The 72,089-nt window shown below is 31.9% G+C and overlaps 3 protein-coding genes across 7 annotated transcripts; 2 read left to right on the top strand and 1 right to left on the bottom strand.

Moving 5' to 3' along the window:
• Positions 1-6,795: 6,795 nt before the first annotated feature.
• On the top strand, positions 6,796-16,139 carry LOC115714300 (vacuolar protein sorting-associated protein 35B). 2 transcript variants are annotated; one of them, XM_030642951.2, is made up of 22 exons: positions 6,796-7,048; positions 7,148-7,244; positions 7,361-7,484; positions 7,590-7,775; positions 7,968-8,055; positions 8,245-8,295; positions 8,390-8,479; positions 8,586-8,708; positions 9,040-9,114; positions 9,829-9,888; positions 10,325-10,441; positions 10,708-10,947; positions 11,020-11,085; positions 11,228-11,317; positions 11,430-11,519; positions 12,918-13,007; positions 13,378-13,446; positions 14,763-14,843; positions 14,970-15,077; positions 15,160-15,263; positions 15,430-15,543; positions 15,662-16,139. In XM_030642951.2, the coding sequence occupies exons 1-22, from the start codon at positions 6,953-6,955 to the stop codon at positions 15,864-15,866; spliced, it is 2,364 nt and encodes a 787-aa protein (XP_030498811.1). In that variant the 5' UTR covers positions 6,796-6,952; the 3' UTR covers positions 15,867-16,139. The 2 variants fall into 2 exon arrangements, with proteins under 2 accessions (XP_030498811.1, XP_060961229.1); XM_061105246.1 differs by lacking the exon at positions 9,040-9,114 and having other exon boundaries at positions 6,804-7,048.
• Positions 16,140-26,839: 10,700 nt separating this feature from the next.
• On the top strand, positions 26,840-28,221 carry LOC115714290 (pectinesterase inhibitor 10). Of its 2 annotated transcripts, XM_061107116.1 has the most exons (2): positions 26,840-26,982; positions 27,238-28,221. In XM_061107116.1, exon 2 carries the CDS (start codon positions 27,293-27,295, stop codon positions 27,947-27,949), a length of 657 nt encoding a protein of 218 aa, XP_060963099.1. In that variant the 5' UTR covers positions 26,840-26,982; positions 27,238-27,292; the 3' UTR covers positions 27,950-28,221. The 2 variants fall into 2 exon arrangements, with proteins under 2 accessions (XP_060963099.1, XP_030498799.1); XM_030642939.2 differs by having other exon boundaries at positions 26,848-28,221.
• An 18,164-nt stretch (positions 28,222-46,385) lies between these two features.
• Positions 46,386-56,191, bottom strand: LOC115714266 (uncharacterized). Of its 3 annotated transcripts, none has more exons than XR_004011039.2 (12): positions 55,980-56,149; positions 55,293-55,440; positions 53,587-53,704; positions 53,210-53,306; positions 52,150-52,256; positions 51,880-52,002; positions 51,593-51,746; positions 50,887-50,947; positions 50,409-50,788; positions 48,092-49,673; positions 46,969-47,357; positions 46,386-46,754 (listed from the first exon to the last, which is right to left on the bottom strand). XR_004011039.2 is itself a non-coding variant. In XM_030642904.2 (11 exons), exons 2-11 carry the CDS (start codon positions 55,418-55,420, stop codon positions 47,108-47,110), a joined length of 3,000 nt encoding a protein of 999 aa, XP_030498764.1. In that variant the 5' UTR covers positions 55,421-55,440; positions 55,980-56,191; the 3' UTR covers positions 46,661-47,107. The 3 variants fall into 3 exon arrangements, 1 of the variants encoding a protein (XP_030498764.1); XR_004011037.2 differs by having other exon boundaries at positions 46,428-46,791; positions 55,980-56,169; XM_030642904.2 differs by having other exon boundaries at positions 46,661-47,357; positions 55,980-56,191.
• Between the last annotated feature and the right edge of the window lie 15,898 nt (positions 56,192-72,089).

Raw genomic sequence — 72,089 nt, 5'->3', positions numbered from 1 at the left:
ACTTTGGAACCCCAAAATACTATCAAAACAGAGCATCTTGTTCACTAGGCCGAGTCACTGCGGCTGATATGTACATTGCTACGACCTCGAACTCATGGCTGCTCAACCTTTGCTTTCCCTTTACTTGCACCATAAAGCACCTGTGAGTCACAGAGACTCAGTAAGAAAAGTGAATAAAACAGTAATCAGCAATATTCAGCAATTCAGTCTCAAATTAACTTGCATACACATTTACACAATATTACAGACATAACTCTGGTACTTTATAAAGTACCCCTTTAACACTCGTTAACCACGAGCTGAATATGTCACTATCGTTGCCCGATAAAGCAAACGATAAGTAAGAAACCTATCCGCAGTTTCAGGAGTAATTACTCGTAACGGTAATAACCGCTCCCAATCCCTAGGTCATAACCTAGGCTCCACATACTTTTAATAAGAATCTTGATAATAATCAAGATATAATCATTCAACCGATAACACTTTGCCATATATGGTGCTTACCACTTTTCTTACCTTAGTTCAGAACTCAAACGTACGGCCGACCTGAGTGGAAAACAAGCTAAGCGATCCCGGGTCCTATGTCACGACAAAGAAATTCGATAAATAACTTATCCATATTCCAAACAAGCTCTAGCTCCATAATCGGACAAATTTCTAACTCTCCACTAGTTTAAAATAGCTTAAACATCACTAAAATAACCTATTCTAAGTTCTGAAAACACCCCGAGCGAAATCAGTTTCAAAGAAACTAGAGTTTTCCCCCACTGTTGCCAAAACCGGTCGACCGATTTCACTATGCCTGTGAAACCGGTTAATCGGTTTCCCCTGCTGCAAAAAATGGAAACTCGGGTTTTTGGCTCCAAAACCAAACCAAATCTTCTCCAAACCTGTTCAAACCTTCCAGAACAGTATAACAATCATAATACAACATATCTCAAGCTTCAAAACACAAAAATTCAATCTTTAATTTAAAATCACATGTGCAAGTGAAGAAATTCAACTTTTAGCTTCATCCAACAAATTTCAATCCAAGCAGCCAAATAAACCTCTCAAAACCATTCTCAACATGCTCAAAAACCTAGCCTAAACATAACTCAAACTCAATTTAATCCCTACAGCCACAGAAACACAAAACCCTAACCTTAAACCAGCCAAAATCATAAAAATTTCACAACCTATAAGGTGTAAACTTACCTCAATCACTTCTAGGCTAACTTGGGACAAGAACCAGCTCTGAAATGAGGGTAGGAAGCTGAAAAAAATCCCTCTAGGGTGGCTGGCTTTGGCTTGCTCGAAGGAGAAGAAGAAAAGGAGAATGGAGTGTTTTGTTTCTTGCCTTGCAAGCTAATCCTTTAAATAGGGTTTTCTTTTCTTATTTTTATTATTGTTTTATTTATTTTTTTCTTTTAAAAGTCAGCCCATAACAATTAAAGTATAAAATACCTATTTTAAAGAATGGCTAAATTACCCTTCAAAGAAACTTAAATTTTAAAAATAGCCTAGGGACATTTTGGTAATTTTACTAATCCACCAAACTGACATTCTAAAATTATAAACTAGTCCGGAATATCCTCAAAATTATTTTCCCATTAATGTCGTGACATTTCTGACCACATCGTTAAATTTCCACAGTCGCCGGGCCCGATAAAATATTTTTATTTCAATAATAGTATTCTCGATACTCACATATCTCAATATAATCTCCGTAATTAATAAATTACGCTATATATATCATTCAATAAATTCTCAGTAATTACCCTAAGTAAGATCATAATCTCACTTCGTTACCAAAATATTTACATATTTAATAAAATATGTCTATTTAAATATTATTTTATTTTCTGAGATATTACACAAGCGTAATTTATACATTACAGAGATTTATATAGTATATGTGAATGTAATATGAGTTACCGGTGTTTAATAATTAATTAATATATTAGTATTAATTTAGTTTATAAAATCATACACGTGTCGTCTCTATAGAATAATTACAACTAACGACTTAGGAATTAGAGTCGCAGATGCAGGAGTTGTATTCCTAAATTATTTAGGTAAATTTTGAGCACGATATTCTTATAAGGAGGGGATAGTTGTAATATCCCGATAAGCCTAATGGTAAATAATTAGGATTTATAATTATATTATAGGTTAATTAGAAAATAAGTGGGATTATGATCCTACTAATCTAGTTCAACATAAATTTTAAATTTGCTATAAGTAGATAAATAAGTGTAATTTATGAATTACAGAGATTTATATGGTATATGTGAATACAATATGAGTTATCGATGTTTAATAATTAATTAATATATTAGTATTAATCTAGTTTATAAAGTCACAGACATGACATCCCTATGGAAGAGGGCGTTACATGGGTGTTGGGCACCTGGGTTGACTTTATGGGTGTTGTTTCATGTATTTTTCAGCTTTCAAGCCTTGAATTTGGATTCTTCTTGTGTTCATGGTACATAATACTGAAAGATGGTGAGTTGGAAACAACTTAGCGGAATCTTAACATCCATTCTGAAGTTCCCGTAATCAATCTGGGCGCAGGACTTGGGACTACTACGACTCGAAACTATTAAACTTTAGGATATTTTTTTCTTGTCACGTGTCAAACATTGATGTCCACATCATAGGGTTAGTTTATGGGTAAATATTGTCGTTTTGGGACCTCTGGTCGGTGTGGACATACGACATGTTCCAACTGAGTTTCAAGGCACTATCATTTTGCAGAGGGGTTTGCAGTAAGCTGAAGCGAGAGAGAGTGAGGTAATTTGGTTTTTAGGTATAGGGAATTTGGGTTTTCTTTAGTTTTATTTTTATTCTTTCATAATTATTTATTAAAATATGGTTTGTTTTTAAATTTTTTAAATTATTTTTAATTATAAATTAATTTATTTTTATTTTTATTTTTTAAAAAATAATTAGATTATGTGAACTAATAAAGTTGTGCTACATGTACATACTATGGCACTACGAGTTTTGAGAGTTTTAACGTTAAAAATTAGATTTTGAAAATTAATTGCTAGCGTGATCAAACTTTTGAAAGTTTTACCATAATTAACTCAATAAGATATTATTAGTTGGTTAAGGGTGAGATTTGTTTTTTTTTTTTTTTCCAACATTTACTAGGCTATGCCTATGACAATGGTTGAGAATAGATAGAGTGAATTTTTAAAATAATTTTTATGAAAACTTTTATTAGTAAAATAAATTTTTAAATATTTTTACTAGTAAAATAATATTTTATGGTCATAAAAATAATTATAAATTACACTGTATGACAATAAACAACAAGAGCTAATTCTATCTATTGCGTTAAGTGAGTTCCATAAAGATGATTCCTGGTATTGGTATTTGGAACCTAATGGTGACTACATTGTTAGGAGTGCTTACAAGTTGTTGTAGCAGTTCCATGGTTGTTGGATTGGTTTGAACATCTCAAGGCTTTGGAGAAAGCTTTGGAACTTAAAGGCTCAAGCTAAAGTTACTAACACAGTTTGGAGGGCATGTACAAAAAGCCTTCCAACCCGATCTCAATTAGCTATTAAGAGAGTTCGGGTCCTTATGGTGTGTCCTTTTTGTTGGATTGATCAAGAATCTACATCCTGTTGGGTTTTATGCCCTAAATAAAACTCATTTCAATATAATCAGATTTACTTATTAATATAGATCAGAAATAACATTTAATGTTGCATGGTTCACATGATTTATTTCATGATTATATGTACATAATGTATGAATTCATCTGAAACCCTTTTCACATACTTGATCCTGTTTATTGTGCTGTCAACACATTGGAAAGTAAACATGACTATGTGAATAAAGTTTCCTAGATTTATCAGACACAGGGTTTTACTGATATGATAATCTACAACAGAGTTTACTTGCATTTGGAGAAATGCTATGTTCTTTCCAGAGCATTGGTTAAAGTAAAGCTCAGGTTGGATGCATGGAGTATGCATCGGAAGGGACCGATATTGAACTTTAACTTAGATTTATTAAACTTACCGTAATATCTATTCAATTCAATATCGCCTAGTTGATCCTAGATCAAATGATCTTAATCCTGTTATGATTAAGCTCAATCTCAAGAGGCTATTCGTGTTCTTTGATTTGTTAGTTAAGCCTACTTTTAGGTCAGGGTGATACGTACATTTTGGGAACACGGTAGTGCAATTGAGTGGGAGCGCTAACATAAACATGGAATCTATAGCTTCTATCTGGCGAATAGTAAGTAAAGGATGATCTCCTTCGAGCTTGACCAAACGAAAATAAATGGTGGAGTACTCATTTCACATAAGCTGAAATATCATTTATACGGGGTTAAGTGTTTTAAGGATTAAATATATTGTAGGGTGTAAGGGTAATCTAATCCCTTTATAGTGTAGATCATTCATATAGAGGATCATTGATCAAATTAGGATTATAACAATGGATAACTAATGATGTGTCTATATGGTGGAACATATAGAGCATTCTATATACTGAGAGTACAATTCTAAGTTCTATGCGTGGATTCAACGAAGAATTAATAAGTCAGTAAATTTAGGTTATAAATTCTTGATCTGCTTATTGGAAGCTCGGTTATATAGACCCATGGTCCCCCCACTAGTTGAGATAATATTGCTTGTAAGACTCATGTAATTGGTTTTGATTAATCAATTATAATTCTCAAATTAGACTATGTCTATTTGTGAATTTTTCACTAAGTAAGGGCGAAATTGTAAAGAAAGAGTTTTAGGGGCATATTTGTTAATTATGATACTTTGTATAATTCAATTAATAAATATGATAAATGACAATATTATTTAATAATTATTTATAAATTAGCGTTTTTGAGAAAATCAGATGTAGAAAAGATAAAACTGCAAAATTACAAAAAGTGAGGCCCAAATCCACATTACTAGGGCCGGCCACTTTTATAGGAATTATCCTCTGATATTTTCATTATTTTAATGCCAAATAATTCAAACCTAACCCTAGTGGAATGCTATAAATAGATAGTGAAGGCTTCAGGAAATTTACACTTAACTTTCTACTTTTTCCTTCAGAGAAAAACCTGAGCCTTCTCTCTCTCTATACCTAGCCGCCACCTTCTTCTCTGTCTTCCCTCTTCAATTTCGAAATTACTTAGTGTTAGAGTAGTGCCCACACACAGCAAGTGATACCTCAATCATAGTGAGGAAGATCGTGAAGAAAGACATTCAACAAGAAGGAGTTTTAACATTAAAGAAGGAGAGAAAAAGATCCAGGTTCAGATCTTGATAATACTCTGCGACAGAAAGGATACAAGGGTTAGAGATCTGAACGGAAGGAGACATTTAATTCCGCTGCACCCAATGTAAGGTTTCTAATACTTTATATGTGTTTATTTCATAATCGTTTTAGAAGTTCATATTTAGGGTGTTAATCAACATACTTGTGAGTAGATCTAAGATCCTGGTAAAATAATTTCCAACACATCCCGTGTGCTTATTAATTGCTCTTTTGCTCGACAATGTTGGAGCCAATTTGAGTTTGTGGTGCTTGGGTATGAAGGTGGCTCGTTTAAGGATTGGTTCTCTTCTCTCATCAACACATTGTCTAGTTCTCAATTTTATCATGTGGCTATGGTTTGTTGGGCCTTGTGGAGGGTCCGAAATGATGTTGTTTAGAATGCAAAACCTTTAGTGCCCAATCTGGTTTTCTCTTATGCAATAGTTTACTTTAATCAATAGAAAAATGTCAATTCTCAAGGCTCTGGTATGGTGTCAAATATGTATAGTTTGATTGCTAGGGAAGAAAGTTGGCCAGCGCGTGAAAGTAGAAAGATTAAAGTCAATGTGGATACTTCCATGATTGGTTCTCAGAGTTCTCTTAGAGTTGGTTGGTTTAGAGTTGGTTGGTTAGCCCGAGACAATGGTGATTTTTTGCTTCATGGCTTTTCAAAGATTATTCCAGGAGCAGTTACTCCAACATTGGTTGAAGAGTGTGACTTAAGGAGATTTTAAGTTGGATTAAGATGTGGTGATTCAATCCCACTATCAAGTGGTGGTTAATACAGTATGCAATTTGCTTCAACTAAGGTCTCCTTTTATTTTAGTTGTTTCATATTGTATTAGACTTATTCAAAGTCTAAATAACATTTCTCTTATCTTTTTCAAACAATTAGTTAACAAGGGGCTTGGGTTGCTTGTACTCATTCAGATCGTAGTTATAGTGGGGGCTTGTCTTTACTAATTTGCAAGCTATTTTATTAGCTGATTTGCACTAAACATCTTTATTTTGTCATGTAAAGGGTCAACATCCATGTAGTTAGTTAAACCTAAATTTAATTAATCCACCTAAAGTGTTGCAATTAATAATAAATTTGTTCATATTATTTATTTTTTTATTAAAAATTATTTTCAAATTTTGGTATTTAGAATTAGTTAAATTTTAAATATTATTTGAATGTTTTGATAGTTTAACCAGATGAGCATTTTTATTAATTCCGAAGATAAACTTAAGATAAATAATAATTTTTTTTTTAACTACTATTAAAAAGTATAATAATAATTTTTATTTTTATTTAAGTCACTATTATGCTTTTAAATTTCAATAATTATTACTACATTAAATATTATTAATTTTAAAATTATGATATTAAAAAAACTACAAACTAAAATAAAATTACCATATATAGGTAACATCTACATAGTATATATATAGGTTATTAATATTTCACATTATTAATTTTGGAAATTTCACAAATGCATATGTTAGAAGAAAATCTTCATGTATGAACATTTTTGTCTTTGAATGGTAGCGTGGAATTAACTCTACTAGTCAGCAACAGTAACGAATATAACTTATATGTAAAACCCACAGAAAAAAGAGTAAACCTCCAAAACCAATCTTCTTCTTATCTTCCATTGAAGGATTCTCCGAATCCTCATTCAGATTAGGTAATAATAACACTATGATCATATCAAACTCAATTGAAGACGATGAGAAGTGGCTCGCCGAAGGCATCGCCGGCATTCAACACCATGCTTTTTACTTACATCGCGCTTTGGTAACTTCCTCCTTCCCTTTTCACTCCAATTTTCCTGTTCAATTCTTTTCACTCGAAACCCTAATTCTTCATACTCGTATGTATTTCAATTTTCTTTAGGATGACAATAATCTTAGGGAAGCACTCAAGTACTCGGCTCAGATGCTTTCGGAGCTGCGAACTTCCAAGCTTTCGCCTCACCAGTACTACGAACTCTGTAAAGTTTTCCCTAAAAATCTTGGATTGTCAATTGCCCTGACTTTGGCAATCAATCAATTCATTTGCTTACATTGTTTTTTGTTTTCGTATTTTTTTATAAAAATAAAAAATCAGATATGCGAGCATTTGACGAATTGAAATCGCTGGAGTTGTTTTTCAAGGATGAAAGCCGGCATGGTGTCTCCATTGTTGATCTTTATGAACTGGTTCAGCACGCGGGAAACACATTACCGAGATTGTAAGTTCTCGTTGCAGTTATATAGTTTCTAATTGCTTATTAACTTACTCAGATAATTGTTTTCAATTTCATTATGATGCCCCTGCTTCTTTCTTTGGTTACCAGGTATCTTCTATGTACGGTGGGGTCTGTGTGCATCAAATCTAAGGAAGTGCCCGCTAAGGACGTGCTCAAAGATCTTGTGGAAATGTGCCGTGGTGTTCAACACCCAATACGCGGGCTCTTTCTGAGAAGCTATCTTTCTCAAGTCAGTAGAGATAAGTTGCCTGATATTGGTTCCGAGTACGAAGGGTATGGTGTTTACTGGGCTTTTAGAGTTGATTTTAATGTTTACTTTGCTATTCCTGTGGTGTTGTGCTAATAATTACAATACTAAAATGTTAATGTTTAAGAAAACCAGGAAAAAATAATATATTTGGTTGAAGATATGGTAGACTATTTTTTCAACTGATTTTCAAATCGTCTCTACTTTTCTCTCTGCAGTGGTGCTGATACTGTCATGGATGCTGTGGATTTTGTGTTACAGAATTTCACAGAGATGAACAAGCTTTGGGTTCGAATGCAGCATCAGGTTTGTTAACATCTGTTAGAATAACTGTGTCGTGTTTTTAAATGCATGGCACCAGAGTACTTGCATGCCATGGGAATAAAAATGAACCACAAGGGCATGATTTTTGGCCATGCAGGTGTTATGGTGCTTGTGAATCATTCATACTCTTTGGCGATCCTGAGTTGAGGCCTTGGACTTTCTGGTCTGCAGGGACCTCAAAAAGAGAAGCTGGAAAAGGAAAGACGGGAGCTTCGTGACCTTGTAAGTTGTGGTGTTGTAAATCTGAATCATTGGCTGATGAAAAAGTCCAGCACCTTTTGACAGAAAACTACGCCATTCTGAATTGTCTTAATAGGTGGGGAAAAATCTCCACGTTCTTAGTCAGATAGAGGGTGTCGACCTTGAAATGTACAAGGAGACTGTCCTTCCCAGGGTCTTGGAGCAGGTATTGTGAATTAGCTCATTTTGAAGACTTACAATTTGTATCTATCTAATTAACTCGTCTATTTTTTTATGAGCTTTTGCATATTCATTCCAATTGTATTACACAGGTTGTCAATTGTAAAGATGATCTGGCTCAATATTACTTGATGGAATGCATAATTCAGGTGTTTCCTGATGACTACCACTTGCAGACTCTGGACACACTGTTTAGTGCTTGTCCCCAGCTTCAGGTAATTACATCATTTATGCTGAGTATCATTTCATCTTTAATGATCTTCTCTCAGAAAGATTTCCTAATCATAGTGAGATTCTAAATGTTTCTATTTTGGAAGCAAGATATGCGTGTTGTGTTCATATTTATGGAATTTTTTGCGCTATCTGAGTAAGTTGATAATTATGATATCTCTTACGAAGAATTTTATTGTTTGTTTTTTGTATTGAAATAATATCATTTTTTGTGAAGATTTCCTCATTAGTTTGACCATCTCTTTCTCAACAATAAATTTATTGGTGTGGTTAAGCCGACAGTCTTTAACCTCATGATTGTCTTTGAATCTGTAGCCAACAGTTGATACCAAGACAATTTTATCTCAGTTAATGGGGAGATTATCAAATTACGCTGCATCAAATGTAGATGTAAGTTATATAATTTTTCTTTTTCTTCTTTTTTTTATATATATATATATATATATAGAACACTTCTTAATGGGTATTGCCCATAAATGGTTACTAAACAAATTTAACTATAAATATTAATTTTAAAAATATCAAACCATCGAATTTTGATCTAATAACGAATAATGAAATCACAAATTTGAATTTCTATGCTTAATTTAACTACTTAATTAAAAAAAATATAAAAAAATATCTCTTTTTACACTATATCAAAACTATGTTCATACTAAAATATTTAACTCAAACTTAACTTTTTCTTTTCTTATTTTTCTTGCTAAAATTTTTTTTTTCTTAAATTTTTTTTATCGATGGAGCAATCTCAGCCCATATGATATAAAAATGAGAGATTTTTTTAATTAGATAGAAAAATCAAGCTTAAAAACTCAAAATATTTTAATTTTACCCATCCATGGGTAATACCAATTAAGAGTGCACCCTTGATATATTTTTTTAATTAAGTAGCTAAATTAAGCATAGAAATTCAAATTTCTCTTTTATTATTGATTATCGGACCAAGATCTAATGGTTTAATATTTTTAAAATTAATATTTATTATTACCCATTTATGAGTAATACCCATTAAGAAGTATTCCATATATATATATATATATTTATAAATATGGCTGGGTTTTTAATATACTTTTCTTTGTACTTATGTGGCTTTTCTTACATTAGGTATTGCCTGAATTTTTGCAAGTGGAAGCTTTCAGTAAATTAAGTTCTGCCATCGGAAGGGTATGTCAACTTTCTACTTCCCTAAGGTTGCTGCTTATTTGTTTTTTTTTTTTTTTATTTTTATTTTTTTTTATTTTTGTATTTTTACTTTAGTATGTGGAAGGAAATTCTCCTACTGCGAGCTGCCACAATATCTACATGTTTTTTGCTGGTCTTTGTCAACGTGACTTGAGAAAATGTTTAGTGTCAATCTGAGAAAAAAAAACAATGTTAATATGACTTGAGGAATTTAATGGAATTGAGCTGGAGACCCACCTAAAAGGAATGTAATGCACACTGAAAGGATTTAATTTGTAATGAATTCAATTCTAGGCCTAGAAGATAAGCTTATGTAATACAATTTGTCCTGAGTGCTTTGATTTTTATTCTTTTGTTATGTAATTCTATTCTTTTTTGTTCATTTAATCCTAATTTAGATTGTACCCATCAATTGCAGGTGATAGAAGCACAGGTTGACATGCCTATTGTTGGAGCCATAACATTATACGTCTCTCTTCTTACATTTACTCTTCGTGTGCATCCCGATCGTCTTGATTATGTTGATCAAGTATTGGTATGTTCGTTACAATAGCCTATTTGAATAAAGTCAATTAGGGTAAAAATATATAATACATCAGAAACAAAATAAGTAATGACTACAATAAGATCATCCTTATAATTACTTTCCTAGAATAGTGATATGGAAGCTGTACAAGAATAGTCCCTAATAAATAAAAGATTTTCCTACAAATACACTTAGAGCACTTGTAAATAAGTCTGTCTGAAACATTGTATGTACCAGTATTTGTTGCTAAATTGTTTTATTAAATCCTTTCACAGGGAGAATGTGTGAAGAAGCTCATTGGAAAACCTAAGCTTGATGACAATAGAGCAACTAAACAAGTTGTTGCACTTCTAAGTGCTCCATTAGAAAAATATGATGATACTGTCACAGCTTTAACACTTTCCAATTATCCTCGTGTTATGGACTACCTTGATAATGGAACGAATAAAGTCATGGCGATGGTTATCATTGAAAGCATAATGAAAAACAATACTTGCATCTCCACTGCTGATAAGGTAAGCTTTTCTCTATTTGTTCTATAATATTAATTTTTTTCCTTCAAAGTATCACAAAAATGGTCTTTGTAGGTTGAGGTGTTGTTCGAATTAATTAAAGGTCTCATCAAGGATCTGGACGGAACTTCTGTAGAAGAGGTGCACAATATATATTGTTACTGCTATTGAATCTTGCTTTTACCAATTACTGTATAATGATTTTTTCTATAATTTTGTTCACTGGCCTTTTCTTCTTTATGTCTGCCTTTGGTTTTTTTCTGCTATACTATGATGCTTATAGCTTGATGAGGAGGATTTCAATGATGAGCAAAATGCTGTTGCTCGTCTCATGCACATGCTTTATAATGATGACCCAGAGGAGATGTTAAAGGTAAGTAGTTACCTTAGAAAGGAAAAAGTATTTCTATTTAACTCTCAGCATACTACTCAGTCTTAGTTTTGATCTCTCATAGCATTGTTTTTTGATCATATATTGACGATAGATGATATGCACTGTCAAGAAGCATATACTGAATGGAGGGCCGACTCGCCTACCTTTTACTATTCCTCCTCTCGTATTTTCTGCACTCAGGGTATGTATGCTCCTGTTTTACAACTGACTTTGTATTTTGCTTGCATGTACGGTACAATTATTATGGTTTCTTTTAACGGGTATTCTTACATATTATTTGGGGTATTTTATTTGCACCCTACAAAATTACACCCCAATAGTAAAATAAATAGATAAATAAATAATTTTAAAAATGTGCTCTTAATAGTTTTTAAAATTTTCTTTTTCACATTCAATAATTATTTTAATTTTGTTTCATATTTCTTTATCCTAATAAGATTTCATATAGTTTTTTCTTGTGTTAATATGTAAAATATATTTAATTTTTTATATATGTATTTTTTAATAATGTGAGAAGGTAGAAAAAATTAAAAAAAAAATGTTAGTATAAATTGAAAATATGTATTTTTATATTTTATAGAAAATAAAAATAATAAAATGGGAGTGTCTATATAAGTCTTTGAGTTGCAAATAAAATATTTCTATTATTATTGTAATTTGTAATCCTTAACTATTAGCCTATTCCCATTTTCGACCATGAACTTCTAATGTTTTGTCATATACATTTTTTGGGTCGCATTTGACCCCATAGGCCATAGCTATAAGCTCACGTTGGCTCTTGAACTTTAAAATATCCACATCATACTCCACTAAAAAAAACTGTGGGTAGAAAAGAGCATTGAAAAGAAGAAGAAAAAAGAAGCATGAGACATTCATGTGGAAAATTATATATTGGGTAAAAATCTTCTGATGTCTTTCAATGTAAACCATGTGTAAAAGAAATCTATAATTTGTTTTTTTCTTTGTAATAAGAAATTACGATTTTTTTAATGGAGAAATCAACGAATTAATATACAATAAATTATGTTTTTTTTTTCTTTCTTTTAGTTGAAATCAAAATTATTATTCTTTCACCTTTGCAATGAAACATGTTGAAATTGCTACGTTTAAAGCTTTTCCACATGTGTGCGTCCCTTTTGTTTGTTTTAAATAATACAAAGTTATAATACAATGAGGATCATAATTTGTGCCAAAATGAGATTTCTAGGTATAAATCAGGGCTTTTTAAGTACTACAAATTTTGATAGATAGAGTACCCTGTAGCATGCCAAGATGAGATTTTAGGTATAATTAGGGCAGAATGCCTGACTTTCTGTTGTACATTTATTACAAAAAGAGCAGCAAAAAGGGAAAATGAGAGAAGAAAGGTTAAGGTGTTAAAATAGAGGGGGTATCATTGTCTTTTCTCTATGCTAGATACTAGGGGTGTACGTCGGTCGGTTTACGTTACATTTTATTTAACCCAATGTAAAGATCGGGTTACAAAAATCTAGTAGATACATGTTTTACACTTTTTTTCTTTCTTTAAAGTTGATTTTCAGTTAGAAGGGCAATTCATAATGTTGTTAATGGCTTTCAGTTGGTTAGGCAATTGGAAGGCCAAGATGGAGAGGTAGTGGGGGAAGAATTGCCGACATCACCAAAAAAAATCTTTCAGCTTCTAACCCAGGTGCCTAATATCATATAAAATAATTTGTTGTGTGAATGTGCATATGCATATGTATATCCTTTTCTTTTTCTAAAAGATAGAGTATAGCCATTCCTTTAATTGATGTTAAGATGATAAATTATTTATAGAGATTGTTTATGTAGGTTATATATTTCCTGATATATAACTCAGTTTTTGAAGATAATTTAGTTTAAATTACTGTTAGTCGGTGACTGTAAATAATTATGCCTCCCTCTACTTCTTCTGCTTCATTGAATTCTTAAGCATTCTATTTGGCATTGCCAGTAAAAATTCATGTACATATATGTCATTGTGTTTATTTGTCTTTATGTTTTGTGTGCATACAATAATTCTATCTGCTTACTTTCAGATTATCGAGATTCTTTCTTCTGTTCCATTTCCTGAATTGGCATTAAGGCTATACCTGCAATGTGCTGAGGTATGCCATGCACATTTTTGGTAAAACTGTATCATGGAATTGATTTTGAATTAGTAAAGGAAATTTGACGATATACACATTCTAATAGGGGCATTTATAAACTATGCCAACTTTAAAGATTATTGGTAGAACATGCTTCTCCTACAATCTTGGATGAAGTTATCCCTTTAATTCAAACACCCTCTCTCTCTCTAAACATCCAATGTTTCTCAGCATCACAAATTTGAAGCAAATCCGATCACCGCCACCTCCCATCACCATTTTTTTTATTGGAACACCATTAAAGTACCTATGGAAGCACCTGTGTTTTTTTTCTTCTTTAATGATTGAAAATCCAATCCAAAGCTTAAACTCAAGAAAATATTCCCTCAATATTCTATTTTATGGATTTTGATAATTTCTCTACAAGGTTTTCATTTCTTTTTAATGATTGAAATCCACTCCAAAATTTAAAGCCAAAAAATATTCACTTTAGACATTGTTTATGGATTTTGCACATTTCTGTAATATATTTTTTTGGTTTCTTTCTCATTTCTTTTCAGATTTGAAAACGTAGTTTTGAATGAAACGATGCCCCAATTCCTATGAAAACTTTATTTTTGAGGTCAAAATGGTGTATCATACACCTGCGATGCTTCCTGGGGTGAAAATGATGGACCTGTAATGCTTCGTTGAAAGCTTATTTTTGAGGCAAAAAGCGATGCTCCTGCGATGTTACGACAATACATTCATGAAAACTTGGTTTTCTTGACGATGGTCCTACAAAAACTTTTTGGTTTTAAAAATCAAGTTTCTTGTCCTTCATTGGAGCATTGTTTTTGTCTTAAAATATCAAGTTGCCAAGGGAATGTCGCTGTGGCATCGTCTTGTTCAAAATTCAAGTTTCAAGGGACCATCGTTGTAGTATCGCAGCGCATCGTTTTGATATGAAAAATTATGTTGTAATGGGCAGCATCGTGTTATTCAAATTTCTATGGACTTTCAGATAAATGTGAACAAAACTAATAAAAATATGCAAAGAAGGGTTCAACATCATTAATAAAAGAATTATGGGTGCTTCAATGGTGGTGTTGTTAGATCAGGTTTGCTTCGAATCATTAAGGTTAACATATTTTATAAATATGACCTATTAGAATGCATATATGGTCTAATTTCCCATTAGTAACCATGTCACATAACATAGAAACTTTAGAACTGGAACTTATAATATCTAAGAATTATTGTAATTTAGAGAAATAAAGCTTTCTTTCCCTATCCGTTTAATATTGCATTGCAGCTGAGTCCTACAATCTCTGTTTTTATTGTTGAATGAACAGGCAGCTAATGACTGTGATCTTGAATCCACTGCTTATGAATTTTTCACTCAGGCATTTGTACTGTACGAAGAAGAAATTGCGGTAATTTTAACTATCTTCTAATTGCATATGTCCAATTGATTGGTAAGAGACAGGCTCCTGACTAGTAAGTAGTAATAAATCTTTTAATGTCAGTGACCATTACTCAAAACTCTTTCTTGTTTCTAGGACTCTAAAGCCCAGGTGACCGCCATACATTTAATGATTGGGGCTCTCCAGAAAATGAATGTATTTGGAATTGAGAACAGGGATACTTTAACACACAAGGCAACTGGGGTAATTATTCTTCTTTGATTTTTGTGCTTTTTCAATAGCTGTTTACTCTTCGACCTTGACTAATTAATTGTCCTGTCATCAGTATTCAGCAAAGCTGTTGAAAAAGCCAGATCAGTGCAGAGCTGTATACGCATGTTCACATCTATTTTGGGTTGATGATCAAGGAGGTATTAAGGACGGAGAAAGGTACGCTTTTTTGGCACCTTACTTTTCTTTCTTTAATCAATTGAATTCTTCATTTCATTGTGGTTATGCTCAACCATTATGGGCATATATTTGCCCAAACATGATACATATTTATCTTTTTCTTTCCCAAGTATCAGTCTGATATTCACATGTTTTGTCGTTACAGGGTCTTGCTTTGCCTTAAGCGGGCTTTGAGGATTGCAAATGCTGCTCAACAGATGACCAATGTCACTCGGGGTAGCAGTGGACCTGTCACTCTGTTTGTTGAGATACTAAACAAGTCAGTTTTATGAGTTTGCCATTAATTGAACCTGTCACACACACACACACAAAGATGCTCATAAATTTGCTATATTATCGTAAATAATGTAATTCTGATTCAAATGTGACTTCATCAGGTACCTCTACTATTTTGAGAAAGGTAATCCCCATGTCACGAATACTGCAATTCAGGGTCTGGTGGAATTAATCAGAAATGAACTTGAAAGTGACTCTACAACCCGAACCTCAGACCCTTTCTTTAGCAGCACATTGCGCTACATTCAGTTCCAGAAACAGAAAGGCGGAGCAATGGGTGAGAAATTTGCTTCTATAAAGGTTTGAATACTCTTCAGTCACATGTGAAATGCCCAAAATGTTTTTTTGACAAGCACGGTGTGATTATTGGGTATCAGAGGGGACTTTGATTGGGTTGGGGTGATTTCTTGCATTCTTTATACTTCTATTGGAAACTTATGTTATTGTACAGTTCTGACACCTCCTATACGTTTCGATGTATTTATTTTCTTCCATATAGATTCAATTATTGTGTTCTCTTAAAAGATTGAACTGGATCTCGGACCATGTGAATTGTGAAAGTTGGGATTAATTCCTTGAGCTTTAGGTCGTCGTTACGTAGGAAGCTTGACTATCTCCTTAATAAAATTTTGGTCCACATCCCATTGAGAACAGTGCTACAGGTGATCTTATGCCATGTAAATTTTCAATCTTGAAAAAGAAAAAGAACAAAAATCTAGGGATTTTAATGATATACGTAAACTACCTACAATAATAATGTTTTCATCAAATTTTTTTTACAATAATAATGTTGCCCAACTTAACTTCAATAGGAAATTTGGGTTACCAATGCTTAAATATATGTGATGCATTGACTTAAATTAATCTATCCATTAAACATATAACATAAGAAAAATTTCATTTACCATACTTAAAAACCTTATTACAAAAATAAATCTCTTAATTTTTTTTATACCATTTAATTCTACTAAGAGCAAGTTAGGCACAACTATGTTGTGGGAAAAAGCTGTAATAAAAAATAGTTGTAGTAGAATTGTGGAAAAAAGTTCAATTTTTTTGTTTTTTCTCACAGTACATGCCTAACTCGTTCTGAGTAGGATTAAATGGTGTAAAAAAATTAGGAGATTTATTTTTGTAATAGAGAGGTTTTTTAAATATGGTAAATTAGGATATTTATTTTTGTAATAGGGAGGTTTTTTGTAATGAGTTGAGCTTCTGGGTGTTTGATAATTATAAATTTTACAGTACAATGAGTTGTGAAGAATCTATTATAATAATGATAATATTATAATTTTGTTCATTATAATCATAAATATATATATATAAAAAAAGGTAAATGACGACATAAGTACTTAAAATTTTATGTTTGTAAGCAGCATAAATTCAATGTTTATTTTTAGCGGTATAAGTACTCAATGTTTGTAAAACTGTAATTTTCTTCCAGTTTCGTCAGTACAAACTCTGTTTTGAATTTATTAAAAGAACATTTAGAAGTAACTGATACTACATATTTCTATCTAGACTCAATGATCAAGAATTTAGGCCTTATATATGCCATGTTTAAGACAATAACAGATCTGTACTAACAAAATTAGAGAAAAATTACAGTTTTACAAACATTGGGCACTTATACTGTTAAAAATAAACATTGAGTTTATGCGGCTTACAAACATAAAACTTTAGGTACTTACGCTGCTATTTACCCTATAAAAAATTATGTTAAATAAAATTTTATTTTCTATATATTTTTAATTATTTTTTCTCATACTACAAATTTATATACATTTGATATAAATAATTTATAATATTTTTGAATTATATTTTTATCACTTTTTTTTTTCTAAGAACAAATTATAGTTTATAAGATAACTCTAGATTTATGTGGTTTGTTAATAATAAAAACATAAATACAAATATAAAAGATTTTTTAAAACAAAATAAAAAATAAAAAGTTTAAATATTATTTATTTTAAATATATTTCCCTCAAACTAAAAAAATTCTCTCTAACTCTCTCATTCGTCTCTCTTTTGATTTCTCTCTTTCTCTCTCTCTCTCTCTCACACACACACACACAAGCTCAAAACAACCATCACCATTCTCGCCACCACAAAGTCCGAAGGACCACACTACCATTCCAGCCACCACCGAAATCGTAGGACCACACCACCATTCCAGCCACCATCGAAACCGCAGGACCACACCACATTCTAATTGAAGGTTGGACCACGTGAGATAATGGGTAAGTATTTTTTTAAGCTATTTTGTTAAACAATTGTAAAAATATAGTCTATTTTTAGTAGATATATGTGGTTGTTGTTTGTATTGGTTTGGTTTTGATATATTTTTCGTTGAAATCATGAGATCTAGTTTTATGGTGTATTCTCTGTGTTCGTATTATTTTTGATGCTTTTTCAATTGGTTCTCGACATTAATGTCCCAAGGTCAGAGAAGTCCTTTATCGACAGTTTTGCGATAGGTTCTCGATTATTTCTCGACATGGCTAATGATTTTTCTATTACAACCTTTCTTGACATGTTATCGATGTGTTCTCGATTGTTTGTCGATTCTTTGTCGATGGTGTGGATAGTTGTCTTTTCAATATTCCTTGTCCCATGTTATCGACAACTTCTCGACTGGTTGTCAACTGTTTCTCGATGGTTGCCTATTTATTATTTTGAATGGTTATTGACGGTTTTTCGACTGGTTCTTAACTATTTGTCAACTGTGTTTCCCATTATTGTAATTTTTTGTGATTTTTGTAATTTGATTCAGTTGCTTTACGTTGGCATTGAATTGTAGGATCACGTGTGTTTTTGGTTTTTGTATTGTATGGTGGTGTTTAGGGTGTTAAGATTTTTAATTGGGTGTATAAAAGCGAAGGAAGAACAATGCTGGAAGACGACGGGAGAAATGTTTCCCCTCCGTTGATAAAAAAGTGATGTTGCCTCGGAATTGTGGCAATTTTGGCGGTTCAGGCCACAACAGAACTACATCCGAAGTCCGTGTTTGAGGTTGAATCTGATATAACATCACTTTTTAGTCAAATATGGTTATGTTTTTGTTATAAAAGTAGGTGGTAAACAATTGTTATTTTAATTTGATTTTAAAAACCATCATTTTTTACGTTATCAATGGTTTCAGGATGGTATATCGACATGTTCTCGATACCTCATAGTAGAGAAAATGTTTTTACTTATTCCTATTGAGATCATATTGATAATTGATCGATAATTAGTTACTTTCACCAACTGCTAGTTTCTTGCATTCCTTCATCAATTTTAATTCTTTGTCCATGTTTGCCATAGTTATCAAAGTTTGACTTTATACCAAAATATGCTCTCCAAGTAATTTAAAGAGATACTTTATGATTACTTGGAACAAAATACTTTCATTAAAATGAATTATTTTTTACATGAACTGGTAAATGAAATACAGCAGAATCAGCTACTGGTAATATGGTGAGTGCTCGTTGTTTCAGGTATTTTTTGTTAGCGACCCGTTAAGCCATGTAATTTATAAACCCCCGTTCCTACAACAACTTCAACAAAATAAGGACCTTCCCAGTTTGGGTTAAATACTCTTGCTGCAGGGTCTCGTGTATTAGCAAACACACGCCGTAACACCAAATCTCTCACTTTAAACAGTCTTTTTCAAACTTTTTTTTTATTGAAGTGTCTTGTTATTTGATGTTGCTATACAACATATAAAATTTGCGAATCAATGCTTTTTTTGTTGAGCAAATCCAAGGATACCTAAGTAGTTCTTAGTCGTAGAATTCCCGCATGTGTGTCACAATGTTAACTTCTACTAGCAACATGACTTCCGAGCCGAATGCTAGCGAAAAAGGAGTATGTTCCGTTGCTACTTTTTTCTATTATCCGATGAGCCCAGAGTACTTGGGGTAGTTTCTCTACCCATTTTCCCTTAGTTGCGTCAAGCTTCTTTTCATAGTGTCTTTCAAGGTTTTATTAACAATATCGACTTGACCATTGGCTTGTGGCCTTGATACTGAAGAGAAGTTTTTAATAATCTTTTTCCATTTGCAGAATTCAGTGAACAAATATCCATCAAACCGAGTTTTGTTTTCTGACACTATCTTTATGGGTATTCCAAACCTACAAATGATATTCTTAATTACAAAGTCTAAGACTTTTTTTGAGGTGATTGAAAATATCCATCAAACCTACCGGTGGTTTGACTTCAATCCATTTAGTAAAGAAGTCGACTGCGACCACCGCATACTTTGCACCTCCTCACTCAGCTCGTAAAGAACCAATTAAAGCAATCTCTCATATTACAAATGGGTAAGGCAAAGTGGTGGTATCCTGAGTAATGTGAAAATCGTTGGCACTTGTCACATTTTTTAACAAACTCATGAGTGTCTTTATTGATGGTAGGCTAAAAATAACCTTATTAGATTATCTTTTTAGAGAGGCTCTGCCATCCAACATGAGCCCCACAAAAGCTCTCATGAATTTCTTTAATGATACTACCAGCTTCTGCTGGGAGTACACGTCGCAATAAGGGCATTGAATATCCTATCCTACAAAGTTTGCCCTCAATAACTGTATATCTCGGGATCACATACATGAGCTTCTGTGCCTCACTTTTATCTGTTGGAAGTTCGTCGTTGAGCAAGTACTTTATAATAGGAGTCATCCATGTGGGACTTAAATCAATTATTTCTATTTCTTGCTCTTCAGCTTCGCATATACTTGGCTCGCATAATACCTCTACTTGAACTAAATTGAGGTTGTTTGATTTGAATTACGATGCCAACTTTGCTAAAGCGTCATCGTTAGAGTTTTGTTCTCTTGGAACTTGCTCGATTTTATAATAATCGAACTTCATCAAGTTCTTCCGAACTTTCTCTAAGTATTTGGCCATCCTGGTGCCTTTTGCCTTGTATTCACCCAACACTTGATTTACGATCAGTTGTCAATCATTGAAGCATTGAATTGCTTCGGCCTTTAAGGCTTCAACAATCTGTAGTCCTGCTAGCAAAGCCTCGTACTTTGCCTTGTTATTTGATGCTTTAAACTTGAACCTTAATGCATAATGAAATATGAAGTTTTTAGGAGATATTATTATGATACCTGCCCCTAAGCCATTATCATCTGAGGCACCATGTATAAATAATTTCCGAACCTCTTGATCTATTTCTTCTTTGAGTGCTTTGTCAGAGCTTATTCCTTCCACTAGGAAGTCTGCTAAATCTTGACCCTTAATAGCAACTCGAGAATAGTATGTTATTTCAAAGTGTCCCAATTCGATCGATTATTTTATTAATCTTCCCGATGTGTCGGGTTTTGATAGTACCTGTCGCAAAGGCTAGTTTGTCAACACTTTGATTGGGTGTGCTTGAAAATACACTAGGAGCTTTCTCGAGGCGTGCAACAAACTAAGTGTGAGTTTTTCAAGTGGGGGATATCTCAATTCTTCCCCCAGTAATAGTTTACTTACATAGTAAACTGGTTGCTGGGTTTCTCCCTCCTCTCGCACCAAAGTTGCACTTATGGCATTCTCCGAGACGGCTAGATAGACATATAACACCTCTCTAGTTATTGGTTTTGCCAATATATGAGATGTGGTCAAGTGTTTCTTGATTTCTTGGAAAGCTTACTCGTATCTCTCAGTCCATTTGAATTTCTTATTGTCTCACAAAACATTAAAGAACGGGAGACATTTATCAGTTAATTTTGAGATGAATCTATTTAAGACTGCCATTCTTCTGATTAGCGACTGAACTTCCTTTGACTTTTTTGGTGAAGACATGTCGAGCAATGCCTTTATCTTCTCAGGGTTAGCTTCAATTCCTCTCACGTTAACTATAAAACCAAGGAATTTCCCTAATAAAACTCCGAACGAACATTTCTTAGGGTTCAACTTAATATTGAATTTTTTTCAATATTGAGAAGCATTCTACGAGGTCTTCTGCATGGTCCTCGCTTCTGATTGACTTTACTAACATATCGTTCACATATACTTTCATGTTCCGACCTATTTGGTTTTCGAACATACCATTCACGAGGCGTTGGTATGTTGCTTCAGCATTCTTTAGTCCAAATGGCATAACCTTGTAATAACAGTACAACCCCATATTAGTAACGAAGCTTGTGTGTTCTTGATCTGGGACATACATATTTATCTAGTTATATCTAGAGTATGCGTTCATAAAGGTCATCAGATCGTGTTCCGCTATTGCATCGACTAAATCATCAATCATTGGCAATGAAAATGAGTATTTCGAACATGCTTTATTCAGGTCAGAGAAGTTTATGCAGGTTCGCCACATTCCGTTTGGTTTAGGAACGAGAACAAGATTCGAGATCCATGTAGGATAAAATGCTTCTCTAATGAAATTATTAGTTAATAATTTATCAAGCTCTCCCTTTAAAGCATTTTGTCGCTCGATATCTAGATGAAGTCTTTATGGCGTTTTGGTAGATAAGATAAATCTATGTTGAGATTGTGACAGATCACATTTGGGTCGATCCCAACCATGTCTAAATGGATCCAGGCAAATTGATCCTGGTTTGCTTTCAGATGTGTGATTAATTGTTATTTTAGTTCTTCCCCCTAACCTTTTCCAATATTAACACACTTGGTTGGGTCGTTTGGGTTTAAATTCACTTCTATCAACACTTCAATTGGCTTGAGTTGGTTGTGCTCGTCTTGAATCCTGGGATCCAAATCTTCCATCTTCCATCTTCCATCTCGCATATCTCATTCTCTTCTATTATAGTTACCATCAATTAGTGGGTTGCTATTCTTTTCTTCAACTCATCACTATAACATTATTTGCTGTTAGCTGGTCGCCTTTTCTATTCCAACTCTAGACTGAGTTGGAAATTTTAAGGACATATGTTTTATTGAACTTACTACCCCCATTCCAGTATATGATGGATGACCCATTAGTATATCATATACTGAAGGAATATCCACCACATGGAACTCCTACATTTGGGTTGTTGATAGTGAAGGTTCTCCCATGGTAAGTGGGAGTTCAATGATCCTCAGGCTCGCTACACTGTCCCCAATGAAACCACATATGTTTACCATACATATTTTTAATTTCACATCTTCGAACCCCATTCTCTTTAACATTTCTTTATAAAGAATATTTACTGAACTCCTGTTGTCAATGAGAACCCTTTTTTATTTTTTTGTCGCGAGCTGAACTGTGATGACGAGGGGATCTGTGTGTGGGGATTGCACGTTTGCCACATCTTCGTTAGTGAAGGTTATTGAAGGTTCCTTGGGTATTCTATGCTTGAGTGGTTCAGGTGCAAAGGCTGACTCTTAATTTTTAACCTGATTAATGTACCTCTTTTGAGCACTATTTCTAGTCTCGGCGAGATGTGGCCTTCCAAAAATGACCAAAATATCCTCGCCCTCAACTGGGGGAGGTTGTACATTATGGTTTTGATTTTAGTTGTTGGACTGGTTTTGCTCCCCCTGTTTCTCACATACTACCTGAAATAACCTTGGCAAATGAGTCCTTCAATCTTGTCTTTCAATTGGTAACATTCCTTGGTATTTTGTCCAATATCCTTGTGAAACTCGAAATATTATTTGGATCTCGCTTACTTCTTGAGTTCTTTATTTATTCGGACCTTCGGAAAGCGACTCGATTCTCGTTTGCGAGAAAGATATTTTCACAAGTTTCATTCAATTCTGTATAAACAGAATATATGGGAACATATTTATTGTGTTTCTTCTGTTTTATCTTATTCTTTGATGAATCTTTTGACTCATCTTTTCTTTTTCCATTAAACCCATTCCCACTGCTCGCATTTCCCACCTTCGTCGTTACAGTACTTGCAGTAGCGGTACTTGAGCTGGGTTTATCTTCTGAGCCAGACTTAAGTATTTTTGTTCCATTGCGTGCTTCCTCTTTTCGCACAAAGATTAATGCCTATCATTGAATTCATTCATCGACCTGACTGGGCACCCTTGCAAATCATCCCACAACTCGCCTCCCACAGTTGACAAGTCAGTAGTTATACCAGCTTGGAGTGTTTTTAACTGAATAGTCATTCAATTCTCTCACTTTCGTTGATGCCGTGCTAAGACAACTCATATAAGCCTTTAGTGAATCCACTAACTGTTGTTTGATATTTGTTAGCAATGACGCTTCTGGCCTTTTATCCCTTGCGGCTTGGAATTACTTTTTGAATTCCTTGGATAATTACTCCCATGAAGTAATGCAATGATTCGTAAATTTATCATTCCAACTGCTTGCTGCCCAAGTCAGGGATGTCGGGAACGGTATGCAACATAAGTTATTGGACATATTCCTTGCTCGCATTATAGCGTTGAAGTTATTCAGATGTGCAACTGATCGGTGGTTTTGTCGTATTCCGCGACATGGGGATTCTTAAATCCTTGAGGAAATCGGGAGTTGGGTATGAATGGGTGGAAAGGTTTTGTTTCCTCGTTAGAATCATATCCTAACAGTTTCTCATATTCTCTATCCCGATATTGCTTGAACTTGTCCTCCAACTGTATAACCCTTAGTTGAATGGGATCCATGACAGGTTGCTCGGCTTGTTAATGCTAATTTGTTGTGTTCTGATTTAATCGTTCTCAGAATTCTGGAATATTGCGGCTCAGCTGCTCACGCAAGTCAGGCTGTCTGCAGTTCAAATATTCAGAAAGATTGGGTTTGCGTTGCCTTTCATCTCTCCGGTCATAATTACTGACCAATCTTGTCGCTAAGAAACTTTCAGACTGGAAACTTTGCAAGTTACTCATGCTCTCTTATTCATCACAAGAACGATAACGAGTACTTCCATCTCTTCATGTCCGCCTTTCCCTTGCATGTGATATGGTCGATCTACTCTGACCATGTGTTCTCGACCCACTCGAGACAGTATTTGATTCCATTTATTGGGAATCTTCTCGAGTAGGCCTATGCCTTTAAAAGAGATTGAGACACAGTCCTTACTCAAGTAGGTATACTTGCTATCTCTTTTGTTTTGGTTTGGCCCTTGCGGGTGCCTCGGTGGGTGTCATGACCTAAGTTGTCCCCTTGGATTCCTCGCATTACGATGGGTAAATCCTTGATCATCCTGTCGCTTTTGTCTAGTATCCATGTTCCTACGAGACACTTCTGAGTTTTTAGGTTGTGTACTCCCATGATTTAGAATACCGGGAGAAGATCCTAGATCATTGGACTGAGTTTGTCTAGTGTTAGTGTTTCCTAGATTCTGTGGACATTCCGTGTCCACTAGAATATCCCTCGTATTCCCTGGTTGATCATCCTAGGGATTCGTGGGAGTTTTGCGGTTATTTTCTCTAGTAGGGGTTTCCTTATTTCTCTTGGTTCTCGGCCTTCTGGGTCTTCCCCTATGTCGCCTTATGGATGTGTTTGGTTGGTTAGGAGGTGCATCACTGTGTGCCGCTCTTACAGCTACAGCCTCGCGTTCCAATTTATCATTTCTCCAATTCGATTCTGCCAATCTCTATTGAAGTTATTTATTTTTTAATTCCACAAATGGTACGTATCTTGTGGGATCGTATGCATCCTGACTACATCTTTCATGGATTTTATCACCAGTTTGCTCAAAACCCCCATCAGTATTTCTCCTTCCCGAGTGTGGGATCTTAGTCACATTTGTCCCTTGGGTACCCTGGGGTTCTTTCCCAGTACGCTTAGTTGTTTCTCTCGATTGATTGTCATCGTTTTGAGGGGTATGCCTAGACATGGTTGGAGAAAAAGAAAAGTTTGAATATTATTTATGGAAGGTGTGTTTTTTGAGTTTTTTTTACAAGTCTCTCAATGAAAGTACCAAACTATTAACGCTAATTTTCGTTAACCAATAAACAAGTCTTGATTTAATAAATAAACTTCAAATAATAAATAATAATAGTAATAATATATATAAACAAGAAGATTTTTATGTGGTTTTGAAGTTAAGTTTTTATAGTCTACGAGTCCCTCTTATTATTGGGATTAGACGAGTTTATGATTCTTAATTTTTGTCGTCCCTAATTCTGGGAAGTCTTCTCCTATTTATAGATGTCTGGGATAGGCAGTTATTCTCTTAAAATCCTATCCTCGTAACTGCTCCTGAAACATGCACACTTTTTCACATTTCATATTTATAACACATGGGATAAATAGATAACCTCACAACCACTCTTGTCTTTATTTAAAAAGCGGTTATGCTGACTAAGATTTTACGCCTCGCAGTATTAATAATCACTTTCTATACATATTCTTTAGTCTTTCAATATACTCACAAGTATGTGGATCAATGACTTGCAAGCTCTTAAAGAATTCATTATCTATCATTTCCATCTAACTATTGTTTTATTGTTTACTCTGTGTATCAATGACCCTTTTTTACATGTCGTTCACCTTTGGTCTTACAAGATAGTTGTTATTATTCATAATTCATCCTTAAATGTTTAAGGAGAAGCTCAAATGTCTACCATTTATATTTTTCGAGACGAGTTATTGAACGTATTTATTTTCATATAGCCTGAGTTGGTTTATATCCTAGCCTTTTTTACATGTTTTAGGATCATATTAGTGTTCAAAATAAGTATAACACTTATATTTTACAACTTGTCTACCTTAACAAGCATTTTTAAAAATTTAATTATTAAAGATGCTCTTATGAGGTATATTAATTTTATTGATATAATTTAATAAAAATTATAAAAATTTACTAACTAATTATAATGACAAGACATTATCTCATAATAGCGCAAATAGCAAATGCTAATATCCGTAGTCATGTTACATGTAACGTGTAACGTGTCACATATATGGCTAGAGAAAAGCCACGTGTCAATTACATTGCCCACCTCATCATCCATCTTTACGTAAAAAAAGAATAATAATAATAATGCCACAGATTTTGAGATTGAGATTTCCCACTCATATAATCCATATATATTATATTTATATATAAAGAAATTGTTAATATAAAAATATCAAAAGCCAAGGCAGCCAACCCTTGCCGAGGCGTGAGGTCACAGTGATTGGAACCGTACATAAAAAGGAGAGGAATAACGACGTGTATGGCTAGGATTGATTATGTTCAGACAAACTTCGAGGAAACCGAGGAATGATCCAACGCTCCAAATCCTCTCAACGGCTATTTCTTAATATTGTCATATCATCCAACGGTCATAACCGAATCGGCGGTTGCCGCCCACCCAACCCACCATTTGAGTGTAGTTTAGCCGACTGTAACGGTTGTCGGTCAATTTGGATTGACAATGACTTCTTTTTTTCTTTAATTATTAATAATAAAAATAATTATTTATAAAGTAGCCGTTGGAAAAGGCAAAGACTCTGCCTTTGCCCATGCCTGTGGCTGTGGCTCCGATCGTTTACTTCCATATATAAATATAAATAGAGCTTAGAGAGAGAGAGAAAGAGTGCGTTAAGAAGAAGATTCTGTTGTTAAGTTTACACCATTTTTATTGTTAAATTCATTTCCATGATCATTGAGATTACGAGAAATAGAACGTTTATTAATCTCATCTTTCTTTCTTTAATTATTATTATCTTATAAATATTTATTGCTAGCGTTTGATTTGATCAGCTTTTTTTTTCAAGGCTATTATTGATCGTGTTATTAGAAAGATCATCGGCTAATTTGTGTATAATTTTTTTGAATTATAATTAGTTATGGAAGCAGTGATTAATGTTGACAGGTATTACTCTTCATCAACAATTGAGTACAACAACAACAATAACAAGAAGCAAGTGATGATCAAAAGAACAACCCCAAGAAAGAACAGCCGAATTTCTTCTGGCTATTATATCAATAAACCATCTGAAAACATAGCTCCGGCAACGGTCAACGGTTCCGGCATCATCCAACACCTTCCTTCTATTTACCTGTTTAATAATAATAATAATAACTCATATCATCAACGACAACAAAACCCACCTTTGCTTCCTCTACCAATTCTCCCCTTCTCTTCTTCATCATCGCCAATAAACAGAGGCCTCTCATGCCCTCTTCTTCCTCCTCCAACAAATACCAGAAAGACAAACAGAGACCATTCCCTCACACCCAAGAAATCAAAATCAAAACCAACATCAGCCAAAGTTTCCAGCTTGATGATGAAATCATCATCCCAATCTATGGTAATTGCTTCAACCAACAGGTTAGGACCCGATCCAAATGACCTTCCTAAGGCTTTAACCACTAAAAAGAGTAGTAGTAGTGTTTGTTCTGTTGTTAATCTTGTGGAAGATCTACACACGTTTTCTGGTTCTGTGTTTAGCCTAGCTCCACCGCCGAGCAGCCTTCCTCTACCGAGGTTTTCACTTAAGCCCAAGCTCAGCTGCAACGCTGAAGCTGCAGGAATTGATGCCGGTGCCACTGATAATCTCCGTCGGCTACTTCGTCTTCGGTGAACTCCCCTCTCTCACTCTCCCACTGCCACTTATACTCACTCTACTGTGCTTTTGGAGTGTAAATAAAAGAATCAGAACTATGAGGTGTTGTTAAGCCTCACTGATTCTAATGGAAGCTTTTTTTCTTTTTTGTGGGTGTATTTGTGTTAATCACCACCTGTGTTTTTTGATCGGGTGAGTGTGCACAGATAAATCTTATTAGGTAGAAAATGTTTTTCTTTTTTTTTCTTAATCACTCAATAATTTGTCAATAAAAATCTACTTCTTATGAATTGTATGCATGAACTAAACTTAATTAGCACATCAGCTTTCTCTTAAGACCACAACAAGAAAAGTTCACCAAGAAAAATTATTTAACTTTCAGCAACTAATTCAAGTCCACATTGTTGCACTTTTCTACAATACTCTCAATCTAAAATATTTCACTCATTTGTAGAAAATCTACAAACCTTACTCTAAACTTTTTAAATGATTATAGAATATTTAAATAATTCTTTAAAACTTTAGTCTAGAATATTTTAGTTATGCATAGTTATTAGCTTTGAATAGCAGAGAGAAATTGAATTTCATTAATTGGAAGTAGTGAATTACAATGGTAAAGGGTCTGCTATATATAGCAGAGTAAAGTAAAGTAAAGTCCGTTGTGAGATAACAAACCAATCGAAAGTATAACAGTTATAACAAACCATAACTAACTTAACTAACTAAGCCTAAGTCTCTAATAATAGTAGATAAATTTACTAAACTAGAAAGAGCAAACAATTCTAGTCACAACAACTAAGGCTAATTATCTTCTAAGCCTAATTATCATCATCTAATAAACCAATCTTATAATTCATTAACATCGTCATTTACCAATTAATTTATAACTCATCAACATTGCCATTTATACACTGCTTTTAAATTGTAACCAACATTACAAAGCCAAGAACTGCAAACTATCAATAAACTTTACTACTTTCTACATACAATTATTCTCTTCTAAGCTTAACTATCAACGTTGTCATTTATACACTACTTATTCCCATAACATCTAGACCCATATTCTAGTTTACACTATAAACCAGATACAAATTATAATTTTTATCTATACCAATTAACAAACCATCATGAGTGGGGCGTAGTTCATCATCATGAGTTCCGACTCTAACATTGATATCAAAACCTACTCAATGTAAGTTAAATTATTGAAAACTATAATTTTTGGTCCATCAAAATAAATAGATCACAAAATTTATAGAAAATTGTTGAAGAATGAGTCACTATTCTTGAAGATATTACATCTCTTTCGAAAAATCAAAAGAAAACATTAGAGGATAACCAACAAAAAAATTCTCACAAATTATACTACTTACAACAAGTCATGACATACAATCTTTTTCCACGACAAAAAAAGCATGAGACACGCTGCAAGAGGAGTTTCAAAGGACAACTAAGGTACGCACAACTAGACTACAAATACTTAGAAGAGATTTTGAAAATCTTAAAATAAAAGATAATGATACAGCAAAAGATTAGTATTGTATTTTTTGTTGTCACATTTGATTTTATGTGGTTATTGGCTGGTTCTTGATGACAAAGTGATTGTTTTTCAATTTGTTGTAAAAAATTAATATTTTTGTTTCTTTTTATTACAGATGGCTCTAGAGCTTATTGTTCCCAGTTCAGCCCACTTTATAGGTCGTGTGACATATAAGGAGAGTGGAATATTCAATATTATCGTTACACAGATTGAAAAACATGAAGGCTTAATTGATAGTTTTGGTGCATCAATTAATGTTGCACAAAATGTATTAGTTTTTATAGTCTATATCATAGATAGAAAAGCGGAAGCGAATTTTATTAAAAAATAATTTAATCCAAAATGAACTATAATCTCAAGGATCTCAACATAATATATATAGATTAAATCTAAACTACATGAAAAGAGAAACAATACATTTTGTAGCTTATCAAGGGATCCTCGCTATCTTTTCGTATTAATTTATCAAACTTCCAATTCAAGAACTTGTTGAAGAGTTCATACCACAATCTTCCAAGTCAGCCTGAACACTCAAGAATAGAGTAGGTTATTAGATTTAATTAGACGAGTATAATTTTGTAATCACAGTATATTCTTAATTTATGAGATACTATGATGAGATAGGAAAGAACACAAAATTTACACACCACACTATAGTGTGTGGTGTGAGAGAGAGAGTGAGAGTGAGAGAGAGAGAGAGAGAGAGAGAGAGAGAGAGAGAGAGAGAGAGAGAGAGAGAGAGAGAGAGAGAGAGAGAGAGAGAGAGAGAGAGAGAGAGAGAGAGAGAGAGAGAGAGAGAGAGAGAGAGAGAGAGAGAGAGAGAGAGAGAGAGAGAGAGAGAGAGAGAGAGAGAGAGAGAGAGAGAGAAAATTGTATTTTTCAACCCTAATTGTTCTTTGAAAAGTCACACTTAATTCACTTGTTTTCACTTTTATTAATTCATTGGTTGTTATTCTGATATATATCACATATAATATGGCTGAACATCGGACAAGTTGATTGAGTTTCGGATCCGCGAGTTTCAAGTTCACGGGTTTCGAGTCCAAAAAAATGAACCTAAACCCAGACCCGAGATAAGGTCAGGTTGGGCGGGTTGGCGGGTTACGGGTTGAACGAGTCAACAAGTTGACCCAATCAACTCTTTTAAAAAAAATCAAATTTTATATGGTCAAATGGTTATTTCTTTTACTTTATTTATTTACTAAATTAAGTATATATAATATAAAGCCTTATTCTTTAGATTAAAAGAAGAAAAGAAGTATTAATTTAAATTTTAAACCAAAGTACAAAAGTCAATCTAACAAACAAATAACTTATTCATCAAACTTCATGCTCAGGAATCATGATAATAAAAGTACAAACTAAAATATTTCAAAGTCTATAGTGCATAAAAATCCAAAGTCCATAGTCCATATAGTCCATAAAATCCAAAGTCCATATATATATATGTAAATAAATGTATTAAAACATTCAGAAATATATATATATATATTGTTCACCGGTTTGGCGAGCGGGTTCGGGTCCAACCCGAAACTCGATGATCATAAAAACCTAACATGTGAACTCGCCTGATAGAGTACTGGGTTGGACTCAACCCGCTTGAACAATTTTTTTAAAAAAATTTTGTGGGTTGACTAGGTCAAGTCCGGGCGGGTTAACCGGGTTCGAATCAAATCCGCTCAAAATGTTCAGTCCTAATATATAAGGTTATAAACAAATAATATTTAATTTAATTCAAATTCAAATATGAATATCATATAACTGATTAACAGAAACTAATTATATTCTTTTATTTAAATATTATTTTATAATTAAATAGATTATCCAATAATATATTTAATTAAATAATTAAAAGATAATTAATTAATTTTAATAATAAAATAATCATCCAAAATTGTCATGGACCTTTATATGTCACCCTATACGTGTAGGCTAGGCCCTACAAGTGTGCCATATTTTAAGATCTAAAATTAATTTCTCAATTTTACCACAAATAAGATTTATTATTTATTTTGCCAATAAATTATAATTAATTAATTCTCATTAATCTCTTATTTCTCTAGGATTAAAATAAATATTATTTTCACTAAAATAATATATTTCTACTTTAATATTATTTAAGAATAATATTATATTTAACTAATTAATATAGTTTTATTAAATAAAACTAAATAGTTAAATACTATTCATATACACAATTCATAATTGTTATAATTATTTAAAATAATAATTTCCACAAATTACTATTTTGCCCTTGAGAATTATTTCTCGTACAAATTAATTCTCACTCAATTTTTTTTTATCAAATTAAATCTTACACTTACTTGTATAGAGGTGACTTGGGGACCATGGACCTATATTTCAAAGCTCCAATAAATACTTGATTATTATCGATCTCATCAATAGAATAATTCAGTTTATTAATTCCATTATTACTCCACTATAAATATAGAATTGCACTCTTATAATATAGAATTATATTTACAGAATTCTGTTGGGTTTTATGCCCTAAATAAAACTCATTTCAATATAATCAGATTTACTTATTAATATAGATCAGAAATAACATTTAATGTTGCATGGTTCACATGATTTATTTCATGATTATATGTACATAATCTATAAATTCATCTGAAACCCTTTTCACATACTTGATCCTGTTTATTGTGCCGTCAACACATTGGAAAGTAAACATGACTATGTGAATAAAGTTTTCTAGATTTATCAGACATAGGGTTTTACTGATATGATAATCTACAACAGAGTTTACTTGCATTTGGAGAAGTGCTATGTTCTTTCCAGAGCATTGGTTAAAGTAAAGCTCAGGTTGGATGCATGGAGTATGCATCGGAAGGGACCGATATTGAACTATGACTTAGATTTATTAAACTTACCGTAATATCTATTCAAGTCAATATCGCCTAGTTGATCCTAGATCAAATGATCTTAATCCTGATATGATTAGGGTCAATCTCGAGAGGCTATTCTTGTTCTTTGATTTGTTAGTTAAGCCTACTTTTAGGTCAGGGTGATACGTACATTTTGGGAACACGGTAGTGCAATTGAGTGGGAGCGCTAGCATAAACATGGAATCTATAGCTTCTATCTGGCGAATAGTAAGCAAAGGATGATCTCCTTCGAGCTTGACCAAACGAACATAAATGGTGGAGTACTCATTTCACATAAGCTGAAATATCATTTATACGGGATCAAGTGTTTTAAGGATAAAATACATAGTAGGGTGTTACGGTAATCTAATCCTTTTACAGTGTAGATCATTCATATAGAGGATCATTGATCACATTAGGATTATAACAATGGATAACTAATGATGTGTCTATATGGTGGAACATATAGAGCATTCTATATACTGAGAGTGCAATTCTAAGTTCTATGCGTGGATTCAACGAAGAATTAATAAGTTAGTGAATTTTAGTGCTAAATTCTTGATCTACTTATTGGAAGCTCGGTTATATAGACCCATGGTCCCCGCACTAGTTGAGATAATATTGCTTGTAAGACTCATATAATTGGTTTTGATTAATCAATTATAATTCTCAAATTAGACTATGTCTATTTGTGAATTTTTCACTAAGTAAGGGTGAAATTGTAAAGAAAGAGTTTATAGGGGCATATTTGTTAATTATGATACTTTGTATGGTTCAATTAATAAATATGATAAATGACAATATTATTTAATAATTATTTATAGTTATTAAATAGTTAGAATTGGCATTTAAATGGTTGAATTTGAAAATTGGCGTTTTTGAGAAAATCAGATGCAGAAAAGATAAAACTGCAAAATTGCAAAAAGTGAGGCCCAAATCCACTATGTAGGGCCGGCCACTTTTATAGGAATTTACCTCTGATATTTTCATTATTTTAATGCCAAATAATTCAAACCTAACCCTAGTGGAATGCTATAAATAGATAGTGAAGACTTCAGGAAATTTACACTAAAATTTCTACACTTTTCTTCTGACACTTCTGATTCAGAAAAACCTGAGCCTTCTCTCTCCCTATCTTTGGCCGAACCCACTCTCTCTCTCTTCCTCTTGAATTTCGAAATCCTTAGTGTATGAGTAGTGCCCACACACAGCAAGTGATACCTCAATCATAGTGAGGAAGATCGTGAAGAAAGACTTTCAGCAAGAAGGAGGTTTCAGCATCAAAGATTCAGAGAAAGAGATCCAGGTTCAGATATTGATAATGTTCTGCTACAGAAAGGAATCAAGGGCTAGATATCTGAACGGAATGAGTCATAATATTTCGCTGCACCCAATGTAAGGTTTCTTAAACTTTATATGTGTTTAATTTATCGTTTTAGAAAGTTCATATTTAGGGTGTTAATAAACATACTTGTGAGTAGATCTAAGATCCTGGTAAAATAATTTCCAACAACTGGCCTCAGAGCCATGGTAATTGATTTACTTGCAAGAAATTTGGACTTTAAAACGATTGTTTGTTTGTTTTTGGATGGTATCATGTTGTATTGAGTGTTATTTGATGATTGATTGATGTTTGTCAATTTTTGTAAAATATAATTGCGATTCTGTTTCTGGAATTATTTTTATTGGATAGTATGGAAAAAAGTAAGCAAGTTACTTTTTTACAGAACTCAATTTCGATTTAATTTGAATTAGTTATGATTTTTTGAAGATTCGAAAAAATTGGAGCTGTGCTGAAATTTTCCTGCGATCGCGAAAACTGTCCGTACAGCTCACAATTTTTTCGTTTTTCTTCATTTTTTCATGCTTTTTCATAGAATTAACTTCCAATTTTTTGTGTAGTTCTGTATTTATACTATTACTATTCCTGATTCAATTCTAATTATCATTTTGAATTAATTTAATATATTTTTTAATTTAATTCAAGATATTAGTGTAATTTGAATTTGAAAATAGTTAGTATCTATCTTTTTGCTTAATAATCTATCTTATTTTAAAATTTGATTATATCTTATCTTATTTTTAAATTTAAGGTCAGATTTTAAATTTTTTTTAAATTAATTTTTTTTTAAATAATTTGACCTTTTTTAAATTTAAAATAAGATAACTATAATCATGTAATTTTAAATAGATATAAGATATTTTGCTAACTTTTAAATTTTGTTATTTTATTTATTTAAATTACATTTAAAATCTGAAAAAGATATTCATTTATCTTTTTTAATTTTTTATTTAATTTTTATTTATAAAATAACATTTAAATTTTAAAATAGTTAGCAAATTTTGAAATGATATTTAGGTTGGTTGAAACCTAATTTTTCAAAATCGTAGGTTTAATTTTAAATTTAAATTACTTTTAAATTTTCGAATTTTTCAAATATTTTTTTTTAAATTTTCGAAAATTATTTTTTTTATTTAATTAATTATTTTCGAAATTATTTATTTATTTAAAATTAAATAAATCCTACATCCAACTATCCAACTAACCTTGTTGCAGGAGTTAGTGTTTTAGCTTGTGTGTAAGTTTTCAAAACCTATTATTACTTGATTGCAAATAGCCATGGTTACTTTTTGCCAGATCTAATGATCTGATGGCTCTCTTGGTCAAGTAAATAATTTGTAACAGGTATATTTACAATCTTCTTTCATCTGTGTATGACCTAGCAACATGATAGGACCCATCCAAAGTGTGCCTGTGTGAGCCTATGTGTTTAATTTTATTATAGATGCATATAGGTTGCTGTTGCTAAAATAAATTATCATAGTTCTTGATAGAATTTATTTAGGCCCATTTAGTTTTTGGGTCTATTCAATTAATAACAGTTGTTCTTATTAAGGTTAAATTCCTCTCTTTTGGGCCTTGTGTGAGAGTTGGGAGCCATAGTAGTGGGTACGACATACTGAACCCAGCACCCCCTCACATGAACTACCCCAATTGTGAAGGCCCATTTGCCTGATTTGAATAACTGTACTAGGTTAATTAAACTAGTTTAACCTAATAAAATTGATTAGCAACATAATTAATTTCATTTATTTTGAAATTAATTTAAGAAAATTATAGTTAAAGAATTTTTTATTCTAAGCTAAACTATATGTATTTTCTTGTATTTAATTAAATATAGAATTATAACCATCTAGATTCTTTCTGGAGCTTAATTTAAATTTTTCATTAAATATTCCTATTTAAGTTGATATTTAGTTATCTTCAACTAACCAACATAAATCTGAATATGTTTTGGATTTAAAATTTCAAAATTAAGTTGAGGAATTTTGGGCATTGGTTATTAAGATTCTTTAGATATTTTTTAAGTTAATATCTTTTCGAATATTAACTTAAAATGGAATATTTTAGATATTTTTTAAGTTAATATCTTTTCGAATATTAACTTAAAATGGAATATTTTCAAATTAAGTGGTTACAACTTAATTTTTGATATTTAATTAAATTTAAATTTGAAAAATATTTAGGTTCTAGATTTTTTCTAATACAACCTAAATTAGATATTTTTTCAAATTTTGTGGAAAAGATACTTAGTCAAATAAGATATTTTCTAGATAGTTATTTCTAGACTACTTATTATTTCTAATATTAAATAGGAAAATATTATAAATTGTGAAATTAATTATTTAAATAATTAATTTTGGTACAATTTATCTTAAGTATATTTTTCCTAGTATTAAACTAGAGATTAATAATTAAGCCTTCTCTACACTTAATTATTTATTTCTTGAATTTAATACATTTAATTAATTTGAAAATTAAATATCTAAGTTGATTTTCATCATCATACTTAAATATTTCTTTTTCATGACACTTAATTAAATAGAAAATTATTTTTAGTTGAAATTTATTTTTTCAACTAAATTTAAATAATTTTCAAAATATATTTTTCTTTATTTTATTAATCAAATTTCGAAATTGCATTTCTTAAATGCTGGAATTTCGAATTTTATTTGAAAAATAGATTAAAGTTGTAAATTATTTATTTTAATTTTGGACCAACTTAAATCAATGATTTTTTCATTTAATGATTAATTAAAATAAATAAAGTAAAATATATTTTTCTTTATTTTATTAATCAATTTTCGAAATTGCATTTCTTAAATGCTGGAATTTCGAATTTTATCTTGAAAAATAGATTAAGTTGTAAATTAATTATTTATTTTAATTAATTTTTGGACCAACTTAAATCAATAATTTTTTCATTTATTGATTAATTTAAAATAAATTAAATTAAAGTATATTATTAGAAATTGAATTAATTAGTCAAAGGAAAATCTAGATAGGTGATATTTTTTGCTTGAAGTATTTTTCTAGTGTATTTAATTAAATAGAAAATTAATATTTAAGTTGATTTTCATCATCATACTTAAATATTTGAAATTTTTCTTATAAATTTAATTAAATAGGAAAATTATATTTTTTGTTGTAAATTAATTTTATTAATTGATTTTGGGCCAACATTAAATTAGAATAATTTTTCCAGGATTTATTTTTTATTTCAATATGCATTTTTTCGAAAATTGTATTCTTAAATACTTTAATTTTTCGAAATGCAATATATATTTATAGAAAATAAAATTTGAGTTGTAAATTAATTTAAATTAATTTTGTAACAACTTAAATTGAATATTTTTCTAAATATTTATTGGAAATTATTACTAAGATGGAAATAATTCATGTTATTTTCATATCCATCTAAGTAAAATTTATAAATATTAAATAAAAATTTATATTTAGAATTTTTTATTCTAAATTGGAAATTTTAATTAAATAAATATATATTTAAAATAAATAGATTAAATAAAGAGAATCAAAGAAAATACAACTCTCTTTAAATAATGAGCTTTATTATTAAGATATTCGATCTCCATTGTTGGTCTTACAAAAGTTAAATGTTTTCAATATAACCTCGAGACGCTAGACTTCGTCCCCCTATGGATGGTTATTCGTTGAACGCATTTAACACCGTAAGATTTCATTTGATAAGTGTTTTGTGAGTTTTCGTCTCTATTTAGACTCTCCCCTACGGTGACTACTTAGAGATAAACTCATAAAACATGAAACAATGGTGGAAGCTCATAAAAAAAGAATAGCCTTGACTCTCGCCTACCGGGACAACGTTGGATTCTTATTTTGATCGAATAAAAGGTTGCTAGAATGGTTTTTATTTTAGATGAGCTGACAACTCTATTCAATAAATGATACTTTGACTCTCGCCTACCGGGACACTGTATCAGTTTGTTGAAAACCTTGGAAATTATTTAGGATTGTATGTTTTAGTATTTTCACTAGTCATTCCTACTTGCTATATGTTTATAACTTCTGAATTGTGTATGAATTTATATTGAACCATGTTATTTTCTGTTATAAAGTTGTAGTTTAATTTCGAATCTTCATTGTTGGTCTAACATGTTTGTTTTTCTAATGAGATAAATCCCTAATGGATTTTCACCATTAGACATACATAATAGTGTAAGATCTCGAAAGATAAATATTGTATATGCAACATCTAGCTGTTCATCAATTGATGACACCTTAGACTAGTATTTTTACAATATGAAACAAGAAGATTACATAAATAAGATTACTTTGTCTTTCGCTAATCGAAGCATCGATGGATTCTTATTTATAAACGAAATTATCCTAATTACTCTTAGCTTATTCATTTCGAATTAGCTCAATAATATATCATTGGATGAATGGTCTATAAATCATTTCATGTCATTATATTTTCTCTTAAGAAATTAAATGACACATATGATTATAATCCCGAAATTCTACTCCCAATTGATATAAATCCTCAATCTTAGAAATCTCCTACTTGTATGGACAAATCTGACTTAGAGTTTGTATTATTAGTGCTGGTCCAAGATAGAATTACTCATTATATTTGGTATAAATTTAAGTCTTTGACTTTAATTTTAGATTCCAAACAGAAATTTTCTTATATTTCTAATTCCAGAATACAATACAGTTACACTTTCTCAAGTGTTTAATATCCATCTTCTATTAATGGATTCAAACTGTATGGAATATGAGTTAGGTATTCTGTGACCAGGATCCACTTGCAGTATTCTATGAACTCATTGATGTAACTATACCTAAGTCATCAAAAGACACTACCACATTTTTTTTAATCTATGGCATTTGTATCTTGTTCATAGTGGATTTGACAAGATCAATCTCTGCAAAGAGTTAATATGCCTATATCCACTGAAAGTAGTTCATCTCATTCGCAGATGGATGTACATTCAGGAGTGGATATGAGTTTTTCGTTGTATTCTTAAAACGATAACTCTAGATTATACCTTTTAGCAAGAAATTTGAAATGTTTGAAAATTTTCATTAATTTCTAGCAATGGTTAAAACTATTAAAGTAAGTGGTTAAAGATCTTGCAAACTGATAGGGGTGGAGAAATAGTTAGTAGATATGCAGTTCAAAGATCATTAAATTGATTTTTGAATTATATCCAAACTTACCTCCCCAGAAATTTCAAGTTGCATATTGATGATTAGTTACTAGTCGTTGCCTAATTCCTTCTATGGTAATACAATTTCAGAATGATGTAATGGTTGTATACTTAATGTAAATCATTACTAGATTCATGAATGACCTAATCAAAATCTTAAGAAAAGCTAGAACTATTAACCATGGTTTGTTAGCTATTCTAAGTGATTAGGGGTGGACCATCCCATTGTCAATAGATAAGATAGTGTTTGTTCAAACAAATACTACTTTTCTAAGATAATGACTAAGTCTGAAAACAAGTAGCAAATAAAGGAGATATTTAATTCTTGATTCTAAAAGTGTTCTATCATCTTATTTGATATATGATGATCCCACTGCCTCTGTTGTCTTGTCACAACCGAAGAGATCAATACCATTTAGTTTTCTTAGACATAATTCACGGTACCTTGTCGTAGTGGGAGAGTTTCTAGGAACTCACCTTCTTATGACTTGGGAGACACTAGTGATTAAAATCCATTGTGAGTTTAAACAAGTAATGGATTGTCAAGATAAGAAACTAAGAAGAAAGCCAAAAGAACTATGGTTTAATCCATTCACATGGAATAACCTAAAGTTTTCTATTACAAGGACATAAAAGGAAATTTTCGTTTATAAGTCCATTTAATGGACTTAACAAACTTCCTGTTCCTAGTATTATAGGTTTGAGTTTATCTAAACCTATGGCTTGTGGTATACCTAGAAATTACTTACTCTAATACAAGCAACTTACTTAAGTAAGATGCTGAAGCATTTTCTTTCTAATGGCAATCTATAGAAGCTTCTCGACTTCTAGGCATAGATTTTATTTATCTAAGGAAAAGTCTCAACTATTCCAGAAAAGATAAAGCCATGAAAGAATTTCTTAAATCAACAGTGAGAGGTCTTAGATATGCTTTTGTATGCCTTAGACCAGACACCTGCTGTTGAGTGGGAGTAATGAGTATGTATCAGATTAATCCAGGAGAAGAACATTGGAAGACAATCAAGTAAATCTTAAGATTAAGAAGAGGAACTATATGTTAGTCTATAAGGGTGTGTTTAAAACTCTTAGACTACACCATATCAGATTTCGAAATTTGCCTTTGTGCTAGTAAATCTTTCTGATAAGATGGTGATTACTCTGGGGGTGGAATAGTAATTTTGGAGAAGTGTAAAAACCTATCTGAAGTCTCTAGGTCTACAGAGAGAGACTAAATGTTAAAGTTGCAGGAAAGGTACTTATTCAGTCTAAGGAAAGTTCTATACATTTTTGGCACCATTCCAAATTGCCTTAAACTACTAGTGTTAATTTCCTGATTAACCAAAAGTAGTTGCCAAAGGTATAGAATCCAGTATCCCAAGAGAGTAGACATATAGAGAGGAATTTCACATTACCAATGATTTTGTGATTAAGGAAGAGTAATAGTGGAGAAAAGGTTGTGTTTAATTCAACCTTTCAGATCCTATTACGAGGAGTTTACTGCTACTACACTTGATTTGTATATCAAGGTGTTGAGATTATTTGAAACGCACTTTTTGTTTTATATTAGTGCAAGTGGGAGTTTGTTGGGTTTTATGCCCTAAATAAAACTCATTTCAATATAATCAGATTTACTTATTAATATAGATCAGAAATAACATTTAATGTTGCATGGTTCACATGATTTATTTCATGATTATATGTACATAATCTATAAATTCATCTGAAACCCTTTTCACATACTTGATCCTGTTTATTGTGCCGTCAACACATTGGAAAGTAAACATGACTATGTGAATAAAGTTTTCTAGATTTATCAGACATAGGGTTTTACTGATATGATAATCTACAACAGAGTTTACTTGCATTTGGAGAAGTGCTATGTTCTTTCCAGAGCATTGGTTGAAGTAAAGCTCAGGTTGGATGCATGGAGTATGCATCGGAAGGGACCGATATTGAACTATGACTTAGATTTATTAAACTTACCGTAATATCTATTCAAGTCAATATCGCCTAGTTGATCCTAGATCAAATGATCTTAATCCTGATATGATTAGGGTCAATCTCGAGAGGCTATTCGTGTTCTTTGATTTGTTAGTTAAGCCTACTTTTAGGTCAGGGTGATACGTACATTTTGGGAACACGGTAGTGCAATTGAGTGGGAGCGCTAGCATAAACATGGAATCTATAGCTTCTATCTGGCGAATAGTAAGCAAAAGATGATCTCCTTCGAGCTTGACCAAACGAACATAAATGGTGGAGTACTCATTTCACATAAGCTGAAATATCATTTATACGGGGTCAAGTGTTTTAAGGATAAAATACATAGTAGGGTGTTACGGTAATCTAATCCTTTTACAGTGTAGATCATTCATATAGAGGATCATTGATCACATTAGGATTATAACAATGGATAACTAATGATGTGTCTATATGGTGGAACATATAGAGCATTCTATATACTGAGAGTGCAATTCTAAGTTCTATGCGTGGATTCAACGAAGAATTAATAAGTTAGTGAATTTTAGTGCTAAATTCTTGATCTACTTATTGGAAGCTCGGTTATATAGACCCATGGTCCCCGCACTAGTTGAGATAATATTGCTTGTAAGACTCATATAATTGGTTTTGATTAATCAATTATAATTCTCAAATTAGACTATGTCTATTTGTGAATTTTTCACTAAGTAAGGGCGAAATTGTAAAGAAAGAGTTTATAGGGGCATATTTGTTAATTATGATACTTTGTATGGTTCAATTAATAAATATGATAAATGACAATATTATTTAATAATTATTTATAGTTATTAAATAGTTAGAATTGGCATTTAAATGGTTGAATTTGAAAATTGGCGTTTTTGAGAAAATCAGATGCAGAAAAGATAAAACTGCAAAATTGCAAAAAGTGAGGCCCAAATCCACTATGTAGGGCCGGCCACTTTTATAGGAATTTACCTCTGATATTTTCATTATTTTAATGTCAAATAATTCAAACCTAACCCTAGTGGAATGCTATAAATAGATAGTGAAGGCTTCAGGAAATTTACACTAAAATTTCTACACTTTTCTTCTGACACTTCTGATTCAGAAAAACCTGAGCCTTCTCTCTCCCTATCTTTGGCCGAACCCACTCTCTCTCTCTTCCTCTTGAATTTCGAAATCCTTAGTGTATGAGTAGTGCCCACACACAGCAAGTGATACCTCAATCATAGTGAAGAAGATCGTGAAGAAAGACTTTCAGCAAGAAGGAGGTTTCAGCATCAAAGATTCAGAGAAAGAGATCCAGGTTCAGATATTGATAATGCTCTGCTAGATATCTGAACGGAAGGAGTCATAATATTCCGCTGCACCCAATGTAAGGTTTCTTAAACTTTATATGTGTTTAATTTATCGTTTTAGAAAGTTCATATTTAGGGTGTTAATAAACATACTTGTGAGTAGATCTAAGATTCTGGTAAAATAATTTCCAACAAATTCTTACTAGTAGTCCATTAATATAATCAATATAAGTAGTTCGCTCTCCTATTATTAGTACATAATTAGAGTTGGTCAAAATTACTATTTTTACCCTTCTAACTATATCTTGATTCCTTATGTAGCATTAATTCAATATAAACTGTTAATTTATAACTTATTATAGATTTGGATCCACTCGTTAACACTCCTAGAATTAACACTATAAGAAAACTAATATTCAATCATTTCGGAAAGCTTGGATTACTTATTGTGTAACATGTTCCTAGCCACTCATGTTATTGAACTCCCAAAACAGAAGTTGTAAGAATCAACTTCTCTGAGAAACTTTAACGAGTGAATCAAAGAACTCAATGAACACAAAGATGAGTTCATGTATATAATATTATTACATACCGGTCCAACCTTGTGTAATCAAATTATACACACCACCTTTACTTCATGTCTTTTCACATATGTGACCCGAATCAAAATCACACACACACACACGCGCACGCGCACGCGCACGCGCACGCGCACGCGCGCACACCCCACACACACACACACACACACACACACACACACACTAAAGTATAGTGTATAGTAAACCGTACTTAGTAATTCTATATTTAAGGTTCATTTACTTTAATGCACTACCAATTTATTTTATTTATATTGTATAACCTTAATTCTCTTATACATCCTTACAAGATTGTACCAACTTCATATGAATAAAGAATTTTTAGATATTTATTAATTATGATTTTATAATTAATGTATTCATTTATCTTATAATTGTATTTCATATATTCCATAATATATTATCCATCAATTACTTGCTTTTAAGACATAAATCCAAGCAATCTCCCACTTGCACTAAAAGTAAGTGTTGTATGCTCTATAACTCTTATAGATGTTATATCTCATTAACTATTAAAACTAAGTCATGTGAATGAGACCCTCCACATAATGTAGTTACAAGTCCCGGAGACCACCACATCATCATTGGATACAATTCCATTTGTAAAAGTTGTACTGACTATCCCTAAACTTGACCAAACGAGTAGGGGTGGTGTCGAGGACAGTAGGGGACCATTTGTAAAAAATAAGATGATTACCTCGGGGAGCCCCTTCTGGAGTCTTGGTAGCTTCCCGAGTGGCGAGGTTATTTTTATAGCAAGAGCGAGCCACATAACCACGGTCCTCATCATCAATATTCCCAGGGACATGTTCCCAGGCAAAGTACTTGCGATCTTTTACATCCATAGTGCTTTGAGTCCTTCTGAGAAGGCGGCAAGCCTTGAGATTATTATCATTCAATAAAAAGTTAGCTGCTTGCAGATCGATTGAGAGGTTAAACAGTTGTTCATGTCGACGTTGGATAGCAGCAGTTGAGGTAGGTCTTTTCAAAGGAGCTGAAAAATCAAAGACAATATACAATGAGTAACGAGCATGAAGTCATAACACAAAATAATTTAAACAAGAAAGAAGATACACTTACATATTAATTGGAAAGTGGTGGTTTTGACGGGATAAGACCACTTGTCCAAAAAAAATCTTGCTTGAACTCTTTCTTATTTGGAAGTCTGACGATCATCTTATTGTCGCCGCTATGTGTTCCCAAATAATAGAAGCTGCTAGAACATTTTTTCCTCGCAGGGCAAGCTTTAATGGCGTAGAAACATGTGACTTCTAGAGGAGAAGGGCCTTTCCATAGAGAGATTTCAAATGGGCAAGGATCCTGTAAGCATTGGGGTTAAGTTGGAGTGGTGCGACCCCAATGTAGTCGTAGAAATCCTTGAAGTATTGGCAAAGAGGAAGGAGGGCTCCAACCTTGATGTGCTCAATACTCCACACTCCAATACGCGAGGAGTTGCTGGCACTGCATCCAGACCCACTTAGCAAGCGAGTTGAAGGCTAACAGTTATGCTGACCCTTCTCCACCGAGCAGACAGCAAATTTATTATTTGTTTTTATACCACAAGAATCTACAAAGGGCCCAACATATGGGGCAATCGACCTAACCTTTGACTCAATAAGTTTAGCCTCAAACTTAACATTCGAATTTTGAGGCATCTTGGATTTACGATCTTTCGAAGCCATGATGTCAAAGTTAAGATCACCTGGTGGAAAAACAACAATGACTCGAGGTAAAAATAATGGCCTCGCCAAGGGGATTTTCACTAAGCTAGGTAATTCAGCATAGGCTGCTTCTCGCAAACAATGTTGACTACCCTCAATTATTTCATCAATACAATGCCTATAGCGAGCTGATGTTTCTTCTTAACTAATCTTAAGGATATGCTCTCTAATATTTTCATCATTTATTTCAACTATGGATCGAGGGTTGTAGGTTTGAGGTTTAAAAGCAATGGCTTGGACTTGGGGGTTACCAAGTTTTACAAGTTCCGGGTGTTCATAATCATGCTCAAAATGAGGTATTGTCTTGTTTAAAAGAAAAATGCCTCAAAATTTTGAAATTGCAAAACGTAAAAACTCCGAGCACATAAATCGTCAAACTCTAATTTTCAACTTCAAATTGCTAAGACCTACACAAAGACAACCCCATACAAAATAAATGAATAGTGCAAATAATAATAGAGATAGCAAATAAATAATAGTCAAGGATCAAAATAAAACACTTACTGGGTATTCGGATGAAAGGGAACCATGAAGAATTCCTCACTGGAAACTTTCTATACCAGGGGTCTGGAATATAATGATGTTGAGATTGTGAAAAAAAAATGGTGGCTAAAATTCGAAGGAAGAAGGTAAGAAAAAAAGAGGGCATTCAATTTCGAGAGAAATAGGATTAGCAGTTTTGAATTCTCTGAAGCTTAATGAAATGGAAATGGCAGAATAGAAGGTGACATCTTATATTCAAGCTATGGTAGTCGTTTGATTGTAATGATATTTGATCGAACGAGTGGAACTATTGGGAGAAAAAAAGTCAGGTTATTAAATGTTGAAATGATATTCTCTCAAAATACTAAAACCACCAAAATAAAGTATGCATCCAATATTAAATGAAGAATAAAATAAGACCATATCCTTCATTTCTAAAAGTTCTTTTTAAATCCTAAGAAAAATACATTTTAGGGAGCACTTAATTATATTTATATTTTGAACACCAATATGATCACAACACGCGCGTGTAAAAAGATAGAAAATAAACCAGCTCGAGCTATAATAAATAAATGTGTTCAATAACTCGCTTCGAAAAATATAAATGGTAGACATTGGAGCATCTCCTTAAAAAATTTAAAGATGATGTCAGCTGAAAATGATAGATAATGAATTCTTTAAGAACTTGCAAGTTATTGATCCACATACTTGTGAGTATATTGAAAGACTAAGGGATATACACAGAAAGTAATTATTAATACTGCAAGGCGTAGAAGCTTAGTCAGCATAACTATATTTTAATAAAGACGAGCGATGGTAATAATTATCTATTTATCTCATGTGTTATAAATATGAAACATGTAAATTGTTCATGTTTCAAGAGTAGTTACAAGAATAGGATTTCGAAGAAATAACTGCTTATCCTAGACATCTATAAATAAGGAAACACATCCCAAAATTAGGGACGGCAAAAATTGGGAATCATAATTTATGTAAAAAAAATACCATACGAATTTCGTTTTTTTTTTTTTCGAAGAGGACATTAACCTTCCTCAGTTTTAGGGCATTTATTGTAATTTCTCATAAATATATGGAATCATTAAATAAATACTAATCAAAAGTTTTCAAAAATACTGTTATTTTAAGGTTGTTCTAAAGAAAATTATGTTGCTGCTACATTAAACTATGTTTTGAAAACGCAAAAACAATGTTATTTTCTGAAAAAAAAAAATAATGAAAAACATCTGTAAAAATATATATGTATATATATAAAAAAATTATTTTAGGTGTTTTTGTAAATTTATATAAATATACACACCCATTCTCAATCTTTTTGTTCAGAAAACCAAAAACCAAACTGCGGGTGCAACAACACATGCTTCTGATTTTTTTGGAGTCTGTAAGTCAGATTCGAGAGTTTTTTTTTTTTTTTTTTTTTAATGGAAAAATCAAGAGTACCTTGTTCTAAGCAATTTATTTATTAGTTTTTCTGAAAATCAGAGTATGTTGTTACAATCAATTTTTTTTTTCTTTTTTGAAATGCATTTTTACAAGAAATTTAAGGAGTAAAACTGTATAAATGATGAGTTCTCATATTTTCTAATAAAATATATACATGTTTATTTTTATTTTCCCCTTTGCTTTAGATAATTCTTTCATCTATAAACACTGCCATAATAAGACATTGGAGGGTGGAAGTTAAAAAAACAGTCACTTTTCTTTTCATAGTAAGTCAAACCTGAAGAGTCTTGGATGGAGTAACTGGAAAAGGTTTTACAGCCCCGAACTGCATAAACATGAGCCAAGAGTTTTGAGGGCTCGACCTGATGAAAATATAATGTTGTATCCAACAAGTAAATACAGATACGAAGAAGAGTCTTTCATGATAGTGTTGATCATAAATTAGTGTGGTTAAGCAATCAAGAGTGTTGCCTACAATATCATTAACTGATTTCAAGGATATTTGACAGCACAAACCAAAGGGGGAAAGTTTTGTTTACCTCCAAGCTGATTTTGACTTTAAGCCAGTAGATACTGCCAATCTCAAAAAGATCGAATCAAAAAATCAGAACAGATGAACATGGATGACAGGTTTCAGTAATGGGAGGGGGGAAGTTAACGGTTCTCTATCAAAAGTCCTTATTTAACAGCAGCAAAAGCTGCAGAGGTAACAGCTGCCTCTGCTATTAAGGAGACTGGTTGACGAGCTTGCAGGCAAGCGCCTATGTCAAAAGGATGCAACTCAGAGCCATCAAAAAGAAGATTAACACCAGGAAGGACGACTTCTCTGCTGTCAGCCTCTTCTTGCTCAACTTTTGTTGTGCTCCCTGAAGGGGATTCTTCAATTGGCCTTGTGACAGCCTCATAAACAGGCACTAAAGCATATGACCTGTGAACGCCATCAAAGAAAGGAATTAGACCATATGATCTGCATCTGAGGTTAATGAATAATAAAAGGAAAAAGGGGCAAGTCCATCTCAATTCCTCTTGTTATCAAAAAAAATATTTTTTATAGGGTAAATGCCATTTTGGACCCTGTGTTTTTTAAAAGTTACTAATTGGACCCACTGTTTTATTAAATGACAAACCTGAGCTCAATTTTCAATAATTTTATTTTTTAATATAACCAACTTTAAGACAATTTCTAACACGAACAGATACAGAAAATGTAACTAGTTTTATCATAACATCTCTAGATTAGATTATTATTAAATTTTATTTTGACAAAATAACAGTTCAGGGTCCTATTTGTACAATTTTAGAAAATACAGGGTCCATTTTGTCATTTAATAAAACAGAAGGTCCAATTTGTAACTTTTGCAAAACACAGGGTCCAAAATAGTATTTACCCTTTTCTATATCAATGTTGGTATGTATTGATTAAAAAAAAAAATGCATCCAATAACCAATTGTGTTGGGAATGTGGCTGATTATCTCTAAATGCCACCCACATCAAATGCAGAAAGCATACCAAGAACACATTACTTTCATTTTAAAGAGAAGGCACTGTTGGAATAAGAAATATTAATGCATATCCTGTTACCGAATTAACTGCAATTTCATGGTAGGAAATAGAGAAATGTGCCACATGTAAAAGGTAAAGAAGAGAAGATTCAGATATACCTAAGGATGCTCCCATCGAAGCTCAAGACTTCGGTTCGGCAACGATGTCGGTTAGCCAGTTTTAATCTTTGGTGTTCACTCAAAGCTCCCGAAATGGGAGATGAAGGATCCACAAGTGGATTCCACCTTCCACTGGCATAATTCATGAGATGTCGAGATGGCTCCTTCGATTTCTCTTTCTGATAAAGAAGTTTTGCCGCAGGACCTGTTGCTTGATACTCTGCACAAACATCCCGTAATCTTTTTCTTAGGCCTTGCATTGCATCGTGATGCTCATGTAGTGAATCTGCTTGAAGTAATTGGGATGAAACAACTCTTTTGCATATATTGTTGCATAACTTTGGACTGAAAAGTGGAACACCAAACTCCACACTCAGTGGGACCCATTCATACTTCTCTTCATCAGGTGAAAATTGTTCCGACTCTTTTTCCTTGAAAAGTTTTAAGAGTCGAATATAACCCACTGTCCACAACTCCATATTGTTAGCCAAATCAGCCAACAAGGAGTTCAACCTTTTACTTTCCTCTTCACTCAGTCCCATATCCCCTTCTATACGAGCAGTTGAACCATCAGAATTCTTCAGAGGCAGTGGAATATCCAGCGTAACGACTCGCCCAGATTCATCAAGGTCGTACTTACTGAGGGGCTGCACTAGCACAGCTGAGTGTTTCAGAAGTGAATTTAAACAGTGTAAGAGTATACCTCCCTTAACTAAATTTCCTTCAAACTTGCCCCCCAAGCCTCCTACTGTAGAACCATCCCAAGACCATACAAGAGCCTTCTCGCAACCAGCCAGTGGCGCAGGAAGTAAGCGTAGGCATTGCCCTTTCATCAGAACAACAGATAGAGGTCCGCAAGCCACAGTTGTGTACAACACTAACTTCATCCAAGGTGTCATAGATGAGTGAGAGGGAGGACCAAAATGAACAGGAAATGTTGGTCCAGGGAGAATTGATGAATGCGGAAGAGGAATAATAGACACAACAATATCGTAGTCACGAAGAAACAACCGTTCTAAAGTTGCAGGTGCAAGAGATGCCAAGCTTTCACAGCGAAGTATATCTACACGATATTTCTTTATCTTCCTTGACATTTCTTTTCCAACATCTGATTCTTCAACTGGAATCACTCTCTCATCATCCAGAAGATTTATGGATTCAGTGACTTCAATTAAGCTATTATCTGTTACTGATTCAGTAACAGATTCAGTAAAGTCAGACTCCACCTGTGACATCTCCTTATTAATGGAGCCATCACCATTAAACCCATCTTCACCCACACCAGTAGGTTCTGATCTGTCATTTATGGTAATATCAGCAACCAGAGAAGTAGCCTCCTCATTGCTTAAAGCCATTTTATCCATATTGTTGAAAATCTCATCTGCTTTCACATAAGTTGCAAGTCCACCAGACTGCAGGCATTCTAAAACACAACGAAGGCTAGATGCATGATTTGCGAATTCCTGGAGTTCTCCCTCAAATTTAGCTCCCTCTAATGTGCTCAGATCATTACAAAGATCCGCAATGCTAGCATGACCAAGTTTTCCCGCTTCATACAGTGTCACAGCATGAGATTTTAAGCCTGAAAGACAAATTCTTTAGTAACATTCATAACAAGCAACTGAAATTTCAAAATAGAAAACCATGAAATTATATTACCTAACACTGGACTCTAAAGGGTTGAAAGAGCTACCAATAAAAATAAATATGATGCAAAGATGTCACAGACTGAAAAGATAAAGAATATTCATAAATGCAATCAGTAACCCATGTTTCTCTGTTTTAAAAAGATGGAGAGGCTACTCACGATGTCCACACATCATAATTTATTCAAAAGTATATTCAACTGCACAGTGTTCGGCAGTAATAGAAATGAGACAATGCAGAAAGAAAGTTTTAAGAATCTGTTACACCATATTGCTTACCCCAAAAAAGGAAAGAAAAAAAAACACGTGTCAACTGAATCATCAACAAACAGAATGCCTCATTTGTCTGTTAAATTTTAGAAGTTAAAGAGGAAAACACAAACATTTATTCTCCACACATAATGTTTGAAGATATAGCTTACTAAGCTGCAAAGAGTTCCATGAATTAGTGTGCATTCTTTTATATAACAAGCCAAAGGTATCCATCAATGTATCCAAATTTAAGGTGTTCCTCCATCGTTCACAACAAATTCAACTACAATCACGTGATCATAATGTTTAAGGGAGAAGGTTCTAAGTTCTGACCACTTAGCAGTATTTTAATTCATCCTTGATAACAGTAATTTATCTTAGAAGTCAGTAAAAAAATAATAATAAACTGAAAGACAAACCTGGTGAAACAGATCCCATCATAAGATATGATGTTATGTTAGCATCAACAATGAAAGCAACACGAGCATACATTGAACCTGGCCCAAACTTTTCAGCTCCTGAAGCATCCCCTTCCAAAGTATTATCACCATCTATGAAGATATTTGATGAGCCTACACTAGCATGAGAAGCCTCTTCATCACTAAGAATGGTCCTGGGAGAACCAGGTATACTTGTTTCTTGAAGAATAGATGCTGGATCAATGACTTTCACTGCCCATCCCAATCGACATGCAAAAGATGCAGCCGCCTGCAGCTGTGAAAGGTCGGCCTGTAATGTTGCTGCCAGCTCCGCAACAGTTGCATTCTCACTTGAAACAACAAAAACTGCATACAGTAACCTTTAAGAAAACATTGAAATATCATGACTCAGTTTCCTTGCCAGTCAAATATATAAAGATGGTATCAAACACATGGATATGTTGAAATACTGCCTTACTCCTCTATAGGATCTTCATAGGATTGCTCTCTGTTGGAAACAAACCCTTCAAGCCTGGAAACTGGACCACCCTAACCGTTAGTAAATCAAGCAGAAAAGTCTACTATGATAACTGATGAAAACAGAATCAAGTAGAATGTTTTCCGGTTTGCAGCACATAATAGGAAAGCATAGAAGAGTATTTGTTATCTTGAATTAATTAAATTATAGAATTATATCTGCAATAAAATAAAAGATAAAACATCCACTGGGGCGTTTGAGGTATGAAAAAGTTAACTGCTACTAGTTAACTTTAATAAATTCAAGCAAAAGTTGCAACTCAAAACAATAGAAGTTCACACATTTTAACTCATAACTGTCATTTATAGTTTTCAGGAAAAAGCTCCATGTGTTTTAACCCAAAAAGGTGACAAGTATAGAGAACAGATATAGGGTGCCCTAATAAAAATAATCTGGAATGTCAAGAGTTCCCCTGAACTCCTAGTTGGATGATGTGGCAGTTCAGCATAAGGACAAACAAAAATGTGCAAGAGCAACTATATTATATTTCACCTAAATAATATAGATTGAAAGAAAGACCGAAGACATACACATAGCAAAAATTAAAGAAAAAGTTCAATATATGTGATTGGCTGTTAGATTCCAAAGCCAACATTGGATTAAGTAATAAATAATTGGCATGATTTTGTTATTACATATGACTTGCCTTTAAAGCGATCATCGGAGTAAACTGGAACATCAAAATATATTAATCCCCTCCGAAAAAGAGCTTTGATGATGTCAGGATCAAACAGTATAAATGAATTGGCTTCTTCTTTGCAGACTTTATCTATGGTAGCCATTTCTTCTTCTGATAGTTTCTACAGGGGCAGGTAATTATGGTAATCGACATCAATCACACAAATCATAACTTGGAAGCATGTGGGCACAAACACACAAAATTGTGTAATTGGGGAAAATGATGTTATTTCCCTTGAGCACTAGAATTCTTACCTTAAATTCCTCCAATGTAAAGTTCACGAGACAAACTCCCCACCATGGTTCAATTGCAAAATCCACAGGTTGGGTAGGTAAAAGTTCTTTTGCAATTGACTTGTTAAGCTTCCACATAATTTTCTGCATAGCTCCAAAACAGATGTTAGAAAAAGGAAAAAACCCTCCCCCAGGTTGTTGATGCTGAACTCCCTCTCCCTCTCCCTCCCCCTCTCCCTCTCTCTCTCAAAGACATACAAGATACAGACTTATTAAAATGAAAATCAGTACCTTAGATCTGCACTTATTCATTATATCAATAAATTCATTTCTCCCTATGCCTGTAAGCCGCAATGCATCTGCAGCACTAAAATTTGGGATGCTATCATAAGGTTGCTCTGCAAATAACAGAAAATACGTGATCATGATAACCTACTTTAAGTAACAAGCAACTCTTACATGCAAATTTGAGCAATAAACGACATAGTTTAAGCAACAATGTGCAATTTAGCTAAGTTTTAAACCTTATAAAACAAAAAATTCAGCCTTGTAGAGACTTCTGTACAAGTTCCACTAATTTATTATTGTTTCTCTCATCCCTTTACATTTAACCAGAATACATTCACCTATTGCAGATACATCTGAGATTCTTAGGTAATGTTCTATCATCCCGTCATCTTGCTTGCAAGCATTAATAGCAATAAACACTTTCCTTCTTTTCTGTTTTTTCTATTTGAACCAGAATACATTGACATCTTGCTGATACATTTCAGATAGCTAGTTATATGATTCAACTATCTGAGATTCTTAAATAATGTTTTATCATCCCGTCGTCTTGCAAGAGCACAAGTCAATAGCATCGCGTCATCTTGCTTGCAAGCATCAATAGCAATAAACACTTTCCTTCTTTTCTGTTTTTTCTTTTTGAACCAGAATAAATTCACATCTTGCTGATACATTTCACATCGCTATTTATATGATTCAATTATCTGAGATTCTTAAATAATGTTTTTATCTATCCCATCGTCTTGCAAGAGCACAAAGCAATAGCAATAAAAACTTTCCTCTGTTTTTTTTGAATCTATAAATATGTAAATGTTGCTGGAATTGCATTACAAACGTACATAATAATTTACAACAGCTATTGAAAAGTTTGTTGACATTCATGCACAGAAATTTAAACAACCCAATGAAAGCAAATTAGTTCATCAAGTGCCAGCATAAGTGTGGTGCCCTGGCTCTTAGGTATCAACAATTCAACATGCTATTTTCAGGAATATGCTAGAAACCATGCAAGAATAATACTAATTCAAAATCTTAGCATAGTTATAAAAAGAAAGTGAAGTATTACCATTCTTCATAACCTCAAAAATCATATCGCAGTAGTATTTGAAAGGTGATACCCTCATTACACGGCAAACATATTCTGCAAGGTGATAAGGAAATAGCTGCACATAACAATTTCACCAACAAATTGCAAAATCATATATCTGAAGCAACATGAAAAATAAATGTAATTTTGTACAACTGATATAATTAAACCAAAGTGATAACATATTGAGTGATGAAGAGCAGAGATAAATATATGAAACTAAATCAAATATAGTATTGACAAATCCGTGTGTTGCACTTTATTCAAAAACAGATAGAGTACAGAACAGAACGCGTGGATTGTTGATGCAATGTAGCAGCAATAGAACTTAGTACACTTCCAGAAATTAGACGCACCGCTAAATTCTTTCGCAAGTAGCGCATCAAATCTTCATAGTATTCAGTTTCTTTGCATATTTTGCGAGCAAAACAAGTGTTCCATTGAAGTCTTTTTTTAATGCAATGTTCAACTATCCTGCATGGGCAAGTGAAATCAAAACTAAAATAAGTCTCTACAGTCAACATTGCAGGTTGAAATATTAACAAAACAAATATTGACAGTAAAGACTGTTCAATTACCATGCACCTATATTACTACATTTCATAACTAACCAGCTATTTTTCTATCATCATACACCTACATTAGTCTACATTTCATAACTAATTAATTTATCTAAGAGGATGATAAGAATGATAAACATCCCATAAGATTCACGTCTGTAAGGAGGAAGTTTAGAAACAAACAAGCTAGGAAGCTAGTTGAATGAGCAGGTATGTTGTTACAATTCTGTATTAGGATGTTATGATCGTATAAATGAGGTCAATTCTAAGGAGACAAGTTAGAGAACAATTTGCTTTTTCTTAGGAGAGCTCGCCTCTCGAATTAACTCATTGTATCTATTAAGGCTTCGGTGCTTGGCCAAACCTGAAGTTGAATAATACAGGGGCATTTCAGTATACTTATGTGTAAATTGTTTAGATATGATAATCAGAATCCTATCAAGTGGTATTAGAGACAGTGTTGGGCCATGGTAGCGAAAAAGATGGATGCAAGAGTAGAAGTTCTTGAATGTGATCTCAAGGAAATTAGATCCAAGATTATAGCGATGGTTGGCGATGAAGCAGAAACTACACTCGACGTCAAAAGCAATAGAGAAACAGACAGTCATTGGCAACAACTGAGTGTAGTGATGCCCTTTAGGTTGACAATATGCTCCAGCTACATTTCAGTATCTAATAATGATAATTTCAAAAAAAAAATGAAAATTTTAGTACAATTTTGCTTCAATGATATATTGGTGTATGGTAGAGCTGAAGAATCAATCGTTTAAAGCAGGCTTTTAAGGTGTTCAACAAGAATCAGCTTTTACTACAACAAGAAGAAATTTGAGTTTGTTCAATCTCAATTGCAATATTTAGACTATATCGTATTAGGAAAAGGTGTGACAGCAGATGAGACTAAGATTGAAGCAACAACGGTGGCCAAGTCCGAAGGGCTTGACGTGTTATTATAGGAGGTATGTTGTTGAGTATGAATAAATAGATTGGCCCTTAACCTAACACCTGTGTAAGGATAGCTTTGCTTGATCAAGTGAAGCAGTGAAAGCTTTACACATGCTCAAGAAGCGATGATCTAGGTGCCAATTCTGACATTACCAGATTTTTCTCATCCAATTGTGGTGGAAATGGATGGATGGGCTCAAGGTTGGGAGCAATGTCCATGCAAAACCAGCAACTAAAATCATAGTTTAGCAAGTGTTTTCTTTTCACATTTATACAGACACTAAAATCACACACTCATGAATACTTTTAATGACTTTTTAATATCAAAACAATTAAATGAAATTCTTCTATGAACCCTCAATTTAATTGTTAACTCCACAAATGTAGGGCATTCATCGTATCCAATAAGTTAATAAAGTAACAGCGGCCTCAGGGCATTCAATCTTGAAACAAATTAGTAAAACAGTGAGTACTTTCTCATAGAAACAATTTTTTTAAAAACAGTCACGGTATTACTCAAAGCAAAACTCAAAAACAAGAAGAAAAATAAGTAGCCTAACCTTCTGTGCCATTCTTCCTTGGAAGACAAGGTGGCTTGAAGCCGTTTGGGTAAGCTCTCCCATGGACATTCCTCTTTGATTGCTTTCAATATCAACTGTTCCTCGATAGTTGCTGGGACTCGCTGCATCTTTTACACAATCACCTGATCTGCTCTCTCCATATAAATCAATGGTTTCATAGACACAGGCAGATAACAGTTGACACCAAATTGAAACCAAATTTACCCAAATTAGCCAAAATTGAAACACAATCGATAACCAAATCAAAATATATTACCTATATAATAAATGCTAGTTCACAACTCCTCTAAACATGTTATTAGTTGGTAGCTATTCAATGAAGTGTTGTCCACTTTAGTTCAAAAAAATTCTAAACAGGTTTTTGCTTCTCCTATTAAAATTTAAAATACCAATCAACAGCACAGCCTTGTTCGAGGTATAACTTATTTCACTATGAGTAGTTAAAATAATTACAATTCAAATTGCCTAAAAACACCATAAATTATATTTTATTTGGAGAGAAGTTTCTAAACACTTCATCAACATCAAACTTAAACTGAAAATAAAATATATGTAGAAACAAATAACTATACGAATGGGATTCACATGAAAGAAACAAAAAAAAAGTACATATAAAATAAAGAGAATCACTTGAGAAAACTCAAACAACCAGAAAAAGTGCAGTACCTGAGGTGAGTGAAAACGGAATTCCTCCGGTCCGATCTCCGATCAGTGAGAGAAGTTAGTGAGAGAGCCGAAGAAAGCCACAAAAGGGCCGATAGAAGAAAGGAGAGAGAGCCAAGAACAGAAGTTGTGCTCTGACTTTTAGAAGGATGAAATGGAAAGCTGGACAGGGGTTTTCTCATATTGGGCTAACTCTCTCAAACAATACACAACATACCCCACTCTTTTATTAAAATTACCATTTTCTTTATAATTGTTATTTTTTAAAATTATTACAATTACTTCATATAATTTTTTTTTAAAAAAAAAAACAATAATAAATACAAGAATTACCAGTATATCTTAATTTACTATGCTCTTTTCTAAGCTTTGAACACAATCAATTAATGTTTGTATTAATCTATTAAAACTTAAAACACCATAATTACAATTCAAATTGCCTAAAAACACCATAAATAAACATGGCATTTTTTCTTTCCTAATTTTGTTCTTTATTTAGTCCAATGTTTGTATTAATCTATTAATAATAGAGGTGTTGTTTGGTTCACTGTAATAGTAATTGTAATAGTAATGAATAGGTTTATTGGAAGAGGTTTTAATGGTTACATTTTTATTGTAACCATCATGGTTACATTTTTTTAAGCCATTGAATTATTATTTAATGGTTGTGATTAATTTGGAAATTAAATAAAAATAAATAATGAATAACTTGTAACCTGAAAGTAACCTAATCATTTATTTCCTTATAAAACTTTAATTAAGATTAATTATATTTTAAAATTAAATTAATTATAATTATTAATTATTTTTTTTACAATTTATTACTATATTAGGATATTTTAACAATTTATTTTTTTATACTTAAATTATTTAAAATTTTATAGCAAAACTTTTTATAATTTAAAATTATACACATATAATTTCATAATTTAAATTTTATTATATTTGTAATCTTAATTTTAAATTATTACACTTAATTATAAAAAATGAAATAAGTTGAAGGATTTTTTAGAAAAAAAAAATGGCTGCACTTGTTATCGATTGATTAGCTTGAGGCCTCATACTTAGTTCATATAATTGTAACAAAATAATTAAATATCATTTAAAAATAATTAATTATTTGAAAATTTATTATAAGAAGAGAATTTTAATTTGTGTCAAAAGAAGTTTAATTTTTGTAAAAAAAAATAAATTTTATTGTAAATATTATAATTAAATGACTTAATTATTAAAATAATTCAAGTAAGGATTTAAATATAAATATTAATTGCTAAAAGATGTCTTGTTAAATATTTAATTAATTATTTTAAGAAAATAGTTAATTATAATTAAATAATTCTAAAAAAGGAATGTCTATTTAATTAATTATTTTAAGAAAATAGTTAATTATAATTAATTAAATTTAAAAAAGAAAAGTCTACCTATTAATAACCTGCTATTACAGGTTAAAGAAAAATGTAACCATATGGTTACAATAAAAATGTAACCATTAAATAGTCACCCTAGGTTTATTATATCGTTTGTTTTTTCCTTTTAACTTTTATAATTTATTACAATGTAATAGTTATTACATTGAGTATTGTAATGATAATGGGATTATTTCATAAATACACAAAAATAACAAAAAAAATTACGAAAATACGGTTTCATAGAATTTTAAACATTTTTATAATTTTTTTTATTTTTATTTATAGAAAATACGGTTTTTTTATGTTATACTTGTTAATTTGTTATTGATTTTTTGATATCTGTATGTTATTTTTTTTTTTATTATTTTGATGTTACTTAAATGTTATTTTCATGTTACTTTTATGTAGTTTTCTTGTGTTTTCATGTTATTTCTAAGGAAAATTGTAAAAATGTAAAAAAAAAATTCTTTAAACGTAAAAATGTAATTTTTTTTTATAAAAAATGATACCTTATTTAATTACATACCAAAACTAATGTAATTTCCATTACAAAGAAAAAGTAATATTTTAATAAAAATATACTAAAAAAAGTCAAAGGTCTATATCATCTTTTTTTTAAAATATTTTATAATTATAAAATAAAAGTAATAGAGTTATTTTGGTCAATACAAACTTTATTCTATTACATTCTCATACCAAACTAAACACAATAATTCTGATTACAATGTTCACTATAACTACAAACCAAATATTGTAATCAATTTCTGTTATCATTCTTATTCTATTACATTACTATTACTATTATCATTATCATTACATCAAACGTAACACTACTTACTTTGTCCCTATCGATAAAAATATTTATATTTTTGACATTTATAAAAATTACAATCCAACTTTTTTTATACATAAAGTTATAGTAGACCCATTTTTGAAAAATTATTTATAATTTTAGTTGACGATAAGAACTCATCAATTATATATATTATGGTTGGAAACTTTGTGTTTTGGATTGAAAAAATAGTTATGTATTATTCTAGTAAATATATATGAGACATGGGTAAGAAAGAAATTATGAATTGTCTTTTATTCAAAAAATGGTCTCTCAAAGTTACAAGGTTTCAATCCTCTCTCTAATAGAGTAGAGGAGTATTTATAGTTAGGCACTATTAACGTGGTTTACAAAATGAGTTGTAAGTGGTTCCTATTGGCCCATATACTATTCTGATGGCATTAGGTGGTAGGTGGTAGTGGAATGGAGATAGTGGCGGTCGAGTGTCAGGCTGTACTAACTTGGGAATCACGCATCCACTACATGTACCCCTTGTACATCCACTACTTTTTTTTTTCTGACCTTATAGGTGGTGTGGTCGTACCCTGGTGTGTACTTGGCCACGTGCTTGTCTTCTTCTTTTAATTATATCTCCAACGACTTCTCCTTCAACACTTAAAAAAAGTCACTAAGTGATGGTTGTGTTATTGAGGAATGTGAAGACTCACGGGCGAGATGGTCATTGTCATGAGCGTCATGAGATGTTGTCCAACACTTGCATGCTGAGACACTACAAGAAATATGGGCATCAATAAGGACAAATTTCGTTGGTAAAAAGTCCATTTTTCGTCAGTATGAGCCATTAATGAAGGACATTTCGTTAGTAAAAAGTCGTTGGGAATAGTTAGTCGGCAAAAATAATTATCAATAATGACTTTTAATATCGTTAGCAATTTATAATATCACCAACGACATAGTCATTGGGAATAATAATTATTTTTTTAAAAAAAATTTGTACATCAACAACAACAATGTCTTCATTGATTATATTATCAATGAGGACAATGTCGTCACTGATGAGTATTTTCGAAAAAAAAAATTAATAATTATATTAAAATTATTTCTAATTAATTATTATTATATTAAAATTATTTAATGAATATTATAAATAATTATATTAAAATTTTCTATTTTTATAATTATATAAAAATTATTTAATTAATTAATTATATTAAAATTATTTCTATTTAATTGATTAATACATAAAATTATTTAATTAATTAAAATATAAAATCATTTAAATAAAAGTAAATATTTAGAGTCACAAACATTACAATAAAAAGTGAGTCATAAACATTACAATACTGCATACTTAAATATAAATTAAATGTTCATAAAATATTAATAAACAGAAAATTGATAGTTTGTAAAATTAAAATAAAAATTCGAAAAGAAGTTTGTAGTAGCATCGTCCTCATCACTAGCATCTCTAGGAACAACCAGCATCTGTGGGTAATATGTCGGCATTTGCAAACTTGTCATCATCCGAGATGTCTGTTGCCCATGTAGTGTCGGCATCATTTGAGATGTCTACTGCCCTTGTTGTGTCGGCATCATCTGAGAAGTCTGCTGTCCTGGTTGTGTCGGCATCATCTGAGATGTCTACTGCCATGGTTGTGTCAGCATCGTTTGCGATGTGTTCTGATATTGCTGCCCTTATGTTGACATCATCTGAATATTTTGCGGCATCTATGATATTTGTGGCATCCGAGGCTGTGACACATGAGATGTCTGAGGCGACTACATCATCATATTCATCAATACTTGCGAATTGTTTGGCGACTATGCCACAAACTGCAAGTATGCTTGGTACATTTGACTGTGAAATTGTTCAGGAGTTAACAATCCAGACAAAGGAACAAGAGGTTGTTGTATCAGTTGCTGAAACAAAGTAGGAGTCTGTTGCGGCTGTTGAAAACCCATTGGCTGAAAAGATGGACCAAATCCATTTCCAAGCATTTGAGAGCGAGACGGTTGTGAACGCATTGATTGGGTTGGAGCTGCATCATTCATCTCAACATCCATTGGTTCCCGACGTTCACGTGACATTTGTTGAGCCAACATCTGTATTTGTTTCTGTAACTCAACAACTGTTTCCCGTAAGTCAGGTTGATCAGCAGTTGCAGGTTGTGAGTGTCTTCCTGATGATTGCCCTTTCAATTTGCGACCCACTCCTCGTTGATAGCCATGCCTCTCTCTAAGAGTTTGCCGAAGTATCTCAAGTTCAGAAACTTGTGAAGATTCAGAAGCACTATTTCGAGTTGTCACCATCTTCCTATAATATAAATAAGTTAGAAATCAAACAAAGTTACAATTATTTGAATATATTTAAAAGTTATTATTTTATAAAGTCTTACATATTTATTTTTGGCAGCCTCGTTGACAAAGGTGTTGGTGTCTTTCTTTGCATGACATTCTTTCCAAGTCTCAATGTAACCCTTTCCTTGCTAATAAATATAACTTGTTAGAAAATTATATTTAAAGTAAACTTTATAAAATAGAAATTCAATATATTAACTCACTTTTTGACGAAGAATCTCAGCCATAGTTACCGACCATTGTGTTGAAGAGAATCTCATCTTTTGTCGATTGATAGAGTTTTGATTCGACCGTTTAATAAATTCATGAGTTGTGAACAATTGACACATTAGTCGCCATTGGTCTTCACTAAGTTCATTGGGAGGGTTCTTGACTGCATTTTCAAAGTCTTCTGGGTTTTTGTAATATTCTCTGAAATGTTGCAATCTAATATTCTTTCTCGTTTTGTACTTCTTGGCCATCTCAACAATCAAAATAGCTATTAATTTTGGATGGCTGTCCAACTGGTAATAATGGTGCATATGAAATTTTTTTTTTAAAATAACATGGTAATAATCACATTTATTAATTTAGATATAAATTAATAAATTATTACCCGAAGTTTGGTTAAGATGAGGTGTTCGTACTGCTTCGGGACATTTGCCCAACTTGGATAATGTCCAGGCACATGCAGTGCAATCTCTCGCCTTATCAACCGAGGAAAAGTTTTAATCTCCAATCCTACTATTTTGTTTGAGACATTGTCAATTTCTAATGGCAACGGGCCAGTAGAGTTTTTTCTTCTCTCTTCTATATTTACCAAAACATTCCTCCCACGGCCTTTTCTTGAGTCACCACCTATGTTGCCATAAAAAATGTATATGTATGAATATTTGAATTAACAAATTAAACACTTAGATAGAAAAATAACAAAAATACCAGAAGACTCCCACGCAGCCAGTACCCTAGTAGGATCTAATGGGTCATCCCCGCTGCCATCTCCACCATGATAACTAGCAACATCTGCTGACATTTTATGCTAAAAATAGAATAATAAAATCATGCGTCCTTACTTAAGAGAATACAAACAACTCATTAACTCTTAAATTTGTTGTTATACAATAATTCCTTGAGACAAAATACAAAAAAAAAATATAACTAGTCATCAATAGAAACAGTACTAAATCTATTATTCACAATCATCATCACTAATGAAATGCAAATTTGTTGCGGGCGCATCTTGAATTTCTTTTTCAAGATGATCAATAAGCAAATCATCCTCCAGGTCTTGTACAATTTCTTCATCTTCATCATCCCTACTATCATCAACATTTGTAACCATCACAGAACTTTGAGGGACATCTACAATTCTTGGTGGTTCATTAGTTCGTTGGACATTCAACTCCCCCAAATCCACTGATAGTGCAAAATTTGATGAGTTTGTGTCATGTACAACATCACCCGTCTCATTAGAAGCATCCAAAATATTTTCTCAAATTTGGCGGTGATGGACATTATGAACAACTCTCCAATTACGACCTCTAACTAGATCATCCACAAAGAAAACTTGCTTAGCTTGATTGGCAAGAATGTATGGATCATTTTTGTACCATACACCACTAACATTTATGCTAGTGATATTATTTTTGATAATGATTTTTTTGTTTCTCGGATCTGTGTTGAACCACTTACATCGAAATAATAAAACTGAATATGCACCACTAAAGGACAAATGTAATATTTCTTCAAGTTCCCCAAAATAGTCAAAACCTTCTGTCCCTGCAATGGACACCCCACTGTTTTGAGTATTGCGGTCTTTATCTCGACTGTCTACAACAAATCGAACTCCATTCACTATACATGCCGAATATGAATACACGACGAGATCAGAGCCAGCTGCTAAAGCTAGCAATTCATCACTATGTTCTAATGACCCGAGCTTATACAAATCAAAAATTTGGAAAAACACACATAACAATCAAGATTTGAGAGAGTTGATAATTTAGATTAAGTAAATAGTATGAAAATGAATACTTGCACACCTTCTTATGAAACCACGAAGGAAATTCTTTTTTGTGTAAAAGATTATGGTTAGCATTCGGGTCGCTCTGTGCGATTACTTCAAGGTGCTCTCTATTAAAAGAAAAAAAATTATTACAAATTTAGCTAGATAGAATAATACAAAGTATTCATTAAGCATTATGTAATAATTTTGATTAACTTACGTCATATAAGGGTCGATCTCGCTACAATTCTGTAATATGTACCACTCAGCTCTTTTGCGAGTCTTCTCATGAGAGTTGTTATTGTTTGCTTACCAAGTGGACGACATTGAGATTTATACACTGTTAAATATCGAGATAGACTAGGAGCATCTTCATTGCGCTCATGACAGTTGAATTTTGTATGCACATCTTTGAAGTACATGGAACAAAATGTCAAAGCCACATCTATAACGTATCCTTCAGCAATAGATCCTTCCAGCCTTGCTTTGTTCCTAACATAATTTTTCAGCTTTTTCATATACCTCTCAAAAGGGTACATCCACCTCATAAAAACTGGCTAGCCTAATATGGCTTCCTCGGGTAAATGAATCACACAATGTATCGTGATATCAAAAAACGCTGGAGGATAAATCCTTTCTATTTTGCACAAAATGTGAATAAGGTCTCCCTAGGCATTCTCCCTGTCTTTTACATTCAATGTCCTTGAACATAAAATTCTAAAAAAATTGCACAATTCTATAATGGTGCTTGATACTTCCTTCGACAAAAACTTGCCAATACAAACTGGAAGTAACCTTTGCATTATGACATGACAATCATGGGATTTCAATCCAACAATATTTTCATTAGTTACTTTTTTCTTCACGTTCGAACAAAATCCATCTAGCAATTTGACTTCCTTCAAAAATTTACAAAACACGTGCTTATCATTAGCAGTTAACACATAAGGGGCATGGGGTTTTAGCAATCTTTTACGAGCATCTTCGAAAATCTATAAGGATTAACGAATTCTCATATTTTTCAAATCTTGTCTTGCATTAGTGGTGTCTTTAGACTTGTCGTTATCCAAGAGAGTGCCAATGATACTATCACAAACATTCTTCTCAACATGCATAACATCGATGTTGTGTTTCAACTCATTTGAACTCCAATACTCAAGTTCATAAAAAATACTTTTTTTCCTCCAGTTATTTTCAGTCTCGCCTCTTTTTCATTTCCCCAGAGCACATTCAAATATAGCATTCACTTGTTCTAATATTTCAGAACAAGTAAATCGTCTTGGCGGAGGTCTCTTCTCAACATTTCCATCAAATTCACGGTCTTTTCTCATACGATGATTAGATGGCAAGAAACCTCTATGGCCAACATAAGATGTCTTACCAATCACTCGAATAGAACTAGTATCCTCGTTGCATGTAGGACATGCTTTATATCCCTGTCCACTCCATCCACACAAGCTACTATGGGCAGGAAAATCATTAATTGTCCAAAGAAGAGTTGCGCGCATGTTGAACATTGAGTTGCTTGTAGCATCTCTTGTTTCAACACCATGAGTCCACAATACGTTTAGCTCGTCCACCAATGGCCTTAAAAATACATCCATGTCCTTACCAAGTTACTTCGGTTTGGGAATAAGGAGACTCAACATGAAATTGTTATCCTTCATACACATTCAAGGTGGCAAATTGTAATTCACCAACACTACAGGCCACATACTATACGAAAGGCTCATGTTGCCAAAAGGATTAAATCCATCAGCAGCTAAGCCTAGGCGAACATTCTGAGGATCTCTTGCAAAGTCAAGATGTCTGCTATCAAAGTCTTTCCACGCGGCGAATCAACAAGATGACGCATAACACCATTTTCTCTCACACGACCAGTACGATGCCATACCATCTCATTGGATGTATGTCTTGAATTGTATAATCTTTTCAATCGAGGAGTCAACAGAAAGTAACACATCACATTATGCGCTACTTTTTTTCTGCTTGTGTCCTCATTAATCCATCTAGTGGTCCCGCACACCGAGCAAAAATCTTTTGAGGCATGCTCATTGTAAAATAGGCAACAATTGTTCATGCACACGTGGATTGATTCGTACCCTAATTCTAATTTTCCTAGTTTCTTCTTCGCCTCATAGTGTGTTGCAGGAATTTTATTCTCCTTCGGAAATGCAAACTTCAACAACTTCAATAATTCATCAAAGATATAATTTGGTATTTTTCCCAAATTTTTTAAGTGCATCAACTTTGCTATAAAGTTGAGGGAGGATATCCAATCGCAACCAAACTACAACTTTGCCTCAATCTCCTCAAACATGCCATCATAATATTGACCCCTCTGTATGTCATCATCACTAGCTCTTTCGTCATCATTTATAGGAGGGAAGAAATCTTCAATGACATCAACCATCTCATCCGCATCAACATTGATGTTAGCCTCGACAGGTTCATCCGGCTCCCCATGGTAAATCCACCTCTCATAACTGCTTTCGAAACCCTTTGTAAAGATATGTGCCTCCACAGTATTCAAAGGATGCAATATGGTATTCTTGCATTTAACACAAGGACAGAAAATTCTTCCGTCACAATCTTTGTGTTTAGACGCAAGTTCCATAAAGACTTGGAGACCTTCCCAGTAAGCTGGATCCTTACGATTTCTCATGGTCACCTAAGTCTTATCGATTGTCATCTACCAAAAAATTTACGTTGAAGTATTGTCAAACTTATTTGTCTGACAAAATTTTTATGAATTTATATAGAAGTTGAACTAAAAGATAATTTCATGTCATTTTATAAAACATTATTAACTTTTATTTTAAATATTATTTTAATAATTCTAACTATTTATTAATTATTAATTCATTAATTATTAAATAAATTAAATATTTAATTACTCACTATTTATTTTTAACTAAATAAATTTATTTATTATTTAATTATTTACTATTATTTTCTAAAAAATATTTAAAAAAATTATCTTAGTTAATTATCTATTTCTTATTAAATTAGTTACATAAAATTTTTATATGTTTATAAATAAATAAATACTAAATTATTTAAATTAATTTTATTTAATTGAATATTAAATTAATTATCTAACTACTTATTCTTTATTAAATATTATTTCTTCACATTGTAAGGATTTTTTATTATTAAATTTATTAATTAATAAATATATTTATATATTAATTATTTATTTTCAACAAATTTTATTTACTTATTAATTATCTAATTATTTAATATTAGTTTTAATAAATTATACAAAAATATTATCTTAGTTAATTAACTACTTTTTAAACTAGTTACATAAATATTGTTGAGTTTTGTGCCCTAAATAAAACCCATTTTAATATAATCAAATTTACTAATTAATAAAGATCAGAAATCACATTTTATGTTGCATGGTACACATGATTTATTTCGTGATTATATTTAATGTATAAATTCTATTAAGTCCAGAACATATGTATTTGTTCATGATTATAGTGTTGTTAGCACAATGGAATATAATCATGATTATATGTTCAAAAGTTTAATTCCCTGATTTGTCAGTTTACTGGATTTAGACTGGCATGATAATCAGCGATAGGTATACTTACAACTTGGATAAGTGTTATGTCCTTTCCAGGGCATTGCTAAAGTTTACCAGTATCGGATGTATGGAGTATACATTGGAAGGGACCGATATTAAACTTGGATTAGATATGATAAATTTACCGTATATCTATTCAATTTAATATCACTTAGTTGGTCCTAGATCAAATGATCTTAATCCTGACATAGTTATGCTCGATCTCAAGAGTGTTATTTGTGTTCTTTGATTTGTTAGTTAAGCCTACTTTTTGGTCTGGGTGATATGTACATTTTGGGAACATGGTAGTATAATTGAGTGTGAGCGCTAATCATAGATATAGAATCTATAGCTTCTATCCGGACATAGAAGTGAAACGATGATTTCCTTCGAGCTAGACTAAATAGAGATAAATGATAGAGTGCTCATTTTAGTGATTATATTAGTTCACTAAAATATCATTTATAGGTGGCCAAGTGTTTTAAGGATAAAATACATTGAAAGGGTGTAACGGTAATTTTGTCCCTATGCAATGTAGATCATATATAGAGGATCATTGATTATTGGGATTATAACAATAGATAATTAATAGCGTATCTATATCGTGGAACATATAGATCGTTCTATGTAACTGAGAGTGCAATTCCAAGTTCTATGGTGCATGCAATGAGGAATTAATAAGTTAGTAAATTTACTTGGTAAATTCTACATCTGCTTATTGGAAGCTCGGTTATATAGGCCCATGGTCCCCATACTAGTTGAGAAAAACTGCTTGTAAGACTTAGTTAATTGATTTTAGTTAATTAATTATAATTCTAAAATTAGACTATGTCTAGTTTATGAATTTTTCACTAAGATATGGCTTGATTGTGAGGAAATAGTGTTTTGGGGTTAAATTGTTAATTAAGAGACTTTATGGAGTCTAATTAATAAATATTATAAATGACAATTTTATTTGATAGTTATTTTAATTATTAAATAAATAATTTTGACATTTATAGGGTTGAAGTTGCAAAAAGTGGTATTTATGAAAAATTGGTAAAATAGTTGGGAAAAATGACAAAACCCAAACTTGTGTGGGGCCCATTAATTGGCCGCCCATCAAGTGGTATTTGACCCTATTTTATCATTTTTTTTATTCCTAATAATTCAACCCTAACCCTATTGAAGATAGTATAAAAGGAAGGCTATGGTCTCATTATCCAACTAATGCCTCCAATGCTAAAAACCTAGTTTTCTCTCTAGGTTTGATGAGACCTCTTCCTTTTCTTCTTCTTCAATTCGAAACACCATAGCTTATTCTTCACAAACCAGAATTCAACCATTAGTGATTGAGTACATGCCCACACATATCAAGTATGTCCTCAATCGTAGTGTGTAAGACTGTGAAGAATCCAAATTCAAGAGAAGGAGAATCGGGCTCAGATCTTGGTGATACTCTGCTACAGAAAGGATAAAAGGGTTAGAGATCTGAGCAGAATGAGTCATTTGATTCCGCTGCAACCACTGTAAGGTTTCTTAAACTTTATATGTGTTTAAATAACATTATTTTAGAAATTCATATTTAGGATGTTAATAACATACATGGTAGTAAATCTAGATCCTGGTAAAATATTTTTCAACAAATATATGTTTATAAATAAATAGATACTAAATTATTTAAATTATTTTAATTTAATTGTATATTCAGTTAATTATCTAACTATTATAATTTATTTCTTATTAATTATTAAATTCTTTATATTTATTTATTAATCATCTACTTATTTATTTTTATTTTTTTGAAAAAATATAAAAAAAATATCTTACTTTTTTACATTATTATAATTATATTTTTTTATATGATTATAAATAAAAATATATTTCATTTTTTAATTAATTTTATATCATTAAATAATTATTTAATTATCTATCTATTTATTATTTGCTAATTACATAAATCTTTATTATTTTTTTTTCAAAAAATAAACGAAAATGTTTTCTTGTTTACATTATTTAATGTTAAACTTTATTTATTAAATTTTTTAAATAATTACTAATTTAAAAAATAATCAATTTTAATTTTAATTATAACTTTAAAATAATTTTATTATAAAATTAATAGTTAATTTTAAATTATCAAATTAACATAATTTTTTTATTATCTCAAAATTTTATTAAAATTTCTACAACATAACATTTACATTTTTTAATATCTAAAAATATAAAAATCTACTCTAAATACTCCAAAAATTTCCAAATACATCACACTTTTATACTATTTTTACATAAACAAAAATTACATCACAGTTTTATTAACATTTACAAAAAAAAAAACTTACATGCATAATCAGATTTTAAGTTTAAAAATTATAATAAATCTGTTTTTTAAAAAAATTATATACAAAAATTATTTTTATTTGTAAAACAATTTAATATATTACAAAAATGACAAATATTTACAAGTAAAAAAATAAATATATAATGATAAGTATAAGAAAAAAAACAACCCTTACAGTGACGATTCCAATATGGAGATATAGCCTGAGTTGCTTATAGATAGTAACACAATAATATCTACAAAAACTTCAACCCAAAAAATAAAAATAAAACATTAAAACAATATATAAATACATATTCAAAAAATAGTATATAAATATAACCAAATATACATATTACATATAATTTTTAAAGAAAATAAAAAGACATTACCTGAAAATGGCAATGGTGAGGTGGTTCGATGACTTTAAGGTGGCGGTCGAAAGGACCCCACAGGGTGGTGGTCCGACAGTTGGTGGTGATCACAATGTGTTATTCGGGTTGTTGAAGAGAATGATTTTGATGAAAAGAATGAAGAGAAGGAGATGAAGAGAAGGAGGCGAAGAGGAAAAAAATTAAAAATGGCTTTACTGAAATGGGGGAAAGGTTTTTGAAGGGGATCAACATCAATTTTTTTACCAATGACATGCCACCAACGACATTGTCGTTAGGGATTGGCTGACACACATCAGTGTGTCAGCCAATCCCTAACGACAATGTCATTGGTGGCTGCCTTGGGGGAAAACTGGCGCCATTTTGCAACGGGTATAATTCAAAACTAATCCCAACGACATTGTAGTGTCGTTATTGATAATGGCATCGTTGGGATTAGTTTTGTCGTTGATGATTGTAATTTTGAAAAAAAATAAAAGTACCAATGACATTGTAGTGTCGTTATTGATAATGGCATTTTTAGTGAGGACTTTCAGCCGTTAGTAATAGGGGCGTTGGTATGTCACTTGGCAGAGGCGGTGACAATGTCACTTGGCCGAGGCGGTGACAAGGTCACTTGGTGGAAGTGGTGACTGTCATATTATTTTATATAATATAATATTTAGATTAAATAATTAAGTTGTAAATAATTAAGTGTGACAAAGTATTAATTTTTTCAAATTGTAACATACATTATGGAATTACAAAATGTATGTAGAATGATCACAAAATAGGAGTTGCAAATCCTTTAAATTGATGATCACTTGAATATGTAACTCTCATCTCTTTTTCACTCTTAAATTAGTAAAAGATGTTACTAATTATTTATGAATGTGAATGAATGATAGCTATTAAAAATATAGTTGTTGGAGACTTGATTTATTCATTTATAAGGTGTATAAATGGTTCAAAATCAAGTGGGAATGATTTGGAACACTTTGGAAAAGAATTGGCCAAAGCTGAAAAAATGGTAACTAGTAACTAGTTACTGTTTTTTTCAGCATATTATTGCCCACGTTTTTGAAAGTTTGAGAGCCTTTGTAACAGCCCAAAACTCCTCCAAATCACCCAATTAATAACATAAATGCCCAATTTATGATTGGTAACATCCAAGGGCTTTATGGTGATCATTCATGTTCATATGAGAGTGAAAACTCTATAAATAAAGGCCATATTGTTCACTTGCATAAGAAGTGGAAACCATTTTGTTGTGGTTAGAACCTTGTGAGGATATGCTCATCCTTAGACACTAGGCTGAACATATGAGGCTTGATAAATCCTTAAGAGCATTTCTAGAGTTTCCCTAAGTGTCCATATGAGGGAGGAAATGACTTTTAGGACAAAGGTCCTTGAGCCTTGGTCAAGCTTTTTGTGTGTTATCCTTCTTCTTTTCTAGATTTCTTGTAATCTTGATGAAATACTTTTATTTGTATTTTGAGTATTTTGATTGTAATCCTCCTATTCTCTCTTGTAATGAGAATTTTTCCAACAATCTAAAAGTCATTTATATGGCATATTCTTCTTTCTAAAAGACATGCCATGGAGGTCAAACAATCAAAGAAAATTATCCATGAGGGAGAGCATCAATCAAGATCATGAGAAGAAAAATAATGTGGTAAGAGATTCAAGCCATCCATGGGTAAGCATGGTGGATTTATTTTGTGATATCTTATTTATTTAATAGTAATATATATTAACATATTCATATGATGAGATATGATATTTTGGTATAAAGTTTTTACATGTTAATATATATGATATGTGTATATTATATTATTATATATAGTGATATATAATATTATAATTGAGATTATAACATATTATTATATGTATATATGTGAGAGAGATATATATATATATATCATATAATATGTGACATATGTGAGTTATATGTATATTATATGATGAGCATGAGATATAATTACATATATATATTTGTGATAATAAATATGTAGAAATAGTGATTTCTATATACATGCATACATGATATATATATTGTGTATATGCATATTAATGTATTTGTATGTTAATATATATGATATGTAATATATATATATTTAATTGTGGAATTAATATTGATATTTTGTATATGTTATTTATGATAGTATGGTAACATATATACAATATTAATTAATATAAAATTATTTGAGAGTTATAATTTTATGGGAGTTATATATTAATTTTGTGTATTAATATATGTATATAAATTATCATATTAATATATGTACTATATGGTATGATAATGGAGATGATGATAAGAAAAATGTGTTCATTCTATCATTATTATTGTGAAACTATATTATGATTAAAGATAGTTACTTGGAAATGAAGTTCCATTTTGGTGATAATCATCTCATTTTATGAGATAAGAAAAAGTGAACTATGTGAGTTACACTTTTTTATGTTTGTTCATTTCATAGCAAGAGCATAGTGATCAAAATGGATCTATATTGTGAAATGAGCTCATACAATTGGAAGGACAATTTTAGACTCAAAGAAAGTGGATCATTGTGGATTCAAATAATGAGATAAAAGATTATAAAATTGAAGAAGCAATTTTGAATCTTAAAAAGTAAAGTGGTGAAACAAAATTGATGAGAAGTAATTTTGTTAACTTTGGACTAATCTCAATGAGGAGATAACCATAAAATTGAAGAAGCAATTTTATCATTATGTGAATTTTGTGTTATCTATTAACAAATTTTAAGTATAATTTTGTTAATAAAGGACAAATAATGGATAAAATATTCTATTAATTTGTAAGTGGTATTTGGAGAGATTATCATGTGATATCGAAAGGTTCATGATAATTTTGAGTGCACATTATTTTGAAAGATAATGTGTAGAGAACAAAATAAAATAAAGAGATTTATTTTAAAGTGATATGTTTGTTTTAACTTTATGGTTAAATGCGGGGGTGAGATTTGAGTTTAATCAAATTTATTGAGAAATTATTGATTATATATATGTGGTTTTGAATTTAATATTCTAAATTCATATTTTGCTATGTGCATATGTGAAATTTTGACATATTTAGTGTCAAAATTTGGTGGTAATAATTTCAAGAAGGAAATTAAATTTAAGATAGTGGGGGTGCATACTCCAATATGAGAAGTTTAGACATATTGAGTGTCTAAAACTAAAAATGTATATATTTGAGATATATGCTTGATGTCTTAAATATAGTATAACTTTGACATGTTTGATGTATAAAGTTAAGTGTGTAATTTAGACATGTTTGGTGTCTAAATTAATGTTTAATTTT

The sequence above is a fragment of the Cannabis sativa genome, chromosome X, assembly GCF_029168945.1.
Source record: "Cannabis sativa cultivar Pink pepper isolate KNU-18-1 chromosome X, ASM2916894v1, whole genome shotgun sequence".
In the NCBI taxonomy this organism is placed as follows: Eukaryota; Viridiplantae; Streptophyta; class Magnoliopsida; order Rosales; family Cannabaceae; genus Cannabis; species Cannabis sativa.
This window is presented reverse-complemented; position numbering and strand designations above follow the sequence as displayed.

Excerpts from the sequence above, each read along its gene's own strand:
- LOC115714266 (XM_030642904.2), bottom strand. The coding sequence starts at position 55,420 with ATGCAGCGAGTCCCAGCAACTATCGAGGAACAGTTGATATTGAAAGCA. Across the intron at positions 50,789-50,886 it reads TATGAAGATCCTATAGAGGA|GTTACTGTATGCAGTTTTTG; the intron begins GTAAGGCAGTAT and ends GTTTTCTTAAAG. Across the intron at positions 49,674-50,408 it reads GATGGGATCTGTTTCACCAG|GCTTAAAATCTCATGCTGTG; the intron begins GTTTGTCTTTCA and ends TTTGTCTTTCAG.
- LOC115714300 (XM_030642951.2), top strand. The coding sequence starts at position 6,953 with ATGATCATATCAAACTCAATTGAAGACGATGAGAAGTGGCTCGCCGAA. Across the intron at positions 8,709-9,039 it reads GTGCTTGTCCCCAGCTTCAG|CCAACAGTTGATACCAAGAC; the intron begins GTAATTACATCA and ends TTGAATCTGTAG. Across the intron at positions 15,078-15,159 it reads TAACACACAAGGCAACTGGG|TATTCAGCAAAGCTGTTGAA; the intron begins GTAATTATTCTT and ends TCCTGTCATCAG.
- LOC115714290 (XM_030642939.2), top strand. The coding sequence starts at position 27,212 with ATGGAAGCAGTGATTAATGTTGACAGGTATTACTCTTCATCAACAATT.